This window comes from Arachis ipaensis, chromosome B3 (assembly GCF_059453495.1).
Source record: "Arachis ipaensis isolate K30076 ecotype BB chromosome B3, ASM5945349v1, whole genome shotgun sequence".
Lineage (NCBI taxonomy): Eukaryota > Viridiplantae > Streptophyta > Magnoliopsida > Fabales > Fabaceae > Arachis > Arachis ipaensis.
Window position 1 is genome coordinate 24,607,451 of NC_142438.1, and position 72,089 is coordinate 24,679,539.

At 36.6% G+C, this 72,089-nt stretch overlaps 3 protein-coding genes, 1 non-coding gene and 1 pseudogene across 6 annotated transcripts; 3 read left to right on the plus strand and 2 right to left on the minus strand.

Annotated features, from left to right (window-relative positions):
- Positions 1–35,400: 35,400 nt before the first annotated feature.
- Positions 35,401–35,508, plus strand: LOC148570080 (small nucleolar RNA R71). Its single transcript, XR_015908987.1, has one exon. It is a non-coding gene; the product is annotated as a small nucleolar RNA R71 (small nucleolar RNA).
- An 11,419-nt stretch (positions 35,509–46,927) lies between these two features.
- LOC107634295 (uncharacterized) lies at positions 46,928–49,353 on the plus strand. Its single transcript, XM_088508524.1, has 4 exons — positions 46,928–47,285; positions 47,853–47,970; positions 48,061–48,292; positions 49,008–49,353. Exons 1-4 carry the CDS (start codon positions 47,134–47,136, stop codon positions 49,034–49,036), a joined length of 531 nt encoding a protein of 176 aa, XP_088364650.1. The 5' UTR covers positions 46,928–47,133; the 3' UTR covers positions 49,037–49,353.
- A 1,185-nt stretch (positions 49,354–50,538) lies between these two features.
- On the minus strand, positions 50,539–54,506 carry LOC107630012 (uncharacterized). 3 transcript variants are annotated; one of them, XR_015907287.1, is made up of 6 exons: positions 54,165–54,506; positions 53,470–53,643; positions 52,250–52,904; positions 52,063–52,131; positions 51,053–51,967; positions 50,539–50,969 (listed from the first exon to the last, which is right to left on the minus strand). XR_015907287.1 is itself a non-coding variant. In XM_016333005.3 (6 exons), the coding sequence occupies exons 2-6, from the start codon at positions 53,563–53,565 to the stop codon at positions 50,805–50,807; spliced, it is 1,098 nt and encodes a 365-aa protein (XP_016188491.1). In that variant the 5' UTR covers positions 53,566–53,643; positions 54,165–54,490; the 3' UTR covers positions 50,539–50,804. The 3 variants fall into 3 exon arrangements, 2 of the variants coding, with proteins under 2 accessions (XP_016188491.1, XP_088364648.1); XM_016333005.3 differs by having other exon boundaries at positions 51,053–51,165; positions 54,165–54,490; XM_088508522.1 differs by having other exon boundaries at positions 50,539–51,165; positions 54,165–54,501.
- Positions 54,507–65,264: 10,758 nt separating this feature from the next.
- Positions 65,265–69,771, plus strand: LOC107630013 (ketol-acid reductoisomerase, chloroplastic). The gene is made up of 10 exons (XM_016333007.3): positions 65,265–65,815; positions 66,005–66,097; positions 66,813–66,878; positions 67,034–67,174; positions 67,510–67,737; positions 67,822–67,939; positions 68,013–68,152; positions 68,271–68,438; positions 68,762–68,917; positions 69,128–69,771. The coding sequence occupies exons 1-10, from the start codon at positions 65,549–65,551 to the stop codon at positions 69,494–69,496; spliced, it is 1,746 nt and encodes a 581-aa protein (XP_016188493.1). The 5' UTR covers positions 65,265–65,548; the 3' UTR covers positions 69,497–69,771.
- A 250-nt stretch (positions 69,772–70,021) lies between these two features.
- On the minus strand, positions 70,022–71,375 carry LOC107634296 (senescence-specific cysteine protease SAG39 pseudogene; annotated as a pseudogene).
- Positions 71,376–72,089: the final 714 nt, after the last annotated feature.

Consider the following 72,089-nt stretch of genomic DNA (forward strand, 5'->3'; position numbering starts at 1 on the left):
AACCAAGTTTCCAAATCTCTACTGCGAGCTACGCCTTTCCCGTTATGCAAAGAAAAATCTGAATATTGAGAAGAAGCTGAATCTTCCCAATGATGTGAGGCGTGCCATAAACGCCCGTATTTCTGAGCTGGGCTTGGATTTCGTCGATAGGGACTTGGGACGGATTAACATCTCGTGGGTCAAGGAATTTTACTGTAACTTCTTCCGACAAAACTTGGATTCAGTATACTTGAGGGGTAGAGAGATTATGATCACTGAGGATGCCTTACAGGATGCACTGCTCTGCAGAGTTGGTACTCCTGAGACTTGTGCCTACCAGCAGGCAGAGGTAGCTCTCCTCTCCATGACTTTTGACTATGAGGCGCTTAGGCGCGTGATCGCTACACCAGATGCTTCCTGGGTGATGGATTCGAGCAACACAAAGCCCAAGGGCATGCTATTTGCATATCTGACTAGGGAGGCTAGGACTTGGCAACAAATATTTGCCCACTATGTCTTCCCTACCACTCACTTTTCAGAGATTCCGATGGATATGCTAGTCTTGATTGGGTGTGTCATGGAGGGGAAGGAGGTATATTTTCCCCGACTGATTAGGCATAGCATGTGGAGAGCTCATATTCGCGGCTTGTTACCGTTTCCGACACTAGTTACTAGCTTAGCTGAGCTAGCTGATGTCCCGTGGGAGGACAATGACGTGACACCACCACCTCCAGATGACGATGACAAGGAAGTTACTATTCCTTAGGGTGTATGGGTGCACGAGAAGCCCCCGACTAGCCGCCGTTCTCGAGCTAGAGCAGCAGTCGAGGCAGCTATACCATCTTCTTCGACAGTAGCCCCACCTCCTTCAGCACCTGAGCCCACTTACCTACTGGTCCAGCGTCTGTTTCGGTTTTTGGAGCGCGAGAGGCTCCATGTCAGACGCCGACTGGATCGGATAGATCAGGCACTTGTCTCCATTGGCGCTGAGTTACCTCCGCTTTCAGACTCTCCGGCCTCCGATGAGCAGGATCATTAGGAGGAGGATGCGGATGAGCCGATTCAGCAGGATGCACCTCCAGCTGCTCCTGACACTACAGAGATTCCACAAACCCATGAGGAGCCGGTTCCACAGCCTCAGACAGATTTCGCAGCTACCGTTCTACCTTCCACTGATCCTCCGGTTTAGCATCGAGGACGATGCTTGGTCTTAAGTGTGGGGAGGTCACCGGTAGCATCATTAGAGGACCGGTGAACATTTTGGCCACTTTCTTAGTTACCTTACTTTGCATATCTCTTGTATATATTTGATGCATCTCGAGTTTATTTTGGATACTCTTGCTATTTTGGCTCGTTTTGGGATACCTTTACTGCTTATTTTGGATTTTAGATATTTTGATGCTTTTGGATATCTTTAGATGTTTTAGATGGTAGATTCCATATTTTTAGTTGGATTTTTCTTTATACATTTTTGCACATCTTCTTTTGTATATCCTTCCTTTTAGTTTGCGGTTGTGATTAGAAATCATGTTTTAAGCGAAAACTTAGTCATCCTTTTTGCATAGGAAATTGGTTTTAAGTGAAAAAGAAAAGGATAAACTAAGGAAAATTTTTGGATTTTTCAATCACAACAATGCTTAGTCAAATATTGAGATTTTCCAAGAATTTTAATTAAAGGACATAGGGCACCAACCCAATTGATTGAAGGAAACTTTTGGTGCAACTTGCTTGATTTCATACTTTGTGAAGCATGTATTGAATTAAGAACACAAGCTTGTGAGACTTGAGCCTATTGATGTGGTCACATTTTATAACCACTTATTTTCCATTCTTGTGTGCAATTGTTCTCTTTCTATGATTGTGATCCTTGATTTGCTTGATTCTATATGTCCATTTATTTCTTGTATTCATGCATTTGTATGATTGAGGCCATCATTTCATTATCCCACTTACCCAATTAGCCTACCTTTTTACTCTCCATTGTTAGCCAATTTTGAGCCTAGGCTTAACCAACTTATTCTCATTTTAGCACATTACAAGCCCAAGGCGGAAAACCAATGAAAAGTCCTTGTTTGGATCTTTGATTAGCCTAGGCTAGTGAGAGTGTTTATTATTCAAAATTGGTGAGGCTTGGGAACATTGGATGGGATAAAAAGGGGTAGTACACTTCCATATTTAGGAATTGGGAACATACTCATGTATTGATTGAATGTATAAGACCTTATGCAATTGATGTCCTTGTACAGATGATAAAAAAAAGGGAGAAGAAAAAAATAATAAAAGGGGACAAAATGCCCCGATGTGAAGTTCAACAAAAGGGAATCAATGCATAAGTGTTATGACTCAAGAAATAAGATGCATGAGTATGTAAAAAAAAAAAGGGTGAAGAATGGGTAGTTAGAGTAGTTTGAATTTGTATAGGTTATTATATAGTTAGGTGGGAAAGTCTATACTAATCAAAGATCTAAACTCTAGCCCACTTAACCATAAATGATCCTACCTTAACCCTAACCCCATTACAACCTAAATGAAAGACCTCATGATGAATTTATGCATACATTGAATAAGTGTTGATTGTTAGAAGAAAATCAAAGTTTAGAAAGCTTGATTAGAAGAGAATTGAGTGAATTAACCCTTAAACACTTGAGTGAATAGAGCGGATACACATCCGGTGAGGGTTCAAAAGTTCAAGTACATGTGTTCACCCATATTATTTATATTCTTGCAAGCTTGGACTCTTTTGATTTGTTTTTGATAATTCAATACAATTGTGGTTTGGGCTTAATTCCTATTGCCTAGCTATTGTGCTTATACATGTCTCTTGGGAATTGATTTGTTTGAACTAAGCATTTCCATTTGCTTAAGGTATTCGCATATAGATAGGACTCATATAGTTTAGTTGCATTTAATAAATGTCATACCCCTTAGTTCCTTGATATTTTAGCATGAGGACATGCTAAGGTTTAAGTGTGGGGAGGTTGATAAACCCCATTTTTAGAGTTTATCTTGTATTGAATTTAGAGTATTTTGATGACCTTTTCTCGCATTTAACCTATGAATTAGCATGGTTTTGTTATCTCTCCCGTATTTGTGCTTAAGTGTAAAAACATGCTTTTGAGGCCTTATTTTGATGAATTTTGATTTCTCCTTGATTCCATAAGATGCCTTGATGTGTTTGCTAGTAATTCCAGGATTGAAATAGGCCAGGCATGGATCAAAGGAAGCAAGGAAGAAAGCATGCAAGTGGAGAGAAGCACAAAAAGCCAAAGAATTGATCACGACCATGCACGCACACGTGCACAAGGCGCTTGCGCGCACATTGCGGAATCAGCCAGGGACACGCACGCGTCGATGTCTGCACATGACTTCATTAAGGCAACACGTGCCTGGAAATTTTGAGGGGTTTCTGAACCCATTTTTCGCCAATTGCTGATAGAAAGGAATAAAAGGATCAAGGATTAAAGGGGATAGGGAATTAGATTAGAAGCAAGTGATAGCTTTAGTTTAGAGTAGTTCTAGAGAGAGAAGCTCTCACTTCTCTCTAGGATTAGGATTAGGTTAGGGTTAATCTCTCTTCTTAGATCTAGGTTTAATTCATGTCTTAATTCAACTCTCCTTTACCAATTCTTAATCTTCTCCTCTTCCTCTCTCTAGTTATGTACTTTAATTCTTGTGATTCTTCACTTTGTTTTGGATAGATTATTGTTTCTTTTATTCCCTTTCAATAATGCAATTTGAGGTAATTCATGATAATTGTGATTTCCTTGGTTGTTGTTGTTAATTCTTTGTATTCAATTGTAGTTAGAATTCATTATTGTTGTTATTTGCTATACTTTTCTTTTGTGCCTTCCGAGTGTTTGATGAAATGCTTGGTTGGATTTTTGTATAGATTTTGTTCCTCGTGGCCTAGGTAGAGTGATTAGTGGCTCTTGAGTTATCTAATTCCTTTGTTGATTGATAATTAGAGATTGCTAATTGATTTTAATGCCTCTAAAGCTAGTCTTTCCTTTAGGAGTTGATTAGGTCTTGAGGAATCAAATTGATTCATCCACTTGACTTTCCTCCATGGTTAGGGGTTAACTAAGTGGGAGCAATGAACAATTCTCATCACAAGTGAGGAGGATAACTAGGATAGGATTTCTAATTCTCATATCTTGCCAAGAGCTTTGTTAATTGTTAGTTTATTTTCTTTGCCATTTATATTTCTTGCACAAAATTTTAAAACCCCAAAATAACTTACAACCAATAACAAACCACTTCATTGCAATTCCTAGGGAGAACGACCCGAGGTTCGAATACTTCGGTTTATAAATTTAGGGATTTGTTTTAGTGACAAACAACTTTTTGTATAAAAGGATCATTGCTTGGTTTAGAAACTATACTTCGACGAGATTTTATTTGAGAAATTCTAAACCGTCAAAAATCCGTTCATCAAAAGGACAATGTCGTTTAGTTAGAAAGGTAAAAAGATACAAGAAAATGTTTGGTGGAAGCGAGTGAATGATTAAGTTCTTAGTGATTTATAATCAGAGTGACGCTGCGGAAGCGCCGTGATTTTGGTGACTGTAGAACTGTAGGGATGCGAGAAAAAAGTATTGGGATATGAGAATGATTTGAGAATTGACGTAGGATCAAGGAATAGGAAGTGTGAGTGTGTGATTTAGGTTATAACGAATTGAATTAACTAAGAGATTAAGAAATTGATTAGTGTTTTAGATAGTTGAGAATGATTATAGATTTATTTGATTTAGTTGGAACCCTTGGAGGGTAAAAGAGTTTGTAGTCATTGAGAAAGAGGTAGACGAAGCTAAGAATGAAACAGACGGGTTTAACTTAGGCTTGAATTGGGAATCGGGTATTACATTGTCGGAGAATGGCAAAGAGAATGGTAAGAGGTCGGTTGAATATGAGGGAGCGTATATGAGAGTGAATTTTCGAGGGCAAAAATTTTTGTTAGGGGGGTAGGATGTAAAATCTGTAAAATTAGTAAATGATTAGCCAATAAATTAATTATTAATTTAAGAAATTAAAAAAATTCAATTTTATAGTTTAATGAGATAGAGCTAATTAAAATAAAAATTTTGACAATAATTTTTAAGAATTTAGCCCAAGATTGGGCCGAACGGGCCAAACTGGTCGAATCGGGCCCTGGTAGCACAAATTGCGAATCACACTTTTCACAACTCGTACCACTAACCAGCAAGTGCACTGGGTCGTCCAAGTAATACCTTACGTGAGTAAGGGTCGAATCCCACAGAGATTGTTGGTTTGAAGCAATCTATGGTTATCTTGTAAATCTTAGTCAGGAAATCAATTATGTTTATCAGTTGAATTATGAATAACCAGTAGAGCATAAATTAAAAGTTACTTGTTGTGTAGTAATGGAGAATATGTTGGAGTTTTGGAGATGCTTTGTCTTCTGAATCTCTGCTTTCCTCTGTCTTCTGATTCACGCACGCACGTCCTCCTATGGCAAGCTGTGTGTTGGTGGATCACCGTTGTCAATGGCTACCTTCCATCCTTCCAGTGAAAACTACGCTCACGCGCTCTGTCATAGCACGGCTAATCACCGGTTGGTTCTCGATCCGGTTGGAATAGGATTTACTATCCTTTTGCATCTGTCACTAACGCCCAGCCTTCAGGAGTTTGAAGCTCGTCACAGTCATTCAATCCTTGAATCCTACTCGGAATACCACAGACAAGGTTTAGACTTTCCGGATTCTCATGAATGCCGCCATCAGTTCTAGCTTATACCACGGAGATTCTGATTAAAGAATCTAAGAGATACTCATTCAATCGGATATAGAACGGAGGTGGTTGTCAGGCACACGTTCATGGTTTGAGGAAGGTGATGAATGTTACAGATCATCACCTTCATCACAGTTAAGCTCGAATGAACATCTTAGATAGGAACAAGCGTGTTTGAATGGAAAACAGGAATACTTGCATTAATTCATTGAGACACAGCAGAGCTCCTCACCCCCAACAATGGGGTTTAGAGACTCATGCCGTCAGAGAATACAAAGTTTAGATCTGAAATGTCATGAGATACAAAATAAGTCTCTAAAAGTTGTTTAAATACTAAACTAGTAGCCTAGGGTTACAAAATATGAGTGGACTATGATGGATGATGCAGATATCCACTTCTGGGGCCCACTTGGTGTGCCGGGGCCCACTTGGTGTGTGCTGGGGCTGAGATTTCGTGCAGAGGCCATTTGTGGAGTTGAACGCCAGTTTTTATGCCAGTTTGGGCGTTCAACTCCAGTTTTTGATCCTTTTCTGGCGCTGGACGCCAGAATTGGGCAGAGAACTAGCGTTGAACGCCAGTTTACGTCGTCTATCCTTGTGCAAAATATGGACTATTATATATTTCTGGAAAGCCCTGGATGTCTACTTTCCAACGCAATTGGAAGCATGCTATTTCGAGTTCTGTAGCTCTAGAAAATCCACTTTGAGTGCAGGGAGGTCAGAATCCAACAGCATCAGCAGTCCTTTTTCAGCCTGAATAAGATTTTTGCTCAGCTCCTTCAATTTCAGCCAGAAAAATACCTGAAATTACAGAAAAACACACAACTCATAGTAAAGTCCAGAAATATGAATTTTTCCTAAAAACTACTAGAAATAGACTAAAAACTAACTAAAACATACTCTAAACTATATGAAATTATCCCCAAAAAGCGTATAAAATATCCGCTCATCACAACACCAAACTTAAACTGTTGCTTGTCCTCAAGCAACTAGACAAATAAAATAGAAGACTAATAGGTTGAGAAGAAATAATATCTCAGAGATTGAAGCTCAGATCCTAATTAGATGAGCGGGACTAGTAGCTTTTTGCTTCTGAACAGTTTTGTCATCTCACTTTATCCATTGAAGCTCAGAGTGATTGGCATCTATAGGAACTCAGAATTCAGATAGTGTTATTGATTCTCTTAGTTCAGTGTGATGATTCTTGAACACAGCTTCTTTACGAGTCTTGGCCGTGGCCCTAAGCACTTTGTTTTCCAGTATTACTACCGGATACATAAATGCCACAGACACATAATTGGGTGAACCTTTTCAGATTGTGACTCAGCTTTGCTAAAGTCCCCAATCAGAGGTGTCCAGAGTTCTTAAGCACACTCTTCTTTTTGCTCTGGACCTTGACTTTAACCGCTTAGTCTCAAGTTTTCACTTGACACCTTCACGCCACAAGCACATGGTTAGGGACAGCTTGGTTTAGCCGCTTAGACCAGGATTTTATTCCTTTAGGCCCTCCTATCCACTGATGCTCAAAGCCTTGGGATCCCTTTTATTTGCCCTTGCCTTTTGGTTTTAAGGGTTACTGGCTTTTTCTGCTTGCTTTTTTTTTTTTTTAGTTTTTTTTTTCTGCAAGCTTTGTTCTTTGCTGCTTTTTCTTGCTTCAAGAATCATTTTTATGATTTTTCAGATTCTCAATAACATGTCTCATGTTCATCATTCTTTCAAGAGCCAACTTATTTAACAGTCTTAAACAACAAATTCAAAAGATATATGCACTGTTCAAGCATTCATTCAGAAGACAGAAAGCATTACCACCACATTTAACTAATTAGAATTTCTCTTATTAAAACTCGAAATTTTATTGCTTCTTATTCAAAAGATCTACTACTTTATTCATGTTTGCTGATGATGAGAAAAATAAACTATAGCTTAATTGGAGATAAAATCAAAATAGATACTAATTACTACTATATGACTCCTAAGGTAAAATTAAAATAAGAACAGTTATCACAGAGTTAAGGCTAAGATTAGAACTCAACAACCTTGAGGTTTGGGAAGTGGATGTTCCTCTAGTCTGTGAGGTGCTTGGTCCTTCAAGAGAGAATTTCTGGCGCTTCAGTTCCTTTAAATCACGCCCTTGCTCCTCTTGGAGTGGGTTGTTTTCCTTTAGGGGCCATGATCTTAGTGATCACGGATAAGCACACCAAACTTAGAGCTTTGCTTGTCCTCAAGCAAAAGAAAAAGAAGGAGATGGGTAGAAGGAGAGCTCCTCCCCACCATCCTGGCGTTTGAACTCCCAAACACTGCCTGTTTTGGGCGTTCAACGCCCAAATGCTGCTCTCCTGGGCGTTCAACGCCCAGTTGTTGCCCTTTTCTGGCGTTGAACGCCAGATAGCTATCCTTACTGGCGTTCAGCGCCCACTGGATGCCCATTTTGGGCGCTGAACGCCCAAAATGGCCTTCACTGGCGTTTTCTTGCCGGTAAGCTCCCTATCTCTATTTTGTGTGTAGATTCCTTCTGTAACCCTGTAAACTTATGCAAATGATTTTTTACCTTAGTGTCAGTGAACTTTATATAAACAAATAAAAATAAAAATAGGACAAAAATGCTTAGAGGATTGTTGCCCCATGGCTGGGTTGCCTCCCAGGAAGCGCTTCTTTATTGTCTTTAGCTGGACCTTGCTGAGCTTTTAATCTAGCTGCAGCCTTGAGCATTCTTGCTCAGTGTTGCCTTCAAGATAATGCTTGATTCTCTGTCCATTGACAATGAACTTCTTATCAGAATCAATATCTTGAAGCTCCACATAACCATATGGTGACACACTTGTAATCACGTATGGTCCCCTCCACCGGGATTTCAGTTTCCCGGGGAATAGCCTGAGTCTAGAGTTAAACAACAGGACCTTCTGTCCTGGTTCAAAGATTCTAGATGACAGCTTTCTGTCATGCCATTTTTTTTATTTTTCTTTATAAAGCTTGGCATTTTCGAAAGCTGTGAATCTGAATTCCTCTAGCTCATTTAGCTGGAGCAATCATTTTTCTCCTGCTAATTTGGCATCTAAATTTAGGAATCTGGTTGCCCAATATGCTTTATGTTCCAGTTCCACGGGGAGGTGACATGCCTTACCATACACAAGTTGGTATGGAGAGGTCCCTATAGGGGTCTTGAATGCTGTTCTGTAAGCCCACAGAGCATCATCCAAGCTCCTTGCCCAATCTTTTCTACGGGTATTTACTGTCCGTTCCAGGATTCTCTTTAATTCTCTGTTAGAGACTTCAGCTTGCCCGTTGATTTGTGGATGATATGGAGTGGCCACTTTGTGGCGAATTCCATACCAAACCATGGCAGAGTAAAGCTGTTTATTGCAGAAGTGAGTGCCCCCATCACTGATTAACACTCTAGGGACACCAAACCTGCTAAAGATATGTTTCTGGAGGAACTTCAGCACTGTTTTAGTATCATTGGTGGGTGTGGCAATAGCCTCAACCCATTTTGGTACATAGTCAACTGCCACCAGAATATAAGTGTTTGAGTATGATGGTGGGAAAGGTCCCATGAAGTCAATTCCCCATACGTCAAACAACTCTATTTCCAAGATTCCTTGTTGAGGCATGGCGTACCCATGAGGCAGATTACCAGCTCTTTGGCAACTGTCACAATTACGTACAAACTCTCGGGAATCTTTATAGAGTGTGGGCCAATAGAAGCCACATTGGAGGACCTTGGTGGCTGTTCGCTCACCTCCGAAATGGCCTCCATATTGAGATCCATGGCAATGCCATAAGATTCTCTGTGCTTCCTCTCTGGGGACACACCTACGGATAATTCCGTCTGCACATCTCTTAAAGAGATAGGGCTCATCCCACAAGTAGTACTTTGCATCAGTAATTAGTTTCTTTTTTTGTATTCTATTGTACTCCTTGGGTATGAACCTTGCAGCTTTATAGTTTGCAATATCGGCAAACCATGATGCTTCCTGAATGGCAAATAGATGCTCATCAGGGAATGTCTCAGAGATCTCAAGGAAGGGGAGGGACGTCCCTTCCACTGGCCCTATTCGGGACAGATGATCAGCTACTTGGTTCTCTGTCCCTTTTCTGTCTCTTATTTCTATATCAAACTCTTGCAGAAGCAATACCCATCTGATGAGCCTGGGTTTTGAATCCTGCTTGGTGAGTAGATATTTAAGAGCAGCATGGTCAGTATACACAATCACTTTTGATCCTACTAAGTATGATCTGAACTTGTCAATGGCGTAAACCACTGCAAGTAGTTCTTTTTCTGTGGTTGTGTAATTTTTCTGGGCATCATTTAGAATGCGACTGGTATAATAAATGACATGCAGAAGCTTGTCATGCCTCTGTCCCAATACTGCACCAATGGCATGATCACTGGCATCACACATTAACTCAAATGGCAATGTCCAGTCTGGTGCAGAAATGACTGGTGCTGTGACCAGCTTAGCTTTCAGCGTTTCAAACGCCTGCAGGCATGCTGTGTCAAACACAAATGGCGTGTCAGCAGCTAGCAGATTGCTTAGAGGTTTTGCGATTTTTGAAAAATCCTTTATAAACCTCCTATAGAATCCTGCATGCCCCAGAAAGCTTCTGATTGCCTTAACATTGGCAGGTGGTGGTAATTTTTCAATTACCTCTATTTTTTCTTGATCCACCTCTATTCCCTTGTTTGAGATTTTATGCCCAAGAACAATTCCTTCAGTCACCATGAAGTGACACTTTTCCCAGTTTAAAACTAGGTTGGTTTCTTGGCATCTTTTCAGAACAAGTTTCAGGTGATCAAGACAGGAGCTGAATGAGTCTCCATATACTGAGAAGTCATCCATGAAGACTTCCAGAAATTTTTCCACCATATCAGAGAAAATAGAGAGCATGCATCTCTGGAAGGTTGCAGGTGCATTGCATAGCCCAAAGGGCATCCTTCTATAAGCAAACACTCTGGATGGACATGTGAATGCTGTTTTCTCTTGATCCTGGGGATCTACTGCAATCTGGTTATAGCCTGAGTAGCCATCCAAAAAGCAGTAATAATCATGACCTGCTAGTCTCTCTAGCATCTGGTCTATGAATGGTAAAGGAAAATGATCCTTTCTGGTGGCTGTATTGAGCCTTCTGTAGTCAATACACATGCGCCACCCTGTAACTGTTCTTGTAGGAACCAGTTCATTTTTTTCATTATGAATCACTGTCATGCCTCCCTTTTTTGGGACGACTTGAACAGGGCTCACCCAGGGGCTATCAGAAATGGGATAAATAATCCCAGCCTCTAGTAATTTGGTGACCTCTTTCTGCACCACTTCCTTCATGGCTGGATTTAGCCGCCTCTGTGGTTGAACCACTGGTTTGGCATTATCCTCCAGTAGGATTTTGTGCATGCATCTAGCTGGGCTTATGCCCTTAAGGTCACCTATGGACCACCCAAGAGCTGTCTTGTGTGTCCTTAGCACTTGATTAAGTGCTTCATCTTCCTGTGAATTTAAAGCAGAGCTTATGATCACTGGAAAGGTGTCACCTTCTCCTAGAAATGCATATTTCAAGGATGGTGGCAGTGGCTTGAGCTCTGGTTTAGGAGGTTTTTCCTCTTTCAGAAGAAAGTTCAGAGGCTCTTTCATGTCCCCTGAATTCTCCAAATCAGGCTGAACATCTTTAAAGATGTTTTCCAACTCTGATTCGAGACTCTCAGCCATGTTGATCTCTTCTACTAAAGAGTCAATAAGGTCAACTTTCATGCAGTCTGTTGATGTGTCTGGATGCTGCATGGCTTTGACAGCGTTCAACTTGAACTCGTCATCGTTGACTCTCAGGGTTATTTCCCCCTGCTGGACGTCAATGAGGGATCGTCCAGTTGCTAGGAAGGGTCTTCCTAGAATGAGAGTAGCACTCTTGTGCTCCTCCATTTCCAGCACAACAAAGTCAGTGGGAAAGGCGAATGGCCCAACTCTGACAATCATGTCCTCAATCACGCCTGATGGGTATTTAGTGGAACCATCAGCAAGTTGGAGACATATCCTGGTTGGTTTAACTTCTTCAGTTAAGCCAAGCTTCCTGATAGTGGATGCAGGTATCAGGTTGATGCTCGCCCCAAGATCGCATAGAGCTGTCTTGGTGCAATCACCTTCTAATATGCATGGTATCAGAAAGCTCCCAGGGTCTTTAAGCTTTTCAGGAAAGCTTTTCAGAATGACTGCACTGCATTCTTCAGTGAGGAGAACTCTTTCTGTTTCTCTCCACTCCTTTTTATGACTCAAGATCTCTTTCATGAACTTGGCATAAGAAGGTATTTGCTCAAGTGCCTCTGCAAAAGGAATCTTTATTTCAAGAGTCCTTAGATAATCTGCAAAGCGAGCAAATTGCTTATCCTGCTCCTCTTTCCGGAGTTTTTGAGGATAAGGTATCTTGGCTTTATATTCCTCAACCTTAGTGGTTAAAGAAGCCTTTTTAGAGGGGTTGTTATCAGCACTTGTGTGTGTCTGATCCCTCACTGGCAATTGAATGCCAGAGTCAGAAGCTAGAGTGACGTTAGACGCCAGCTCACTGTCTGTTCCTGGCGCCTGAACGCCAGAAATGTGCCCCTGTTGGGCGTTCAACGCCAGATTCTTGCCCATTTCTGGCGTTGAACGCCAATCCTGCCTTGTTTCTGGCGCTGAACGCCAGTTTTGGGCATGGTCTGGGCGTTCAGCGCCAGCCTTCCACCCATTTTCTGGCATTTTAGTGCCAGAATTATTTTTCCCTGGGCTCTTACTGTCCTCAGGGGAATCTTTGGTGGGTTGCTTATTTCTTGAATTTTTGATGCCTTGAGGTGGGGTATTTAATGTTTTCCCACTTCTTAATTGAACTGCTTGGCATTCTTCTGCTATTTGCTTTGATAGCTGCTGCTTTGTTTGCTTAAACTGTTCTTCCATATGTATATTAGCTATCCTTGTCTCCTGTAACCTGTCTTTGAATTCAGCTAGCTGCTTTGTTAGAAAATCTAATTGCTGATTGAATTCAGCAGCTTGTTTTACAGTACTGAATTCAGCAGTTACTGTTTTAACCTCTTCATTCATGGAAGGGTTGCTGCTTAGATACAGATGCTGTTTCCTGGCAACTGTATCAATGAGCTCTTGAGCCTCTTCGATTGTCTTTCTCATATGGATAGATCCACCAGCTGAGTAATCTAAAGACATCTGAGCTCCTTCTGCAAGCCCGTAATAGAAGATGTCTAACTGAACCCACTCTGAAAACATTTCAGAGGGGTATTTTCGTAGCATCTCTCTGTATCTCTCCCAGGCATCATAAAGAGATTCATTATCTCCTTGTTTAAAGCCTTGGATGTCCAGCCTTAGCTGTGTCATCCTTTTTGGAGGGAAATATTGATTCAGGAATTTTTCTGTCAGCTGTTTCCATGTTCTTATGCTGGCCTTAGGTTGGTTATTTAACCACCTCTTAGCTTGATCTTTTACAGCAAATGGAAACAGTAATAGTCTGTAGACATCCTGATCTATTTCTTTATCATGTACTGTGTCAGCAATCTGTAGAAACTGTGCCAGAAACTCTGTAGGTTCTTCCTGTGGAAGACCGGAATACTGGCAACTTTGCTGCACCATGATAATGAGCTGAGGATTCAACTCAAAGCTACTAACTCCAATGGAGGGTATGCATATGCTACTCCCATATGAAGCAGTAGAGGGGTTAGAATATGACCCCAGAGTCCTCCTGGACTGTTCATTTCCACTTATGTCCATGATGGATTTCTATGGATATAACTTGGACTGATTTATCTTTTTATTTATTTTATTTTATAAGAAGTAAATACTTAAATAAAATAAAATAACTAAAAAGAATTTGAATTTTGAAAATTATTTTTTTTTCGTAAAAAAAAAATTAAAAATAATTAGTTAAAAAAAAACGAAATTTTTTTGAAAAAGAGGGAAGATATTTTCGAAAATTAGAGAGAGAGAGTTAGTTAGGTAGTTTTGAAAAAGTTAAGAAACAAACAAAAAGTTAGTTAGTTAGTTGAAACAAATTTGAAAAGATAAGAAGTTAGGAAGTTAGAAGAGATATTTTGAATTTAGTGAGGAGAGAGAAAAACAATAAGATAGTACAAGATTTAAAATTTTTTAGATCTAATGCTCCTTATTTTCGAAAAATTTGGAGGGAAAACACCAAGGAACACCAAACTTAAAAATTTTAAGATCAAGACACAAGAAAAACTCAAGAACACTTTGAAGACTCACAAGAACACAAGAACATGAAGGAAGAACACCAGACTTAAAATTTTTAGAAAATCAAACCAAAATTTTCGAAAATCAAAGGGGAATCAACAAGAAAACACCAAACTTAAAGTTTGGCACAAGATTTAATAGAAAAAATATTTTTGAAAAAGAAGGTTTTGAAAAGAGTATAAAAGATTCTAACCCAATCAAATTAATGTTCTAGCCAAATGAGTTATGGGACCTTATTAAAGTTTGGCACAGGATTTAATAGAAAAATTATTTTTGAAAAAGGTTTTTTTTTTTTTTTAAAAAAAAGAGTATAAAAGATTCTAACCCAATCAAATTAATGTTCTAGCCAAATGAGTTATGGGACCTTATTAATAGAAAAATTATTTTTGAAAAAGGTTTTTTTTTTTTTTTAAATATGATAGCCAATTACCATGAACATAAACACCACGTTCTAATTAACTGAGCTATAAATTTAAAGTGTTTTAACAAGGAATAAATAATAAAAGACTCTAAACCAAAAAAAAGAGAAGATTTTTCTTAATCTAAGCAACAAAATAATCCGTCAGTTGTTCAAACACGAACAATCCCCGGCAACGGCGCCAAAAACTTGGTAGCACAAATTGCGAATCACACTTTTCACAACTCGTACCACTAACCAGCAAGTGCACTGGGTCGTCCAAGTAATACCTTACGTGAGTAAGGGTCGAATCCCACAGAGATTGTTGGTTTGAAGCAATCTATGGTTATCTTGTAAATCTTAGTCAGGAAATCAATTATGTTTATCAGTTGAATTATGAATAACCAGTAGAGCATAAATTAAAAGTTACTTGTTGTGTAGTAATGGAGAATATGTTGGAGTTTTGGAGATGCTTTGTCTTCTGAATCTCTGCTTTCCTCTGTCTTCTGATTCACGCACGCACGTCCTCCTATGGCAAGCTGTGTGTTGGTGGATCACCGTTGTCAATGGCTACCTTCCATCCTTCCAGTGAAAACTACGCTCACGCGCTCTGTCACAGCACGGCTAATCACCGGTTGGTTCTCGATCCGGTTGGAATAGGATTTACTATCCTTTTGCATCTGTCACTAACGCCCAGCCTTCAGGAGTTTGAAGCTCGTCACAGTCATTCAATCCTTGAATCCTACTCGGAATACCACAGACAAGGTTTAGACTTTCCGGATTCTCATGAATGCCGCCATCAGTTCTAGCTTATACCACGGAGATTCTGATTAAAGAATCTAAGAGATACTCATTCAATCGGATATAGAACGGAGGTGGTTGTCAGGCACACGTTCATGGTTTGAGGAAGGTGATGAATGTCACAGATCATCACCTTCATCACAGTTAAGCGCGAATGAACATCTTAGATAGGAACAAGCGTGTTTGAATGGAAAACAGGAATACTTGCATTAATTCATTGAGACACAACAGAGCTCCTCACCCCCAACAATGGGGTTTAGAGACTCATGCCGTCAGAGAATACAAAGTTTAGATCTGAAATGTCATGAGATACAAAATAAGTCTCTAAAAGTTGTTTAAATACTAAACTAGTAGCCTAGGGTTACAAAATATGAATGGACTATGATGGATGATGCAGATATCCACTTCTGGGGCCCACTTGGTGTGCCGGGGCCCACTTGGTGTGTGCTGGGGCTGAGATTTCGTGCAGAGGCCATTTGTGGAGTTGAACGCCAGTTTTTATGCCAGTTTGGGCGTTCAACTCCAGTTTTTTATCCTTTTCTGGCGCTGGACGCCAGAATTGGGCAGAGAACTAGCGTTGAACGCCAGTTTACGTCATCTATCCTTGTGCAAAGTATGGACTATTATATATTGCTGGAAATCCCTGGATGTCTACTTTCCAACGCAATTGGAAGCATGCCATTTCGAGTTCTGTAGCTCCAGAAAATCCACTTTGAGTGCAGGGAGGTCAGAATCCAACAGCATCAGCAGTCCTTTTTCAGCCTGAATCAGATTTTTGCTCAGCTCCTTCAATTTCAGCCAGAAAAATACCTGAAATTACAGAAAAACACACAACTCATAGTAAAGTCCAGAAATATGAATTTTTCCTAAAAACTACTAGAAATAGACTAAAAACTAACTAAAACATACTCTAAACTATATGAAATTATCCCCAAAAAGCGTATAAAATATCCGCTCATCAGGCCCAATGCCCAGTCCACTTACATATAAATTAAGGGAATCAACCCTTCTTCCTCAATTTACAATGGAAACACGCTGAAATGGGTGAGGGAGAGAAGAAGCCATAACCAAACCTTTGCTCCATTTTCAATTCGCTATAACTTTCAATCCAGAGTTCTGATTGACAAGCCGTCAGTGGCCACGCATTCATCTTGGAATTCTCTACAAAACCCATTAATCAATTTGGTAAGAAAATTATATTTTCAGTTTCGAATTTCCTCTCCCAATTTCGAAACTTCAATGTGAAATTATGTTGAATTTATATAATTTTGATATTTTAGGGTCGAACTAGCTCGTGGATAGCGTTGGGTTTTGCCCAATTGACTCGTGGGTAAGAGTAAGGAAATCTAACCCTTGTCAAATTACTGAATTTGTGAAACCTAAGGTAATTCTAGTGTTGTTGTATGAAAATTTAGATTGAATTATGTACTTGGAAATAATTTGCTGTTATTCGAGGCTAATTGGCAAAGTTGGGAACTTGAGCTTGAACTTTGGGGCTGTGGATATTTGTTGATGGTGAATACTTGAGGTGTTCCATGCATTAGGAGGAATCGACCAATGTATGGTTTCGGTTTCTCGTAATTAAAATATAATGTAACATGAAAACTTAGGCTAGATGATTTAGGATAAGATGAATTGTATGTCGGTGCATATTTGATGGTTTTGGTTAATTATGATGTGTGTTGAATTATATGGAGTGTTGAATGAAGTTGATTGATGTTGTAATAATGAAGTTTATTGATGTTGTAATGATATTAATGACGTATGAATTAGTATTGTTGGTAAGTTGAGGAATAAGGTTGTAATGAGTGAAATTGTTAGTGTTGGTATTAATGATTTTGTGGAAGAAATGTCTTGATATGAGAATGAAGAATTAAGATGTAATTGGTGTGATTTGAGTTGTATATAGTTGAAGTAGTTTGTTAGAAAAGTGTAACTTTTGTGAAAATAAAGTTGATTTATGATCGAACTTCGGCAAGCCATAACTTGGCTTCCGAACCCTCGATGTTTCTCAAACTTATTTTATATGTGAATTGGGTCCATGAATCTTACACCATTCGAAGAACACGTGAAAAATATTTTGAAACGAAAACGTCATGCTCGTTGGAAATTTGGTGTGCAAAAGGCAATTATGCAACACTTAACAGCTTTTGGCATTTGTGGGAAGCTCGCGTATGTGGGGGTACATGCGATGCGGCCGTTTGGTTCAGCCAGATGTGCTCGCGTACGTGGGAGTATGTCACGTACGCAAGTTGAAAAAATTTACACTTCCGCGTACGCAGGATATGGTTCGCGTACGCAGGATCCTGTTTTTCAGCAGCATTGTATTTTGTGATTTTAAACATGATTTTAAACCTCTAAACTTCTATTTTTACTTTCTAAAACCATAAAAATAGTTTTAGGCATAGTGAGGGCGTTAAACCTTGAGAGGGAGTTAACTTAACAGAGAAGAAATGTTTAGAGTAATGAATTGTGATTGAGGAAGTGAAGAAAGGATGGGATGTAAGTGAATGTGATATATGACCCCCGGGTAGTAGGCAGTGGCGTTGTTCACTTGCTCCGGGTATGAGATGAGGAAGAAGAATTACGAAAATTGAGTTTAATTATGGAATTTTGAATGATTATGAAAGAATTGATATAATAATGAATTTTTGAATGAGAAACCTAGGTAGTAGCAAGGATTGTGGTTTGTCCCACTTGCTCTGAGTTAATATTTGGGATTTGATAATAATGATGATTGATTATTGATTGAATAAATGTATGTTTGAGATACCTGGGCAATAGCAAGGATTGTGGTTCGTCCCGCTTGCTCCATGTTAGTGATTGTGACGCCTGGGTAGTAGTAATAGTAGTGGATTATTCCACTTGCTCCACGTTGAGCTTTTAAACACCCGCCTGGGTAGTAGCCGTAGTAGTGGTTGTTCCACTGGCTCTGTGTTAAGCAGGTAGTAGCAAGGGGGTTGTTGCTCAAACCCACTTGCTCCGCATTGGGTATTTCAGTCCATGGTTAGCTACCAAGACATGTCGGGTTTTATAATCTAAGTATCGAAGTTTTAGGATCGCCTCTGGCTTTCCCGGGACATTATATGTTAGTTATGTGGGCATCGTTACCATGTTGAGAACCTCTAGTTCTCACCCCATACAATATTTGTGAATTTCAGTTGCAAGACGTGAGGCACCTCGCTGAGACATTCTGGAAGTTTTTGAAGCGAAGAACTCTTGCCGTTTGGATTTCTATTTTGCTTTTGATATATATATATATATATATATATATATATATATATATATATATATATATATATGTAGATGCATTATATATCCATTGTATAGATTATGTTATGTCCCTCTTAGAGGTGATTTGGAGAAACAGTTTCTGTAAGTTGTCTTTTGGGCCTTTTGGGTTTATCTTGTATATACTTATGTAAATATTCTCCGGCCAACTTTGGCTTCACAGGTTGAGCCTGGAGCTTGAATATTTGTATCTTTGACACTCCCTTTTTATTATTCATATATATCTTACGTTTCTTCGTACGCAAGTTTTCCGTTGACGTGAGCGTTACGACTTTTGTTTTAGACTTTCTTTCAAAGGCTCCTCGTTATAAAATTTATTTCAACTATTATATATATATATATATATATATATATTTTTTCTTTTAGAGGTCGTAATACCTTGCCACCTCAGTTTTATGACTTGAGCATAAGACTCAGTGTGGTAAGGTGTTACAGCTTCATTTACCTCTGCCCCTGCCGATTTCGAGGAAGTTGTCGACTTAAGGGAGAAGGTGCAGAAGCTCACACAGGAACTTCACCAACAAGCTTGGTGTACGAAATTGTGAGCATCAACAATGGCGCCAAAGACTTGGTGCTCTCAAACGTGAATCACACTTTGTCACAACTTCGCACAACTAACCAGCAAGTGCACTGGGTCGTCCAAGTAATAAACCTTACGTGAGTAAGGGTCGATCCGACGGAGATTGTCGGCTTGAAGCAAGATATGGTCACCTTGTAAATCTCAGTCAGGCGGATTCAAATGGTTATAGAGAATTGATAATTAAAACATAATTAAAATATAAACTAGGATAGAGATACTTATGTAATTCATTGGTGAGAATTTCAGATAAGCGTATAGAGATGCTTTCGTTCCTCCTGAACCTCTGCTTTCCTGCTATCTTCATCCAATCATTCCTACTCCTTTCCATGGCAAGCTGTATGTTGGACATCACCGTTGTCAATGGCTACATCCCGTCCTCTCTGTAAAAATGGTCCAATGCGCTGTCACTGCATGGCTAATCATCTGTCGGTTCTCGATCATACTGGAATAGGATTTACTATCCTTTTGCGTCTGTCACTACGCCCAGCACTCGCGAGTTTGAAGCTCGTCACAGCCATCCCTTCCCAGATCCTACTCGGAATACCACAGACAAGGTTTAGACTTTTCGGATCTCAGGAATGGCCGTCCATGGGTTCTAACTTATACCACGAAGACTCTAATATCTCAGACTCGGTCCCCTGTATTAGATATCTAAGAGATACTCATTCTATCTCATCTTCATGTAGAACGAAAATGGTTGTCAGGCACGCGTTCATAGGGAGAATGGTGATGAGCGTCACATAATCATCACATTCATCATGTTCTTGGGTGCGAATGAATATCTTAGAATAGGAATAAGCTTGAATTGAATAGAAAAACAATAGTACTTTACATTAATTCATGAGGAACAGCAGAGCTCCACACCTTAATCTATGGTGTGTAGAAACTCTACCGTTGAAAATACATAAGAACAATGTCTAGGCATGGCCGAATGGCCAGCCTCCATAAAGGTCTAAGATAGCATAAAACTGATCAAAGATGTCTAATACAATAGTAAAGGGTCCTATTTATATCAGACTAGTTACTAGGGTTTACAGAAATGAGTAAATGATGCAGAAATCCACTTTTGGGGCCCACTTAGTGTGTGCTTGGGCTAAGCATTGAGCTTTACACGTGTAGAGGCTTCTTTTGGAGTTGAACGCCAGTTTGTAACCTGTTTCTGGCGTTTAACTCCACTTTGCAACCTGTTTCTGGCGTTTAACTCTAGAATGCAACATGGAACTAGCGTTGAACGCCAGTTTGCGTCGTCTAAACTTGGGAAAAGTATGGACTATTATATATTTCTGGAAAGCCCTGGATGTCTACTTTCTAACGCAATTGAGAGCGCACCATTTGGAGTTCTGTAGCTCCAGAAAATCCACTTTGAGTGCAGGGAGGTCAGAATCCAACAGCATCTGCAGTCCTTCTTCAACCTCTGAATCTGATTTTTGCTCAAGTCCCTCAATTTCAGCCAGAAAATACCTGAAATCACAGAAAAATACACAAACTCATAGTAAAGTCCAGAAATATAATTTTTATTTAAAAATTATACTAAAAACTAACTAAATCATACTAAAAACTATGTAAAAACAATGCCAAAAAGCGTATAAATTATCCGCTCATCACAACACCAAAATTAAATTGTTGCTTGTCCCCAAGCAACTAAAAATCAAATAGGATAAAAAGAAGATAATATACTATAAATTCCAAAATATCAATGAAACTTAGCTCCAATCAGATGAGCGGGACTTGTAGCTTTTTGCCTCTTGAATAGTTTTGGCATCTCACTTTATCCATTGAAGTTCAGAATGATTGGCATCTATAGGAACTTAGAATTCAGATAGTGTTATTGATTCTCCTAGTTCAGTATATTGATTCTTGAACACAGCTACTTTATGAGTCTTGGTCGTGGCCCTAAGCACTCTGTTTTCCAGTATTACCACCGGATACATACATGCCACAGACACATAACTAGGTGAACCTTTTCAGATTGTGACTCAGCTTTGCTAAAGTCCCCAATTAGAGGTGTCCAGGGTTCTTAAGCACACTCTTCTTTTTTGCTTTGGACCTTGACTTTAACCACTCAGTCTCAAGTTTTCACTTGACACCTTCACGCCACAAGCACATGGTTAGGGACAGCTTGGTTTAGCTGCTTAGGCCAGGATTTTATTCCTTTAGGCCCTCCTATCCACTGATGCTCAAAGCCTTGGATCCTTTTTATTACCCTTTCTTTTTGGTTTTAAGGGCTATTGGCTTTTTGCTCTTGCCTTTTGGTTTAAAGAGCTTTTGGCTTTTTCTGCTTGCTTTTTCTTTTTCTTTCTTCTCTTTTTTTCGCCATTTTTCTTTTTTTTTCGCAAGCTTTTCTCTATTCACTGTTTTTTATTGCTTCAAGAATCATTTTTATGATTTTTCAGATTATCAAATAACATATCTCCTTTTTCATCATTCTTTCAAGAGCCAACATATTTAACATTCATAAACAATAAATTCAAAAGACATATGCACTGTTCAAGCATTCATTCAGAAAACAAAAAGTATTGTCACCACATCAAAATAATTAAATTAGTTTCAAGGATGAATTCGAAATCATGTACTTCTTGTTCTTTTGTAATTAAAACATTTTTCATTTAAGAGAGGTGATGGATTCATAGGACATTCATAGCTTTAAGACATAGACACTTAGATACTAGTGATCATATAATAAGACACAAACATAAATAAACATGAAGCATAAAACCGAAAAACAGAAAAAATAAGAACAAGGAGATTAAGGAACGGGTCCACCTTAGTGAGGGTGGCGTCTTCCTCTTCTTGAAGAACCAATGGTGCTTTTGAGCTCCTCTATGTCTCTTCCTTGTCTTTGTTGCTCCTCCCTCATAGCTCTTTGATCTTCTATAATCTCATGGAGAATGATGGAGTGCTCTTGGTATTCCACCCTTAGTTGTCCCATGTTGGAACTTAATTCTCCTAGGGAGGTGTTGATTTGCTCCCAATAGTTTTGTGGAGGAAAGTGCATCCCCTGAGGTATCTTAGGGATTTCATGGTGAGGAATTTCCTCATGCTCTTGTTGAGGTCCACGATCTCTTGTTGTGCAGTCAAATGCTATACTACTGAGCTATGGACCCTTGAGATGAATCTCTCCATCTCCCATGACTTGGAGGTGGAAGCTTTTGTCTTCTCTTTCCTCTTTCTAGAGGTTTCTCTGGCCTTAGGTGCCATAAATGGTTATGAAAAAAATAAAAAGTAATGCTTTTACCACACCAAACTTAAAAGGTTTGCTCGTTTCCGAGCAAAAAGAAGAAAGAAGTGAGTAGAAGAAGAAGAAAATGGAGGAGATGGAGGGATGTGAGTGGTTCGGCCATGTGTGGGTGGGTTTGGGAGGGGAAAGTGTTGAAGAGGTGATGGAGAAGAGAGAATGAGGTAATTAGTGAAGGGTATTTGGGGAAGAGAGTTATGTAAAGGTGTGAAGAGGAGAGAAGAAGTGGTGGGGATCCTGTGGGGTCCACAGATCTAGTGGGGCCAAGGACTTAACATTCCTGCTCCAATTAGGCGTGTAAAACTCCCTTGTTGTGCAATCCTGGCATTTAACGCCAGACTGCTGCTTGTTTCTGGCGTTAAATGCCAGATAGATGCTTGTTTCTGGTGTTTAAATGCCAGTATGCTCCTCCTCCAGGGTGTGCTGTTTTTAATGCTATTTTTCATTATGTTTTTGATTTTTCAGTAGTTTTTGTGACTCCACATGATCATCAACCTAATAAAACACAAAATAACAAAAAGAAAAGAAAATAGATATGATTAAATAACATTGGGTTGCCTCCCAACAAGCGCTTCTTTAATGTCAATAGCTTGATGATGAGCGGATATTTTATACGCTTTTTGGGGATAATTTCATATAGTTTAGAGTATGTTTTAGTTAGTTTTTAGTCTATTTCTAGTAGTTTTTAGGAAAAATTCATATTTCTGGACTTTACTATGAGTTGTGTGTTTTTCTGTAATTTCAGGTATTTTTCTGGCTGAAATTGAAGGAGCTGAGCAAAAATCTGATTCAGGCTGAAAAAGGACTGCTAATGCTGTTGGATTCTGACCTCCCTGCACTCAAATTGGATTTTCTGGAGCTAGAGAACTCGAAATGGCATGCTTCCAATTGCATTGGAAAGTAGACATCCAGGGCTTTCCAGCAATATATAATAGTCCATACTTTGCACAAGGATAGATGACGTAAACTGGCGTTCAAAGCCAGTTCTCTGCCCAATTCTAGGCGTCCAGCGCCAGAAAAGGATCAAAAACTGGAGTTGAACGCCCAAACTGGCATAAAAACTGGCGTTCAACTCCACAAATGGCCTCTGCACGTGACTCACTTAAATCTCAGCCCCAGCACACACCAAGTGGGCCCCAGAAGTGGACCTCTGCATCATCCATCATAGTCCACTCATATTTTGTAACCCTAGGCTACTAGTTTAGTATTTAAACAACTTTTAGAGACTTATTTTGTATCTCATGACATTTCAGATCTAAACTTGGTATTCTCTGACGGCATAAGTCTCTAAACCCCATTGTTGGGGGTGAGGAGCTCTGCTGTGTCTCGATGAATTAATGCAAGTATTTCTGTTTTCCATTCAAACACGCTTGTTCCTATCTAAGATGTTCATTCGCGCTTAACTGTGATGGAGGTGATGAGCTGTGACATTCATCACCTTCCTCAAACCATGAACGTGTGCCTGACAACCACCTCCGTTCTATATACGATTGAATGAGTATCTCTTAGATTCTTTAATCATAATCTCCGTGGTATAAGCTAGAACTGATGGCAGCATTCATGAGAATCCGGAAAGTCTAAACCTTGTCTGTGGTATTCCGAGTAGGATTCAAGGATTGAATGACTGTGATGCGCTTCAAACTCTTGAAGGCTGGGCGTTAGTGACAGACGCAAAAGGATAGTAAATCCTATTCCAACCGGATCGAGAACCAACCGGTTATTAGCCGTGCTGTGACAGAGCGCGTGAGCGTAGTTTTCACTGGGAGGACGGAAGGTAGCCATTGACAACGGTGATCCACCAACACACAGCTTGCCATAGGAGGGCGTGCGTGCGTGAATCAGAAGACAGAGGAAAGCAGAGATTCAGAAGACAAAGCATCTCCAAAACTCCAACATATTCTCCATTACTGCACAACAAGTAATCTTTAATTTATGTTCTCTTGGTTATTCACAATTCAACTGATAAACATAATTGACTTCCTGACTAAGATTTACAAGATAACCATAGATTGCTTCAAACCAACAATCTCCGTGGGATTCGACCCTTACTCACGTGAGGTATTACTTGGACGACCCAGTGCACTTGCTGGTTAGTGGTACAAGTTGTGAAAAGTGTGATTCACAATTCGTGCACCAAGTTTTTGGCGCCGTTGCCGGGGATTGTTCGTGTTTGAACAACTGACGGATTATTTTGTTGCTTAGATTAGGAAAAATTTTTCTTTTTTTGGTTTAGAGTCTTTTATTATTTATCCCTTGTTAAAATACTTTAAACTTATAGCTCAGTTATTTAGAACGTGGTGTTTATGTTCATGATAATTGGCTATCATATTTTTTAAAACCTTTTTCAAAAATAATTTTTCTATTAAATCCTGTGCCAAACTTTAAGTTTGGTGTTTTCAAAAATAATCTTTCTTAAAATTTTTGAAGGTCCCATAACTCATTTGGCTAGAGCGTTAATCTGTGTTCTTGGTAATTGGGTTAGAGTCTTTTATATTCTTTTCAAAACCTTCTTTTTCATAAATAATATTTTCTCTATTAAATTTTGTGCCAAACTTAAAGTTTGGTGTTTTCTTGTTGATTTCCCTTTGGTTTTCGAAAATTTTGGTTTGGTTTTCTAAAAATTTTAAGTTTGGTGTTCTTTCTTCATGTTCTTGTGTTCTTGTGAGTCTTCAAAGTGTTCCTGAGTTTTCCTTGTGTCTTGATCTTAAAATTTTTAAGTTTGGTGTTCCTTGGTATTTTCCCTCCAAATTTTTCGAAAACAAGGAGCATTTGATCTAAAAATTTTAAATCTTGTACTATCTTATTGTTTTTCTCTCTCCTCACTAAATTCAAAAATATCTTTTCAAAATATCTCTTCTAACTTCCTAACCTCTTATCTTTTCAAAATTTATTCCAACTAACTAACTAACTTTTTGTTTGTTTCTTAACTTTTTCAAAACTACCTAACTAACTCTCTCTCTCTAATTTTCGAAAATATCTTCCCTCTTTTTCAAAAATTTCTATTTTTTTTTAATTATTTTTATCTTTTTTTTTTTACGAAAAAAAAATTTATTTCAAAATTCAAATTCTTTTTAGTTATTTTATTTTATTTAAGTGTTTACTTCTTATAAAATAAAATAAATAAAAAGATAAATCAGTCCAAGTTATATCCATACATCCATCATGGACATAAGTGGAAATGAACAGTCCAGGAGGACTCTGGGGTCATATTCTAACCCCTCTACTGCTTCATATGGGAGTAGCATATGCATACCCTCCATTGGAGTTAGTAGCTTTGAGTTGAATCCTCAGCTCATTATCATGGTGCAGCAAAGCTGCCAGTATTCCGGTCTTCCACAGGAAGAACCTACAGAGTTTCTGGCACAATTTTTACAAATTGCTGACACAGTACATGATAAGAAAATAGATCAGGATGTCTACAGACTATTACTGTTTCCATTTGCTGTAAAAGATCAAGCTAAGAGGTGGTTAAATAACCAACCTAAGGCCAGCATAAGAACATGAAAACAGCTGACAGAAAAATTCCTGAATCAGTATTTCCCTCCAAAAAGGATGACACAGCTAAGGCTGGACATCCAAGGCTTTAAGCAAGGAGATAATGAATCTCTTTATGATGCCTGGGAGAGATACAGAGAGATGCTACGAAAATGCCCCTCTGAAATGTTTTCAGAGTGGGTTCAGTTAGACATCTTCTACTATGGGCTTGCAGAAGGAGCTCAGATGTCTTTAGATTACTCAGCTGGTGGATCTATCCATATGAGAAAGACAATTGAAGAAGCTCAAGAGCTCATTGATACAGTTGCCAGGAATCAGCATCTGTATCTAAGCAGCAACCCTTCCATGAATGAAGAGGTTAAAACAGTAACTGCTGAATTCAGTACTGTAAAACAAGCTGCTGAATTCAATCAGCAATTAGATTTTCTAACAAAGCAGCTAGCTGAATTCAAAGACAGGTTACAGGAGACAAGGATAGCTAATATACATATGGACGAACAGTTTAAGCAAACAAAGCAGCAGCTATCAAAGCAAATAGCAGAAGAATGCCAAGCAGTTCAATTAAGAAGTGGGAAAACATTAAATACCCCTCCTCAAGGCATCAAAAATTCAAGAAATGAGCGACCCACCAAAGATTCCCCTGAGGACAGTAAGAGCCCAGGGAAAAATAATTCTGGCACTAAAACGCCAGAAAATGGGTGGAAGGCTGGCGCTGAACGCCCAGACCATGCCCAAAAGTGGCGTTCAGCGCCAGAAACAAGGCAGGATTGGCGTTCAACGCCAGAAATGGGCAAGAATCTGGCGTTGAACGCCCAAATGGGGCAGAATCCAGCATTGAACGCCCAAAATGGGCACATTTCTGGCGTTCAGGCGCCAAGAACAGACAGTGAGCTGGTGTCTAACGTCACTCCAGCTTCTGACTCTGGTACTCAATTGCCAGTGAGGGATCAGACACACACAAGTGCTGATAACAACCCCTCTAAAAAGGCTTCTTTAACCACTAAGGTTGAGGAATATAAAGCCAAGATACCTTATCCTCAAAAACTCCGGAAAGAGGAGCAGGATAAGCAATTTGCTCGCTTTGCAGATTATCTAAGGACTCTTGAAATAAAGATTCCTTTTGCAGAGGCACTTGAGCAAATACCTTCTTATGCCAAGTTCATGAAAGAGATCTTGAGTCATAAAAAGGAGTGGAGAGAAACAGAAAGAGTTCTCCTCACTGAAGAATGCAGTGCAGTCATTCTGAAAAGCTTTCCTGAAAAGCTTAAAGACCCTGGGAGTTTTCTGATACCATGCATATTGGAAGGTGATTGCACCAAGACAGCTTTATGCGATCTTGGGGCAAGCATCAACCTAATACCTGCATCCACTATCAGGAAGCTTGGCTTAACTGAAGAAGTTAAACCAACCCGGATATGTCTCCAACTTGCTGATGGTTCCACTAAATACCCATCAGGCGTGATTGAGGACATGATTGTCAGAGTTGGGCCATTCGCCTTTCCCACTGACTTTGTTGTGCTGGAAATGGAGGAGCACAAGAGTGCCACTCTCATTCTAGGAAGACCCTTCCTAGCAACTGGACGATCCCTCATTGACGTCCAACAGGGGGAAATAACCCTGAGAGTCAATGATGACGAGTTCAAGTTGAACGCTGTCAAAGCCATGCAGCATCCAGACACATCAACAGACTGCATGAAAGTTGACCTTATTGACTCTTTGGTAGAAGAGATCAACATGGCTGAGAGTCTCGAATCAGAGTTGGAAGACATCTTTAAAGATGTTCAGCCTGATTTGGAGGATTCAGGGGACATGAAAGAGCCTCTGAACTTTCTTCTGAAAGAGGAAAAACCTCCTAAACCAGAGCTTAAGCCACTGCCACCATCCTTGAAATATGCATTTCTAGGAGAAGGTGACACCTTTCCAGTGATCATAAGCTCTGCTTTAAATTCACAGGAAGAGGAAGCACTTATTCAAGTGCTAAGGACACACAAGACAGCTCTTGGGTGGTCCATAGGTGACCTTAAGGGCATAAGCCCAGCTAGATGCATGCACAAAATCCTACTGGAGGATAATGCCAAACCAGTGGTTCAACCACAGAGGCGGCTAAATCCAGCCATGAAGGAAGTGGTGCAGAAAGAGGTCACCAAATTACTAGAGGCTGGGATTATTTATCCCATTTCTGATAGCCCCTGGGTGAGCCCTGTTCAAGTCGTCCCAAAAAAGGGAGGCATGACAGTGATTCATAATGAAAAAAATGAACTGGTTCCTACAAGAACAGTTACAGGGTGGCGCATGTGTATTGACTACAGAAGGCTCAATACAGCCACCAGAAAGGATCATTTTCCTTTACCATTCATAGACCAGATGCTAGAGAGACTAGCAGGTCATGATTATTACTGCTTTTTGGATGGCTACTCAGGCTATAACCAGATTGCAGTAGATCCCCAGGATCAAGAGAAAACAGCATTCACATGTCCATCCGGAGTGTTTGCTTATAGAAGGATGCCCTTTGGGCTATGCAATGCACCTGCAACCTTCCAGAGATGCATGCTCTCTATTTTCTCTGATATGGTGGAAAAATTTCTGGAAGTCTTCATGGATGACTTCTCAGTATATGGAGACTCATTCAGCTCCTGTCTTGATCACCTGAAACTTGTTCTGAAAAGATGCCAAGAAACCAACCTAGTTTTAAACTGGGAAAAGTGTCACTTCATGGTGATTGAAGGAATTGTTCTTGGGCATAAAATCTCAAACAAGGGAATAGAGGTGGATCAAGCAAAAATAGAGGTAATTGAAAAATTACCACCACCTGCCAATGTTAAGGCAATCAGAAGCTTTCTGGGGCATGCAGGATTCTATAGGAGGTTTATAAAGGATTTTTCAAAAATCGCAAAACCTCTAAGCAATCTGCTAGCTGCTGACACGCCATTTGTGTTTGACACAGCATGCCTGCAGGCGTTTGAAACGCTGAAAGCTAAGCTGGTCACAGCACCAGTCATTTCTGCACCAGACTGGACATTGCCATTTGAGTTAATGTGTGATGCCAGTGATCATGCCATTGGTGCAGTATTGGGACAGAGGCATGACAAGCTTCTGCATGTCATTTATTATGCCAGTCGTGTTCTAAATGATGCCCAGAAAAATTACACAACCACAGAAAAAGAACTACTTGCAGTGGTTTACGCCATTGACAAGTTCAGATCATACTTAGTAGGATCAAAAGTGATTGTGTATACTGACCATGCTGCTCTTAAATATCTACTCACAAAGCAGGATTCAAAACCCAGGCTCATCAGATGGGTATTGCTTCTGCAAGAGTTTGATATAGAAATAAGAGACAGAAAAGGGACAGAGAACCAAGTGGCTGATCATCTGTCCCGGATAGAGCCAGTGGAAGGGACGTCCCTCCCCTTTCTTGAGATCTCTGAGACGTTCCCTGATGAGCATCTATTTTCCATTCAGGAAGCACCATGGTTTGCCGATATTGCAAACTATAAAGCTGCAAGGTTCATACCCAAGGAGTACAATAGAATACAAAAGAAGAAATTAGTTACTGATGCAAAGTACTACTTGTGGGATGAACCCTATCTCTTTAAGAGATGTGCAGACGGAATTATCCGTAGGTGTGTCCCCAGAGAGGAAGCACAGAGAATCCTATGGCATTGCCACGGATCTCAATATGGAGGCCATTTTGGAGGTGAGCGAACAGCCACCAAGGTCCTCCAATGTGGCTTCTATTGGCCCACACTCTATAAAGATTTCCGAGAGTTTGTACGTAATTGTGACAGTTGCCAAAGAGCTGGTAACCTGCCTCATGGTTACGCCATGCCTCAACAAGGGATCTTGGAAATAGAGTTGTTTGATGTATGGGGAATTGACTTCATGGGACCTTTTCCACCATCATATTCAAACACTTATATTCTGGTGGCAGTTGACTATGTATCAAAATGGGTCGAGGCTATTGCCACACCCACCAATGATACTAAAACAGTGCTAAAGTTCCTCCAGAAACATATCTTTAGCAGGTTTGGTGTCCCTAGAGTGTTAATCAGTGATGGGGGCACTCACTTCTGCAATAAACAGCTTTACTCTGCCATGGTTCGGTATGGAATTCGCCACAAAGTGGCCACACCATATCATCCACAAACCAATGGGCAAGCTGAAGTCTCTAACAGAGAATTAAAGAGAATCCTGGAACGGACAGTAAATACCCGTAGAAAGGATTGGGCAAGGAGCTTGGATGATGCTCTGTGGGCTTACAGAACAGCATTCAAGACCCCTATAGGGACCTCTCCATACCAACTCGTGTATGGTAAGGCATGCCACTTGCCCGTGGAACTGGAACATAAGGCCTACTGGGCAACCAGATTCCTAAACTTTGATGCCAAATTAGCAGGAGAAAAAAGATTGCTCCAGCTAAATGAGCTAGAGGAGTTCAGATTCACAGCTTTCGAAAATGCCAAGCTATATAAAGAAAAATAAAAAAAGTGGCATGACAGAAAGCTGTCATCTAGAATCTTTGAACCAGGACAGAAGGTTCTGTTGTTTAACTCTAGACTCAGGCTATTCCCCGGGAAACTGAAATCCCGGTGGAGGGGACCATACGTGATTACAAGTGTATCACCATATGGTTATGTGGAGCTTCAAGATATTGATTCTGATAAGAAGTTCATTGTCAATGGACAGAGAATCAAGCATTATCTTGAAGGCAACACTGAGCAAGAATGCTCAAGGCTGAAGCTAGATTAAAAGCTCAGCAAAGTCCAGCTAAGGACAGTAAAGAACCGCTTGTTGGGAGGCAACCCAATTTTTATTTATTCTCATGATTTTTCATGTTTTATTAGGTTCATGATCATGTGGAGTCACAAAATAAATATTAAAAATTGAAAACGGAATCAAAAACAGCAGAAGAAAAATCACACCCTGGAGGAAGCACCTGTCTGGCGTTCAACGCCAGAACAGAGCATGGTTCTGGCGTTCAACGCCAGAAATGGCTAGTAAATGGGCGTTGAACGCCCAAAATGGGCACCAACCTGGCGCTGAACGCCCAGAGTTGTGTGCAATTCCCTCTTCTTTTGCTCGAGGGCGAGCAACATTCTAAGTTTGGTGTGGTAAAACAATTATGTAAAGGATCTATAGCTCAGTGGTAGAACATGTGGCTGCAAATCAAGAGATACCTCAGGGGATGCACTTCCCTCCACATAATTATTGGAAGCAACTGAGGATAGAAATACCAAAAATCACTAGGAATCAAGCCACAAAGGCAAGGAAGAGACATAAAAGAGCTCAAGAACATCATTGGTGCCTCAAGAAGGAAATGCCATCATCACTAAGGTGGACTCATTCCTTGTTCTTACTTTCTCTGTTTTTCGTTTTCTCTATGATAAGTGCTTATCTATGTCTGTGTCTTCATTACATGATCATTAGTAGTAATTAGTGTCTAGTTTGATTTTATCTCCAATTAAGCTATAGTTTATTTTTCTCATCATCATTAAACATGAATAAAATAGTAGATCTTTTGAATAAGAAGCAATAAAATTTCGAGTTTAAATAAAACAAATTCTAATTGGTTAAATGTGGTGGCAATGCTTTCTGTCTTCTGAATGAATGCTTGAACAGTGCATATGTCTTTTGAATTTGTTGTTTAAGACTGTTAAATATGTTGGCTCTTGAAAGAATAATGAACATGAGACATGTTATTGATTATCTGAAAAATCATCAAAATGGTTCTTGAAGCAAGAAAAAGCAGCAAAGAACAAAGCTTGCAGAAAAAAAAAAAAAAGCAAAAGCAAGCAGAAAAAGCCAATAACCCTTAAAACCAAAAGGCAAGGGCAATTAAAAAGGATCCCAAGGCTTTGAGCATCAGTGGATAGGAGGGCCTAAAGGACTGAAATCCTGGTCTAAGCGGCTAAACCAAGCTGTCCCTAACCATGTGCTTGTGGCGTGCAGGTGTCAAGTGAAAACTTGAGACTGAGCGGTTAAAGTCAAGGTCCAAAGCAAAAAGAAGAGTGTGCTTAAGAACTCTGGACACCTCTAATTGGGGACTTTAGCAAAGCTGAGTCACAATCTGAAAAGGTTCACCCAGTTATGTGTCTGTGGCATTTATGTATCCGGTAGTAATACTGGAAAACAAAGTGCTTAGGGCCACGGCCAAGACTCATAAAGAAGCTGTATTCAAGAATCATCACACTGAACTAAGAGAATCAATAACACTATCTGAATTCTGAGTTCCTATAGATGCCAATCACTCTGAGCTTCAATGGATAAAGTGAGATGCCATAACTGTTCAGAAGCAAAAAGCTACTAGTCCCGCTCATCTAATTAGAATCTGAGCTTCAATCAAAAACACTGAGATATTATTGCTTCTCAACCTATTAGTCTTCTATTTTATTTGTCTAGTTGCTTGAGGACAAGCAACAGTTTAAGTTTGGTGTTGTGATGAGCGGATATTTTATACGCTTTTTGGGGATAATTTCATATAGTTTAGAGTATGTTTTAGTTAGTTTTTAGTCTATTTCTAGTAGTTTTTAGAAAAAATTCATATTTCTGGACTTTACTATGAGTTGTGTGTTTTTCTGTAATTTCAGGTATTTTTCTGGCTGAAATTGAAGGAGCTGAGCAAAAATCTTATTCAGGCTGAAAAAGGACTGCTAATGTTGTTGGATTCTGACCTCCCTGCACTCAAATTGGATTTTCTGGAGCTACAGAACTCGAAATGGCATGCTTCCAATTGCATTGGAAAGTAGACATCCAGGGCTTTCCAGCAATATATAATAGTCCATACTTTGCACAAGGATAGACGACGTAAACTGGCGTTCAACTCCAGTTCTCTGCCCAATTCTAGGCGTCCAGCGCCAGAAAAGGATCAAAAACTGGAGTTGAACGCCCAAACTGGCATAAAAACTGGCGTTCAACTCCACAAATGGCCTCTGCACGTGACTCACTTAAATCTCAGCCCCATCACACACCAAGTGGGCCCCAGAAGTGGACCTCTGCATCATCCATCATAGTCCACTCATATTTTGTAACCCTAGGCTACTAGTTTAGTATTTAAACAACTTTTAGATACTTATTTTGTATCTCATGACATTTCAGATCTAAACTTGGTATTCTCTGACGGCATGAGTCTCTAAACCCCATTGTTGGGGGTGAGGAGCTCTGCTGTGTCTCGATGAATTAATGCAAGTATTTCTGTTTTCCATTCAAACACGCTTGTTCCTATCTAAGATGTTCATTCGCGCTTAACTGTGATGGAGGTGATGAGCTGTGACACTCATCACCTTCCTCAAACCATGAACGTGTGCCTGACAACCACCTCCGTTCTATATACGATTGAATGAGTATCTCTTAGATTCTTTAATCAGAATCTCCGTGGTATAAGCTAGAACTGATGGCAGCATTCATGAGAATCCGGAAAGTCTAAACCTTGTCTGTGGTATTCCGAGTAGGATTCAAGGATTGAATGACTGTGACGCGTTTCAAACTCTTGAAGGCTGGGCGTTAGTGACAGACGCAAAAGGATAGTAAATCCTATTCCAACCGGATCGAGAACCAACCGGTGATTAGCCGTGCTGTGACAGAGCGCGTGAGCGTAGTTTTCACTGGGAGGACGGAAGGTAGCCATTGACAACGGTGATCCACCAACACACAGCTTGCCATAGGAGGGCGTGCGTGAATCAGAAGACAGAGGAAAGCAGAGATTCAGAAGACAAAGCATCTCCAAAACTCCAACATATTCTCCATTACTGCACAACAAGTAATCTTTAATTTATGTTCTCTTGGTTATTCACAATTCAACTGATAAACATAATTGACTTCCTGACTAAGATTTACAAGATAACCATAGATTGCTTCAAACTAACAATCTCCGTGGGATTCGACCCTTACTCACGTGAGGTATTACTTGGACGACCCAGTGCACTTGCTGGTTAGTGGTACGAGTTGTGAAAAGTGTGATTCACAATTCGTGCACCACTTGACAGTTAGCTCTCATGGAGCCTCATAGATAATCAGAGCAAGGTTGGAACCTCCTAACACCAAACTTAGAGTTTGAATGTAGGGGTTCAACACCAAACTTAGAGTTTGACTGTGGGGGCTTTGGTTGACTCTGCAGTGAGAGAAGATTTTCATGCTTCCTCTCCATGTTTACAGAAGGAGATCCTTGAGTTTTAAATATAAGGTTGTCCTCATTCAGTTGAAGGACCAACTCTCCTTTGTCCACATCAATCGTAGCTCTTGCTATGGCTAGGAAGGATCTTCCAAGGATGATAGATTCATCTTCTTCCTTCCCAGTGTCTAGGATTATGAAATTAGCAGGGATGTAAAGGCCTTCAACCTTTACTAGCACGTCCTCTACTAGTCCATAAGCCTATTTTCTTGAGTTGTCTGCCATCTCTAATGAGATTCTGGCAGCTTGCACCTCAAAGATCCCAAGTTTCTCCATTACAGAGAGTGGCATTAAGTTTATTCCTGACCCTAGGTCACACAGAGCCTTCTCAAAGGTCATGGTGCCTATGTCACAGGGAATTAAGAATTTACCAGGATCCTGTTTCTTTTGAGGTAATTTCAGTCTATCCAAAGCATTTTGTTCATTGGTAAGCAAGGAAGGTTCATCTTCCCAAGTCTCATTACCAAATAATTTGGCATTAAGCTTCATGATTGCACCAAGGTATTTAGCAACTTGCTCTTCAGTAATGTCCTCATCCTCTTCAGAGGATGAATACTCATCAGAGCTCATGAAGGGTAAAAGGAGGTTTAATGGAATCTCTATGGTCTCTAGATGAGCCTCAGATTCCTTTGGTTCCTCAAAGGAAAACTCCTTATTGGTCAGAGGACGTCCCATGAGGTCTTCCTCATTGGGATTCACGTCCCCCTCCTCCCTTGTAGGTTCGGCCATGATGGTCAAATCAATGGCCTTGCACTCTCTCTTTGGATTTTCTTCTGTGTTGCTTGGGAGAGTACTAGGAGGAGTTTCAGTGACCCTTTTACTCAGCTGGCCCACTTGTGCCTCCAAATTTCTAATGGAGGACCTTGTTTCATTCATGAAACTTAAATTGGCCTTAGATAGATCAGAGACTATATTTGCTAAGCTAGATGGATTCTGCTTAGAATTCTCTGTCTGTTGCTGAGTGGACGATGGAAAAAGCTTGCTATTGCTAAACATGTTTCTTCCACCATTATTAAAGCCTTGTTGAGGCTTTTTTTGATCCTTCCATGAGAAATTTGGATGATTTCTCCATGAAGGATTATAGGTATTTCCATAGGGTTCACCCATGTAATTCACCTCTGCTATTGCAGGGTTCTCAGGATCATAAGCTTCTTCTTCAGAAGATGCCTCTATAGTACTGTTGGATAATTCCTTCAATCCATTCAGACTCTGAGAGATCATATTGACTATCTGAGTCAATATTTTATTCTGAGCCAATATGGCATTCAGAGTATCAATTTCAAGAACTCCCTTCCTCTGAGGCATCCCATTACTCACAGGATTCCTTTCAGAAGTGTACATGAACTGGTTATTTGCAACCATGTCAATGAGTTCCTGAGCTTCTACAGGCATTTTCTTTAGGTGAATGGATCCACCTGCAGAATGGTCCAATGACATCTTTGATAATTCAGACAGACCATCATAGAATATATCCAGGATGGTCCATTCTGAAAGCATGTCAGAAGGACACTTTTTAGTCAGTTCCTTGTATCTCTCCCAAGCTTCATAGAGGGATTCACCTTCTTTCTGTTTGAAGGTTTGAACATCCACTCTAAGCTTGCTAAGCTTTTGAGGAGGAAAAAACTTGGCTAAGAAAGCTGTGACCAGCTTATCCCAAGAGTTCAGGCTATCTTTAGGTTGAGAGTCCAACCATATTCTAGCTCTGTCTCTTACAGCAAACGGGAAAAGCATAAGCCTGTAGACCTCAGAGTCAACTCCATTAGTCTTAACAGTATCACAGATCTGCAAGAATTCAGTTAAGAACTGAAAAGGATCTTCTGATGGAAGTTCATGAAACTTGCAATTCTGTTGCATCAGAGAAACTAATTGAGGCTTTAGCTCAAAATTGTTTGCTTCAATGGCAGGGATTGAGATGCTTCTTCCATGTAAATTGGAATTTGGTGCAGTAAAGTCACCAAGCATCTTCCTTGCATTGTTATTATTTTCGGCCATGTCTCATTCTTTTTCGAAAATTTCTGTCAGATTTTCTCCAGAGAGTTGTGCTTTAGCTTCCCTTAGCTTTCTCTTCAGAGTCCTTTCAGGTTCAGGATCAGCTTCAACAAGAATGTTCTTATTCTTGTTCCTGCTCATATGAAAAAGAAGAAAACAAAAAAGAAAATATGGAATCCTCTATGTCACAGTATAGAGATTCCTTATGTAAGCATAAGAAGAGAAGAATAGAGGAAGGAAAAGATAAGAATCCAAACACAAAGGGAGAGGAGTGGGTTCGAATTCTTGGGTGGAAGAGAAGTGTTAGTAGATAAATAAATAATTAGAAGGGGATGAGAGATGAGAGAATTTGAAAATTAAATAAAATAAAATAAAAATATTTTTGTTTTTAATTTAAAATCAAAGTTATAATTCAAAAATAAAAAAGAAAAATTAAATTAAATTAAATTAAAGTTTAAAACAATTAGTTAAATAAAAATGAATTTTGAAAAAGATGGAAGAGATTTTCGAAAATTAGAAAGAGAATTAGTTAGGTAGTTTTGAAAAAGATATGATTGAAACAAAAAGATAGGATTAGTTTGAAAAAGATTTGAAAATCAATTTTAAAAAGATAAGAGGTTAGAAAAGATTTTGAAATTGAATTTGAAAAAGATGTGATTGAAACTTATTTTGAAAAAGATTTGAAAAAGAAATTTAAAATGATTTGATTTTGAAAATTAAAGTTGATTACTTGACTAACAAAAAACAAAAAGATATGATTTTAAAATTTAAAGATTGATTTTTTCTTATAAGGCAAGTAACAAACTTAAAATTTTTGAATCAATCACATTAATTGTTAGTGAAGATTTTGAAATTATGAAACAAAATAAGAAAAAGATTTTTGAAAATCAATTTGAAATTTTTGAAAATCATAAAAGAAAAATGAAAAAGATTTGATTTTTGAAAAAGATAGAATTTTTTTTAAATTGAAAATTTGATTTGACTCATAAGGAACAACTAGATTTTAAAAATTTTTGAAAAAGTCAACTCAAATTTTCGAAAATTTATGAGTGAAAAAGGGAAAGATATTTTTTTTATTTTTGAATTTTTAATGATGAAAGAGAAAAATATAAAAAAGACTCAATGCATGAAAAATTTGGATCAAAACACACAATGCATGCAAGAACACTATGAATGTCAAGATGAATACCAAGAACACTTTGAAGATTAAGATGAACATCAAGACTTATTTTTGAAAATTTTTAAGAAAAGAAAAATACGCAAGACACCAAACTTAAAAATTTTTAATGTTGAGACACTAACAAATTGAAAATGCATATGAGAAACAAGAAAAGATGCACAACAAGAAAATGCAAAGATCAAACAAGAAGACTTGTCAAGAACAACTTGAAGATCATGAAGAACACATGCATGAGTTTTCGAAAAATGCACAAATTTTAAGAACATGCAATTAATACCAAACTTATGACTTGACACTAGATTCAAGTAAGAAACATCAAATTATTTTTAGTTTTATGATTTTATTAATTTTTTTTGGATATTTTTCGAAAATTAATTGGAAAAATAAGGATTTCAAAATTTTTAATAGGAATTCCAGGAATCTTGCAATGTTAGTCTAAAGCTCCGGTCCAGGAATTAGACATGGCTCACTAACCAGCCAAGCTTTCAGTAAAAGCTCCGGTCTAAAACACTAGACATGGCCAATAGCCAACCAAGCTTCAGCAGATATTGTCTACCTCCCATGTATACAACAACTATGTGTGTAACTGCCAAATGGGTGAAGATCAACAAGCTCTTGTGATGATAAGTTGAAACTCCGGTCCAAAAGATTAGACATGGCTTTCAGCCAGCCAGGATTCAACAAATCATCATGAAACACTAGAATTCATTCTTAAAAATTATGAAGAAAAATATATTTTTGAAAATATTTATTTTTAAATTTTTTTTCAAAAATAAGAATAATAAAAACAAAAAGCTTAAAATTAAAATAAAATTATCTAATTTGAGCAACAAAATGAATCGTCAGTTGTCCAAACTCGAACAATCCCCGGCAACGGTGCCAAAAACTTGGTTGCGCGGGGATTGTTTGTTCCCCGGCAACGGCGCCAAAAACTTGGTGCGCAGAAATTGTGATCATCAACAATGGCGCCAAAGACTTGGTGCTCTCAAACTTGAATCACACTTTGTCACAACTTCGCACAACTAACCAGCAAGTGCACTGGGTCGTCCAAGTAATAAACCTTACGTGAGTAAGGGTCGATCCCACGGAGATTGTCGGCTTGAAGCAAGCTACGGTCACCTTGTAAATTTCAGTCAGGCGGATTCAAATGGTTATAGAGAATTGATAATTAAAACATAATTAAAATATAAACTAGGATAGAGATACTTATGTAATTCATTGGTGAGAATTTCAGATAAGCGTATAGAGATGTTTTCGTTCCTCCTGAACATCTGCTTTCCTGCTGTCTTCATCCAATCATTCCTACTCCTTTCCATGGCAAGCTGTATGTTGGGCATCACCATTGTCAATGGCTACATCCCGTCCTCTATGTGAAAATGGTCCAATGCGCTGTCACTGCATGGCTAATCATTTGTCGGTTCTCGATCATACTGGAATAAGATTTACTATTCTTTTGCGTCTGTCACTATGCCCAGCACTCGCGAGTTTGAAGCTCGTCACAGCCATCCCTTCCCAGATCCTACTCGGAATACCACAGATAAGGTTTAGACTTTCCGGATCTCAGGAATGGCCGTCCATGGGTTCTAACTTATACCACGAAGACTCTAATATCTCAGACTCGATCCCCTGTATTAGATATCTAAGAGATACTCATTCTATCTCATCTTCATGTAGAACGAAAGTGGTTGTCAGGCACGCGTTCATAGGGAGAATGGTGATGAGCGTCACATAATCATCACATTCATCATGTTCTTGGGTGCGAATGAATATCTTAGAATAGGAATAAGTTTGAATTGAATAGAAAAACAATAGTACTTTGCATTAATTCACACAAACTCATAGTAAAGTCTAGAAATGTGATTTTTATTTAAAAACTAATAAAATTATACTAAAAACTAACTAAATCATACTAAAAACTATGTAAAAACAATGTCAAAAAGCATATAAATTATCCGCTCATCTAAGCTCAACAGTCTGAGCAGAGGTAAAACGAGCCTCTTGCACACCTGGAAGGAGCCGTTGCCATCAGCTCAGACCTGGAGGAGAAGCTGGAGTGGCTAGAGCGTTTGCGCGAGCAGATGGAGGTGTACAACGAGTAGATGTGCACTGGAGGCAACGACGCTGCTGGTGGGGTACCGACATCAACACCTATTCCACAACCTCAGCTGGGGAAGACGACGACGACGATTTTTGGGATCCGTAAGCTTTAGGGATTTAATTTATTTCATGTATATTTCATTGTATTCTATGTTGTTTGACTTTTTATTATATTCATACCATTGATATTTAATAAAATCATTAGTTGATTTCTGATAATTTTGAATTTTTGCCTAAATTTTGTAAAAAAAAATTAATTTGACTTCTAATTGTGGGCTTAAAAGAAAACACAACTACCGTAGGATTTATCGGCAAAAAAATCCGACGATAATTGTACGCAACAGAGAGACGATGTCCGGATTAGCTACCGGATATGTCGGGTTTTGGCTGCATAACCGACAGATGAGTTCATCGGCGATAGTGCAGACATGCATCATATGCATTTGTGTGATTTGTTTGAGAAAGCTTTGGTTTGGCTTGCCTAACTGTTTAATTTAATTAATTGCTACTTGTCCTATCTGTTGTAGTTGTTATCCATAATTGTGGTTTTTTATTGTATTGTATGTGTTTGCAACTGAGAGATCCCTTATGCTGGCAGAGGTGACACTGAGAGTAGTTTTACCGGTGATTCGGAGGGTTGGAAGAGTCAGAAAGTGAAATGTTATGTTAAAGTTAGATTAGAACTTGAATACCTTAGATAGTTTTACCTAATTTCTGTCTTAGTTGAATCTTAAGTTTAAAATCTGAGTGTCGGGGTTCTAAGAATGCCTCTGACTTTTCTGGGACTTTATATATTAATTATGCGGGCACCCTTACCATGCTGAGAACTCCCGGTTCTCATTCCATACATTAATTATTGTTTTAGATGTAGGATGCGAGGCAAATCACTAAGCATTTTAGAGACTCTTTGGAAGCGAAGAACAATTATAGGACATAGTGTTATATTTTGTTTATGTTTATATATGTAAATAGATTCTCTGTCTTGTATATACTGTATTTTGTCCCTCTTAGAGGTTGATTTAGAGAAATATGTGTTTATTCTTGGGTTATACTTTATGGGTTATGTATATATGTATTTATACTCTGGTCGGCCTTTGCTTCGCAAGTCGAGTCTAGGGCTTGAATTATATTTATCTGTTAGAACTCTATATGTATCTGTTTTTTTTTTTTTGTATAAACTTTCTATCGTATTATTTTTCGTGAGCGATACATCTTCGATTTTGTTTTGATCGTACCCCTTTCTTTCAAGGCTCCTAGCTATATTTAGAGGTCGTAGTGCCTCACCACATTTGATTTACGTAAAAAAAAAATATATATATATATATATATGTGTGTGTGTGTGTGTGTGTGTGTGTGTGTGTGTGTGTGTGTGTGTGTGTGTGTGTGTGTGTGTGTGTGTGTGTGTGTGTGTGTGTGTGTGTGTGTGTGTGTGTAATTAATTGAGAATTAGTGTGATATTATAAAGTGAATGGTGTATATTGATTTTGTTGTTGATTGATGTGGATGTTGGGTCGAAGGCCATGATAGGGTGAGAAAATTTCCTATGAGGTAAGTGAAGGTAATCGGTGTAAATTATTGAATGAGATGATTGATGACAATTTGGTTGTGATTGATAATTGAGAATTTGATTGTGATGAGTTTGGGTATGAATTATGCTGAGAAGGAGAAGATTGAGCACTAGAAGCTATCCAGAATACTGCAATTTTTGGGGGTCCCACAATGAAAGTAGGAAAGTATGGCTATGAACTTCGTAATGGATTTACCAGAGGCTGGGATAGGATTTGATGCCGTAAGTAATCACGTATTGAGTGACCAAGTCCACTTACCTTTCACCCATCGAAGCAAACTATTCATTGAAGAAATTGGTGAGACTACACATTAGAGAGATAGTAAGGTTGCACGGTGCATGAATCGCCTCTGTATTGAAATGCAACCAGAGAATCAAGCACCTTAGGTTTTGAATTGATAGTCGAGACAACAGAGAAAAACTAAGCGAATTCGAGTGAAGATTCTAATTGCGCACAGCCGAAGAAGAGTTACGCGAATATAAGAGGAGAAAACCTAGATAGTTTAAGGAAGAAAGTTACGCATTCTTGGAGATTACTTCAACAGGCAGGAATTGATGAGCAATCGAAACTAAGAGGTTGAAGTCGAAGTGTATTGGGACTTGAGTTAGTGGCCAAAATGGACCATTTCAGATATTGAAGAAAATTGGGCCGGTGGAGTATTGGGTAACTCTACCCCCCACATCTTTCGAATCAGTACGACGTATTTCACATCTCGCAGTTTTAGAAGTACACTTCTGATGCCAATCACATTTTAGAACCTGAACCAGTGCAACTGAGAGAGGATATAATGCTTTAAGTAACTTTGGTTAGAACTGACAATACCAATGTTAAGCAGATACCCAAAAAAGGAGTTCCGTTAGTAAATATTGCTTGGAGTCGAGTTGGAATTGAGGAACACACCTGGGAACTTAAGTCGAAAATGAGAGAAGACTACCCTCACCTATTTTCAGGAAACTGAATATGAATTTTGGGGGACAAAATTCTTAATTAGGTGGGTAGAATATAAACTCTAGAAAATTATTAAATAATTAGCTAATAAATTAATTATTATTTAAAGAAATTAAGAAATTAAATTTTTATAACTTAGAGATGTAAAAATATTTAGAATAGGAATTAAAACACTAATTTTAAAGGTTTTAGTCTAAAATTAGACTAACAGACTAAATCAGTTGAATCGAGCCCTTATTGGGCTCAAGACCTAACATATATAAACCCACAATTAAGCTTTTCAGCCACTCTCCCCTTTCATTTGGTAAAACACGCTGTATTGTGAGTGAGGAACACAAAACCTAGTGTTAGTATTCACTGTAAATTTTAATCTTCCATAACTTTCAATTCAGAGCTCTGATTGACGAGCCATTTGCAGCCACGCGTTTGTCTCGGAGTCCTCTTCAATTTTATCCGAACAAAGTGGTATGTACCTCCATATTTTTTGCCCAATTTTCTATCCCGTCCTTTTTCACAAATTTGGTTTGGGTTTTGAGTGATTTTCATAATTTTGGTAGTTTAGGTGCAATGTAACATTGGATAGTTGTTGAATTTTACTCCAATCATTAATGGATAAGGTAAGAAAACTCTAAACCCTTGTGGTTTGTCCAATATTGTGTGTCCTAGTACTAATTTGAGTGAATTGTGTGAACTAACTTGAGTTTATATTGAATTAGAGTTGAATTATCAAATTAGAGCACTTGGGACGAAGATTTGGCGACTGGAAATCCATTTGGTGAGGACTTGGAGAAGTGGAAGCTTGTGGAACAGAGGAATTTGAGGTGTTCCGGGCTTAGGGAGGAATCGTCCAAGATATAATTTTGGTTTCTCGTAGATAATGTGTAATGTTACGTAAAAACTTAGGCTAGTTGACCGTAGGATAGGCTGGATTATGTATATTGTTCATGTTTGTGGATATAGCAAAGGATTGTGAAAGTTTGATGTGCATTGTATTGAATTATTGAATTGGAGATTATGGTGTAGATATGATATATGTATTTAATGTGATGTGTTGATGGTTAATGTTGGGTATAGTGAGATTTTATTGAATGAATTTGTTGAGTAGATGGTGTGGTTCGAGAGTGTTGGTATGTTGTGGCAGAATTTGGAAAGCATGGGAATATGGTTTGGGACTGTTTGGGGTTGTGATATGATGGATTTTAAATTGAATGCCTTGGAAAAACTTGAGATTTGTTGAATGATTATGATTTTGAGCTTGGGGATATGCACACGCAGGGACTGTCCAGTGTTAGCAACCGGATATGTCGGGTTTGGCTGGATAACCGACAGATGAGACTCATTAGCTATAGGACAGATATGCATCATGTGCATTTGTATGATTTGTTTCAGTATGCATACTTGGGTTTGCCTAATTAATTAGTCATGCTTATCTGCTACTTATCCTACTTACTGCAATTGCTTCCTATCTGTGTTTTCTTTGCATGTCTTGTGTATCTTTGCAACTGAGAGATCTCTCATACTGGCGAAAGTGACACTGAGGATAGTTTCACCGGTGATTAGGAGGTTTGGGTTGACAGGAGGTGAAGAACTAGAGTAGAAATAGAATCCCCTTAGATAGATTATCGAGATTTCTAGTGTAGAATTAATTTTAAGTTTGAATCTGAGTGTCGAAGTTCTAGTAATGCCTCTGACTTTTTCGAGACCTTATATATTATCTATGTGGCCACGTCCACCATGCTGAGAACCTCTTGTTCTCATTCCATATGTATTTGTTATTTTTCAGATGCATGACATGATGCTCCTCGCTGAGCGTGTTGGATTTGTCTTTCTGTTAGAAGCGAAGACTTATCCTTTGGGGCTCTTCATATTATGTACTTAGTTATATATGTACTTTCTCCGTTTTTGTATAAAAGCATGTTTTGTCCCTCTTAGAAATTGACTTTGGAGAACTAGGATTTATATTCTGTATTTTGGATATGGTTGGGTTATATATATATATATATATATATATATATATATACTCTGGTCGGCCTTTGCTTCCCGGGTCAAGACTGGAACTTGATGTCTGTACATTTGGAGCTTTGATCTGTATATTTATATTTTTAGCCTTCTTCTCAATCTTGTTTATCCTTCCTTTCGTTTTCGTCTATCCATTTTACGTGTATCTGATCGTGAGTGATGCGATTTTCTGTTTCGCTTTGCTTAACTTCTTTTTCAAGACTCTTACTTATATTATCCTTGTTATATATGTAGGTATTTTTGTTTTTAAAGGTCGTAGCGCCTTACCACCCTTGATTTACGTCCTAGGCGTAAAGTTCTGTGTGGTAAGGTGTTACACTTTTCATCTTTGCTGCCTTTTTCATCTGTCGCCTTTTTTTTTTCTCCTTTTAACATATCTGCGTTGTGCCATCAAGATCTACTCTTCTGTCACATTCTCCTTCCCTTTCATTTTTTTCTTTTTTTTTTTTTTGAAAAATAAATGGTATTCATGCTGATTCTTATAAAATTCTTGTTGATTTATTTTCGAGGAAGTATGTGTGATGATGAACCTATAGTGATAGAGGCATAGTTGTAAGAACCGGACCGGACCGACCGATTCAACCGAAAAACCGGTGAACCGGTGGTCCAACCGGTTTGGTTTTACCTTTAGACCGAAGGAGGAAACAAACCACTTAAATCCGGGCGGTTCGTCACAAACCGAACGAAACCGGTCAAAACTGGCCAGTTCGATACAATCCGTGAACCGGCCGGTCCTATGGTGCTCAAATATTCAAAAATGCATGCAGTGGGTTTCGAACCTGTATCTCCTTGCTAGGCAAGGATAAGGAATGCCACCAAGCTAGTGTGTTGTTCATTTGGAAATTTATGTGCTAATTATTCTATATATTATATACATACACAACTAAATTATTTTATATTTATTTAATTTAATTTTTGTTTTATACTCATTTTTTTAATTCTTTAGAATTTATAGAATTATTAAAATAAGTATCAAATATTTTAATATTTACATTTACATATTAAAATGTTAGTAAAGATATTTATTTTAAATTTTTTAGAGTATTGAGTTAGTAGGTCTTCGAAGATTTCGACTTAAGACTAATTAGTAGAGACATCTAAGCATCACCACTAAATTTCACATGAAAAATTAATGGAAGGATGTAATATGTTCATTGTTTACTATCTTGAAGGACTAAATTGATATTTTTTTTTTTCAAGGGCTAATTAATTTGAAGTAAAAAATTTTAAGGATAGACCTAATTGTCACTTTATTCAATTTTTTTCTATTTTATATTTTTTATTTACGTACGACCGGTTCTATCAGTTCAACCAGTGATCCACCGATTGAACCAGTAACCCAGTTACCCAGTAACCTGACCGATTCGATCACCGGTTCGGTTCTGACAACTATGAATAGAGGTGGTGATAGTAGTAGTGAATGATATATTTCTTTTTTTTGTGTAAAAAAATTTATTAAGGGATAATATAGACTTATTTTTTTTTAATTTTATTGTGTCTTGTTTAATATTTTAGCAAACACAATACAAATAAATTATAATATATATCTATATATTTAATTTAATGTCTATGTCTTAAGGTATACATAAAAATCAAATCAATTGTCCAATTTGACTGAAAAATTGACAAACCAAACTCAAACCAATCTAATTCACCTTTACGAACGTTCAAGTATGAGAACTGGTAGAACTGGTTAAATAATCCGACAAAAACCAGCCCAACTGAATTGGTTGGGTCACACCAAGCGGCTTCCTATGGTGCCTGAATGGGCTTCAACCCTTGCCCTTAGACATGTTACAAGCTTTGCCACTAGGCTCATTTAGCCTTTATTGATATTTAAGGTAATTATAATAATATGATAAAAACTTGTATATAATTATCTTTATATAAAATTAATAATTAAAAATTATCTAATAATAATTTAGTCTAATAATATTTAATTATTAATTTCACATAAAAATAACTCTACCTAAGTTTTTATCTTATAATATATATAACAAATTTTTAAATAATTTATATTTATGTAATTTTTTTTAATTTTAATTTTATACTCACGCATTGTTAAATTAACTATATTTTTATTTTTATTTAGCTATAAGTTTTATTAAATAATTATAAAATAAAAAATTTATTAATCACAACTTAATTTTATAATTATATAATATCTATTAATATTTTTTAATAAATATTTTAGTATATAATAATATAATAGATATAAACTAACTAAATTATTAAAATTAAAAAAAATTATTTTATTATAAAAATAATATTAAAAAATATTTATAGTCGAAAAAAATATAAAATTTTGTATAAGGTCAATTGGTTTAACTAATAATCTAGTGGTTGAACCGGTTTGATTTTGATATGATAATAGCAAAATTTAAAAACAAAATTCCAACGCCAAAGAAAATAGTTCCCATAGCAGCACACACAGAAGACGACGTAAACTGCAGAGAGAGAGAGAAGACAAGACACTTTCTCGCCCAATTGGGCCCCGGCATTTCGGCAATTCAGACACTCTTTCGACGCACATTTTCTCGTACGTAAACAAATCAATCACCCACTCACTCTTGCGCTATTATTTGATTCATGATTTGTTGTTTTATTTATTCTCTTTTGGATATTCATCTTTTGTGATTATTCTTATATTCTGCTTGTGCATATATTGGAATCTTCCTTTATGGCTCTTTTTTTTTTATTGATACATTGCTGCATTGCACTTGTGCTAGCTAGGTTTTAGTTTTATAAGATGATGCAATTTGTATTTGGTATTTAATGAAGTTTAAAATAAAATGAAATTAAAATAGAATATATATAAATTCTTAAAAGATGATTAATGGACAAAGAAACTGTATCTGAATGGCACAATATTCATGATGTTTTTTTAGAAGTAATTTCTTAAAGAAACTCTAAATTATGTCATGTCTTCTATTCCTAGTGAACATCATTGTGATTCGTCTATATTGTAACTGTAACTGGAAAAAAAATTGCAAAGACTATATGTTAGTATGAAAAGAAATGAATCATAGAACTTCTTTCAGTCACAGAATGTAAATGTAATAAAAAAGCAGATCAAGTTCCAAACCATATACATCAATAATGGAAAAAATATTACCATTATACGTTTGTGTTTTTTTTTTAATTAATAATGCTTAAATGATTCACGTGCCTAATTCTTGGCGCTTTAGATGATTAGAAAGAATGATTATAACAATTGTCACTTAATTCTTTCTCTACTTCATCTGACCTTTATTTCTCTAATTGTGCTGGGCACATTAGCAGTTAGTGTAATATATTTGCAACCTCAATTCATTTCCATACTCTTTTGTGTTCAAGATTCACCATTAGGGAAGCAAAGCATAATTAGATTGAGAGTGCATAGTGATTCTGGTTCTTTCATTCCTGCGAGTTAAAAGACTGAGAATGGTGAGAGAAGTTTCAGAGAGTTGTTTGGATAGCCTGTTGACAGAGGTGGTTTCGTGCTATTGCAACCGATTCTACCCTAATAAGCATGATCTTGCTGCTCGCAGAATCGAGGCTATTGGATACCAGGTTGGTCACCAGCTCTCTGAAAGGTAAAACAGTTCCATGGTTTCGATTTCCCTACCTTAAAACTATTGTTTGTCTGTACTAGAATTTGTTCCTGCAGATCTGTTATCAAGTGGGTTTGGTATTGTTGTGATTCTTAGAAAGTTGTTGAGCTCTTTCATCTTTTTAAAACTGTTCTTCAAAAGTTATAGTTTGTTTTGTTTAGTAAAACAAAGCAAAAGTTGGTCACAATTTGCAAAAGGCACAAATATAGTGTTTGGTAAAATTGTGCTTTAAATCTCAGATGACTATAACAAACATAGATATTGTAGAGAGTAATGTTTTACTTTTAATTTTGGAAGCATAAGTTGGGTTATCAATCCCTTTATGCTTTTCATAAGTAGGACCACTTCACCAAAGAGGTAACCTGCAAATGAAGATGCATAAACAAATGGCGCCATGGTAAGTATGAAATGCAAAATTAAGCCTTTAAAATCATTTCAATGTGCTTCTTCTATATCTATTCTACACAATGTCTCTTTGCAGTTGTTAATCCTGAAATATTAATGAATTGGAAAAAAAATGTGGGTGTGTTCTTAACACACTCTGATCAGGTACACCATGGAGCGGCCACGATTCAATGACCATCTGGAAGCCATCAAGTTCATTTGCAAGGATTTTTGGCTTGAGCTCTTTAAGAAGCATGTAGACAACTTGAGGACAAACCATAGGGTGTGTTAAGATCACAGATAAACTCATAACTCGCAGTCAACTCGTCATATCAATTTAGATTGGAATGGTTTATCGTTTGATTTGCTGCAGGGTACCTTTGTATTGCAAGATAATAAATTTTGCTGGCTTGCGCGAATGTCAATTGATCCATTAGCTGATAGTGGTAAGTCACCCGAAGATATTACATCTCCTACAGCTGGGAACAAGGCAACACATGCAATGAAAATGCATCTTTATTTCCCATGTGGCATCCTTAGGGGATTTCTTACAAACCTGGGAATTCTTTGTGCCGTTTCTGCAGATATATTAACCCTTCCAACATGTACGTACTTCTCTCTCTCTCTCTCTCTCTCTCTCTCACACACACACACACACAAACACCTTGTAAGTTAAGTAATATTAAATTATGGTCAAATTATGATTATCTGACATAGGGGGTGAGATTGCTTTGTGAAATCACTTCATCTGTTTGAATATGGTTAAAAAAGGTGCAGGCTATGTAAGGGTTAGAAGGAAGAAAATTCATTAGAAAAAAAAAAGATCCATAGAGAAGAAGAGATGTCAAAGGACATTTTACAATTTAAGAATATGAGGGTATTGTTACTTAATAAGTACTCTGCTCGTTTCAAAATATCTGTCACAATGTCACTAGTATTGACAATGGACATAAAAATTGAGTTTTATTTGAGCTTGCCTTGCTTGTTTATATCTGAAAAAAGCATGTAAGATTAGCAGGTTCTTTGTTGTTACTATGTCCATTAGACCCCGAAAATGAGACAACTATTGTAGGTGTACTTAATCAGAGATATTAACATTATTGGATAAATTTATTTATAATTTTTGTGTGGAGTATTTCGTGCTGTCAGCCTGTCACTGCCAATCTGCCATTGATAGCAACGCATGTTTTGTTTATTTCTTTTGTTTCTCTCAAAGATGTAGTTTCAAAGCATTTATCTTTGCTCAATGTGAAAGTAAGGAAGTAATATTTAATGTTTGTTTCTGAATAATCGGTATGCTTTTTCTAAATAATTCTTCAGGTGCATTTACCATCCGTATTAAAGCTTGATGAGTTCACAGTTATGTTAATGAGAGCATACAATATCTGCAAGTTCCTTTGCATAATTTGCTGGAGTAAGGATTTTATTTGCCATCTTTTTATTATCAAATATTGGATTTGTTGTATAGGAAGGGGTCTTGAGGAAGTGTGTTCTTAAACGAGGACTTTTCGTTAGGATGAAGATTCTATGGAGATTGCATGTATTTTGGGAGACATTTTCTTCAAACTGAGTTCAATAAAGTGGATTTTGTTCGAATGATAATTCGTTAAAGCTACTCTTGTGTAATTGCTAATTTATACTTAATCAAATATAGGTTTAATAAATCTACAAGTTTCTATAATTTTAGTAATTTTGCAATAGGTTAATCAATCTAGAAGTTTCCATAATTTTATTAAATTTGTAAATAAGTTACTACACTTTAAAAATTTGTAATTAAATTTTTACACACTATAAAAATTTGTAATGAAGTCTTTGTAATTACATAAATGTTAAAAGAAATAGAGTAATTCTTAGATATGCTCTTAGGAACGTAATAAAAAAATTTCATATCATTGAATAAACAACATACTAAAAGATAATATGTTTAATTTTATAATTTTTAAGAAAATTGAATAAATTATCTTTACTTAGTTCATTGATATATTTATATCCTTTTAATTATTCTCCAATTTTCTAATGATAAAAAATTATATATATATATATATATATACAATTTGGAATTCTAAGAATAGTTAGAAAGATAAATTAGAATTATTAACCGATACTTCATACGTAAATACATGTAAAATAATTATAAAGCATTTGTTTCCAAATTTTTTTTTTTAAGAAATAATTGTCTTCCATTATACTTTTATAAGTACAAAGGATAAATCATTAGAGTTTTCTTTAATTTTTTTTTCTTAAAAACAACTTTGATATATACAATAAAATCTAATTTGCAATTAAGTTCTTATTATTTATATTTTTTTCAATTTAATTCTTACAAGTAAATGTTAGGAATATTCTTTTTTTTTTTAACTTCTTTTGTAATAATAAGGGCATAATTAAAATTTTTCATAAGCTATGAAGACTTAATTATAAATTTTTAAGGTAGAGACTTATTTATAAGTTTAGAAAGACTACCAAACCTCTAAATTAATAAAACTAAACCTATTTTATGAAAATTACAACATCCATTTTTATCACCTTCCCCCAAATTTTAAGTCATGTTCCGCCATAGATCGTCCAAGTTGCTTTATTACATTTAGTTGTTATTTTAATCCAAGTTAAACCATGTGGTCGCGTACAGCCAAATATGCCTTGCCTATTTTGATGTTTCCCTAATGCCACATGAGTTGTTATTTTTAAATTTTTTTTATACCCAACTTAATCTGAGGAAGAAAAAATAGAAATAACATTATTATATTATTTAGAGAAAATATCGATAAAAATAAGTATTGACGCTTACTAATTCAATGAACATTCAAGGACAATAGTATGAGTAAGAAAAGGCATGCAAATTACACAACAATTGGTGGAGAATATGGAAATAAGATACATTCAATATTTACAATTTAGTGGCTATACAATGTTTTTAGGTTCTTTCCCTTCCTATTTTCTGTGAGCATGAAATAGATAAAAGAAGGAAGAAAGTTTGGGCGATAAGAAGAAACTAGTGATGACATATATATCATGAATTCAAATATTATTAGCATCTTGATTCTTGGAATTCCACAATGAAATCTCAACCTCCATAAGACCTATAAGGAGAGGTTTTCAATTATGAAAGGTTGAAAACTAGAGAAGCTCCCACTCAGGTTCAGAAATGCTAGGAAGTGGATCTAATTTCTCCACACAATCTCCATTTAGTTTTTCACCGTTCCCATGCCATGCTGCAAGCTCTTCATATTCTTGCTTTCTTGCAGACTTCTTCGCCAGCGAAAAGACTCGCCGCCTCGATTTCTTTTAAAAGGAAGAGTATTTCGATTAGACATGATTGTGTATGTACTGAATAGAGGAGGAATTTTCGGGACGAGAGTGTGTACCTTGTTAGTCTTCGAACTATCGCCTACCTTGGGAACTAATTTAAGTTCGTCTCCAGTCACCATAACACAAGTTTCCTCGAGATTCAGATTATCTTGTTGCATGGTTTTGTGCCCTTCATCAAGTGTTGTTAATTCAGAAATTCATGTACTTGGAATTTTTAAAATGACGAGTTACCATGCACAAGAAAAATATGAAATTGAATCGTTCGCTAATAGGTGCCAGGGATGAAGGATTATGTGAAGTCTCATCGCTACGAACTTGAGAACAAATATAAACCTATGACAGATTAAACGAATCTTGACTCTCCATGCAATTTTGATTACAACCAAAAATATAAATTTATCATTTATGTGTGTTATTTGAAATTTTGAGGTCCTAAATGAGTACAAGTTCTGGGTTGAGTTGCATAGTGAAGACACAAACAAACCTAAAATAGTGGCAGAGGTTGCACTAACAAACCTGTGTAACGTTATTACACACAACCCACTTGTAAAAGTAACACAAAATTGAAGTCACTAGGGAAATCAAGAAAATTATAACATTGGTTTATAGTGCAAAAAGGGAAGCAAGTCGATATCTCGACCAAACTAAGTGACCGTGAAAGATCAGCATACTTTTATTATTGGGATCCCAGTGGATCCCCTAGCACACAGGTACTATTACCAAAAACCTTACTAACCCATCCTGACTCGAAGGAATCCCATAAAGTGGTAGGAGTCTCTCATTACCATTCTCATCCACAAAAGTTTGCTTGCTATCTTATATAATTATAAACCATAAATATACTGGTTGTAGCTTTTCATCTCGACGCCTCTCTAGCACCCATAAAAGGGATAAATCAAATACTTAAAAGAAACCAAGATATAAAGTGATTCTGGCTTGAAGATGAAGGGCTTGTTTGGGCGCCATTAACACTGAAGTGAGATGTCAGAAAGTCATACATACATACATACATACAGTGAGTATTTAAACCAACTACTTCATATTTCATAACGATATGAATTAATACCTGGATGAGATATCACTACCATGCTGGAAGAACAATCATCAGCCTGTATTGTTCTATCGGAAGATAACCCTACAAGTGAAACAATATAGTTATCAAGAAAGTCCATCAGAGCTGAAGCCGAAAGTGAGAAAACAAAAATGACAAGGAAAATTCTGAAACTATAACAAAGTGATTCTCATAAGCTCACCTGATTTGGTGAATTCCGGAACATTGGGGGATTGTTCAGAACTAGCATTTTCAATTTCGATACAAGAGTCTGCTATGGAGGAACACCTTGTAACTTCAGATGAAGGCGGCTTTGAATCACCAACTGCAGGACTTATATCTTCATTCGAGGTCTCACAAGATTGGGATGCCCTGCATACATTTGTTTCTGCCAGAGGGGTTTTATCGAATTTCTTGGATGCAACAACTCTTTTATTTACTTGATTTCCATCGATACGAATATTCGATTTGATATTCGTGGTCTCAACATAATGTCTTGAATGTGAAATGAAGTTTCTTCTTCTGACCGAACTTCTAGAAGATGATATGAACATAGCATCAGAATGACAAGTTCCATCATCAGATGCAGCACGAATGGTATCATTATTGCTATCATGATGAATTCCCGAATCATATTTCTTTTGTTTGAAATCTTCCTTCATAGGTTTTTGCTTCAAACTTTGAAATGGCCTTTCAAATAACCAAGCATCAATGTATTGATCTACAGGTCCAGAGGCTTCTTTTTCATCCAAATCATAGGAACATGGAGGAATGAAATCTCGCATAACATCTGAATATAACTTTTTAACATTCGTGCCAACAGTCTGCATCTGATTCTCTATATATTTAACTGCATCCTATTTCTCAATGAAAAAAACAGAAATAAGAGATATAACAGCCATTATAATTGTCAATCAATGCAAGAGTTGGAGCCATCAGTGTTTAGAACAGTTAAACCAACTACTGTTAACAGATAGAGACCACAAGCTTGTCATAAATCACCACTAATAGAAAACGGGGAAAAAAATTAGCAAACAGTTGCATTAAACATTCAGAAATGTGTGTGAGCCTTTGAAAATGAAGATAATGAATATTTCTGCAACTTTTTCCTTTGCAAATTTTCTAAGGTTCGTTTTTAAGTAAATTTTCCTTTTTACAAAAAAAAAAAAATGGCATCCTATTTTGAAAAACAAAGCTGTAGTTTTTCTTTCTCCTTCAAAATTATGACTATTTTAACCCCCTCATATTAGAATTGAGTGAACCTAATTCCAAGCAATGCACTGCAGTGCAAAAACAAATCGTATTATGATACATGGTGAAGCAAAGACATGTGCACTTATTAGGGTAATCTAAGTTATCCTTCCATTTAAAACAATCAATATGTTTAACATAGGTCAAGATTATTCGAAAAGGGAGCCATACCTCGCAGATTATATCTTCAGCTTCCAGGCACATATTCTCAAATTTCTTGTATATATTTCCCACCCAAGTTATGCCTTTCACATCCATAGTGATCATAGTATATCCTATATCCTTTTCTAGAATATTACTAAGTCCAGACACTGTCTGATGGTGGTTCTACTTCTACCTGATTGTCTGCAAGAAATCAGAAACAAAGTATCCAACGGAGTCATGAAAGTATCTTGATTAAAGAGTGTTATAAGTTATAACAAATACATAAAATGGATTGGAAAAAAAAAAAAGAAAATCAATTAAACAAGAGCATTAATGGAAATTCAATTAAAAAAGTCTTTGTCTAATAATGCCAAACTTAAAAGCTCCAACTTCCCACTGCCCCACTTTCTTACCTACCAACAAAACTACTAGTCTCTAACTAACAAACCTGCATCCTTGAACCCATATCAAACCCTTCGGATAATTTAAGCCACACAATTTTTTCATCTTTTTCGTACACCAAACATCAGCAAAAAATAGAAGAAATTGGATTAGGGACATCTAAAATAAGAAGTAAAACAAAATAAACAAACAAAAACACCAAATTATAATAAGAAAAAATAGAAAATCAACAAAGGAAAGAGATTTTGATGATAAAAAAGTACTACAAATTAACATAGAGGATAGCTAATTTGGGCATAGAAAGAGATGTCAGAGCTTACCTGTTCGTAGAAGCAGAGAATTAAGAGACCATCAATCAACATGTTCAGCCAATTGAATTGCTATTTAAAGGGAGGAAGAAAGATAAGATGTGCAATTGTAACACGAAAAGGGTTAGGAGAAAGAAAAGCTTGGATAAAGTTATAAAAGGAGTTTTATGACCTTTTGCGGCGGTTATGTTTACAATACGAGGATGAACGAAGAGAAAACGTGCACAGTAGGCATTCAGCTTCTTGAGGCATTAAGATGTCCGTACACGTGTGCATCTTTGTCCTTACGGCTTACGTTCTACTCGCCAAGTCAACGTCATTTTTACAAAATTACTATTTTACCATTGTTATCCGAATCCGATCAGACCGTCCGATTCAGCCGGAAATTTGATAAATCAACGATTTGTTTGATTCAGTTTGCTATTAAAGTATTAAGTTTGGACCTGTATAAAAATCTTTAAACGATGGTCCAATCCGTTAAAAATCTAACAGTTCAGAAAAAATTGCTTGTACCAGCAAAAAGTTGTTGACCCAAAATATTTTATTTTTGACAAAATAAATTTTGAAAAAAAAAAAACATCTTGTGAAATATTGAATTTAGGGGTGTTTATGAGTCGGGTGAAATTGGGTGTGATGTGAATCAGATTCGCCCGAAATATATAATGGGCATATTTGTTAGACTCGAATCTGACTCTAGATCCGATAAAACCTACATACTTTCGGATCACGATTATATTGGGTAAAAACTGGGTAAAAACTGGACCGTTAACATTACATTACCTTGATACCTTCTTGTAAGTTAGCGCCAATGAGTAATAGCTCAAATGGCATAGACTCCCCATACTCAATTAAGAGGTTGCGGGTTCGAGTCTCCTATCTTTCCAAATTAGCGCCAATGAGTAATAGCTCAAATGGCATAGTCTCCCCATACTCAATTAAGAGGTTGCGGGTTCGAGTCTCCTATCTTTGTTAAAAAAAAAAAAAGTTAGCATATAAAAATATCTAAATTTTCAAGACTTCAACAATTATTTGACATGGTAAAATTCACTTAAAAAAATATAATAAGAACCAACAATTCTCTAAAATTAAAGCATAACCACAATCAATACTAATATTGTCTAATAACACCAAATATTTAAATCAATACAAATAACACAATATTATACATTAGTCTAAAATCTTATACATTTTAAACATAAAACATTAACTTATAGTCTTATAATGACTAATAACACAAAATATTAAGATTTATAATACTTAAATTCCACATAAGAATAGACATCATTCATCACTAATAACACAAAATATTAATTGTGTATGATGACCGGGCCACCGGTCTGAGTTCGGGTGACCCGAGCTATGGCCTGTACCCGACCCGAAATAATGACCGAGTCTATTTTTTAGACCCTTACCCGATCTTAAATTCGATGAAATCACACCAAATTAGCTCCTAAAATGTTCGGAGCCGGCTCCGTCCCGGCCCGGCCATGCACACCCCTAATTGGAGGATTTTTTATTTTAATATGGAAGAGTGAAGAGAGTTTTACGTTAATGTTACAAAAAATAGAATTTTACAGTAATCTGGGGGCGCTGTTCTGTGTAAGCACAATACGCAGAACACGTATTGTACTGACAATACGCAGACCGTGTATTGTCAATACGCAGACCGTGTATTGTAATTTAATATTAAAATAATACAATAGCAGTCTGCGTATTGTAATTAATATTAAAATAATACAATACGTAGTCTGTGTATTGTCTTTATAAATTAAAAAAAATTAATTTGACAATTTGCACTCTGCGAATTCTATAGCCCCCAAAATTTTTTAAAACACCATAACTTCCAATATTAAAGAATTACACCCATTTTTATCCAATATCCAAAAAAATTAACCCTAATTGGATTGTTTTATTTTTGAATAACATATATATGATCTAAGAAGGTAGATAGATTTGGACAAATTATATATTTGTATTTTGTGGCTTGTCTCGTTGTGTTATGCAATATGTCAAGTTTTATTTTAATATGATTATTTATAAATTTATTTAGATATATGAGATTTTTATTTTTAAAATTTAATAATTTTATGTTAGGTGAATTTGTTTAGTGATTTTCTTTACACAAATGGCAAAAAAGTTCAAAAGGAAAAAATGAAAAAAAAGTGGGGTGGAGATTTTTTTTAAAAAAAAATTGTATATATTTCTTATATAATTACCTAAATGTTCTTGTAAAAATTAAATCAAATATACTAATTGTTTACCACTTATAAAAACAATGCTCATATAACTTCTGAAGAAATAAAATGCCAATTCTTTTTTTGAAAAAATTATCTTGTCAAAGCCTGAATTTTGTTTGGTTCCATACTACATACAGCTTATCCTTCTTTCTTGCTCTCTGAACCAAAAAAAAATGTGCTACCTCCGGTTGTTCTTATCAAATTAATCAAAACTTACATTGTTGCTATTTTTTCCCCTCAATTTTCATCTGGCGTAGTAAATTTACTTGATAGTTACGTATGAAAAGTTGGATTACAAATAGTAATTTGTATAACTTTTTATTTAAAATATTGGGCTAGCGATAAAATCTTGTTACACATGGCTGGGAATCTTTTAATTTCTATGCCCCAAAAGAAAGAACAATTGGGATATTTGGATTCAACATCTCCATGTGTTTTGGGGCAGGAATATCTCTCTATAAAACAAACCACTTTTTTCTTTTTGTGATTATCCACGAAATTAGATAACGGGCACCGATGTCCTGTGCCATTGGGGCAGTTACCTTTAACGTAGGTACCTTTATACAAAGAGTGTTGTTGCCATATTCGAGTATGCACTATTTCCTTGTCATCTCCGTTTCCTTTACCTTCTCAATTATCCTTCCCATTCTTGTTAGTTGTTACTATACAACTTAAGGCAACCAAAAACCAAAGCCAAAGCATTAATTAAAGTTGCTTAGTTTCTAAAAACAGTAAATAGTGTAACAATAATAATCACATATTAAGCATAATATATTTGTTAAATTTTAGTGATATTTTCTTTGCTAGGAAGATAATTATAATATTATTAGTTGTTAGAAACAAGAGATTAAATTGGAGAAAGAATTTATGTATTTAAACATGCTACACATTCATGTAACCATGTAACCAAGTTGACCCAAGCTCAAATAGAGTCACGCGCATTAATGACGAGTGAAAACACGCACCCGAAAACCCTTCGTTACTTCGCACTTATCATCATGAAAAAACGTTACTTCTTCCTCACGAAATTGCAATACGAAACCGCTCATTCTCTTTGAATCTCTCTCAAAATCACTCAAACTTCAGTCACGTTCTCTGCGAAAACCACTACTGCAGAAGAATCGCGAGAAGATTTCGCAAGGAACAATCAGAAACGAACGAAAACATCAACAGAGACTACCAAATGTATGAGAAAAACTACTGTTCATTAGAAATCTTGCAATGTCGCGTTTCTCCTAGTTGCATTTAAGGTTTACTGGATTGATTTGCTTCATTTAGTAGATCGAACTATTATGATTGCATTTTTACAGTATAACTAGGACTTGGAATAAAATTTGTTGTTATTTTCATTCAGTTAAGTGGATAGTGTAACTAGGGTTTGTACTTGGTTGTTACTCTGTTCAATACTTCTTTAGCATGGAGAAATACTATTCTTGTTGACTGAAAGTTGATCACCATTTATTCACCATATAATCAATGTTCGGTTCGGTGGCCTTCTTTAAATTTGTTCAGGGTTTATGGTTACTGTGATTGCTTTCTTACAGTATAACTAGGATTTTGAAAGAAATTTGTTGTTATTTTCATTCAGTTCAGTGGATAGTTTAACTAGGGCTCTGAAATTGGTTGTTACTCTATTCAGTACTTCTTTCGCATGGAGAAATACTATTCTTGTTGATTGAAAGTTGATCACCATATATTCACCACATGAACATTGTTCGGTTCGGTGGCCTTTGTGATTTTGATTTACTTGATATTTAATGTGTTTAGGGTTTAGGGTTATTGTGATTGCATTTTTATAGTATAACTAGGGCTTGGAATGAAATTTGTTGTTATTTTCATTCAGTTCAGTGGATAATGTAACTAGGGCTTTGTACTTGGTTGTTACTCTGTTCGGTACTTCTTTCGCATGGAGAAATACTATTCTTGTTGAATGAAAGTTGATCACCATTTATTCACCACATAATCGGTTCGGTGGCTTTCTTTTACTTTGTTCAGGGTTTAGGGTTACTGTGATTTCATTCTTACAGTATAACTAGGATTTTGAATGAAATTTGTTGTTATTTTCATTCAGTTCAGTGGATAGTTTAACTAGGGTTCCGAAATTGGTTGTTACTCTGTTCAGTACTTCTTTTGCATGGAGAGATATTATTCTTATTGATTGAAAGTTGATCACCATTTATTCACCACATGAACATTGTTCGGTTCGGTGGTCTTTGTGATTTTGATTTACTTGATATTTAATGTGTTCAGGGTTTAGGGTTATTGTGATTGCATTTTTACAGTATAACTAGGGTTTGGAATAAAATTTGTCGTTATTTTCATTCAGTTCTGTGGATAGTGTAACTAGGGCTTTGTACTTGGTTGTTACTCCGTTCAGTACTTCTTTGGCATAGAGAAATACTATTCTTGTTGACTGAAAGTTGATCACCATTTATTCACCACATAAACAATGTTCGGTTTGGTGGCCTTCTTTAACTTTGTTGAGGGTTTAGAGTTACTGTGATTGCATTCTTACAATATAACTAGGGTTTTGAATAAAATTTGTTGTTATTTTCATTCAGTTCAGTGGATAGTTTAACTAGGGCTCTGAAATTAGTTGTTACTCTGTTCAGTACTTCTTTTGCATGGAGAAATACTATTCTTGTTGATTGAAAGTTGATCATCATTTATTCACCACAGGAACATTGTTCGGTTCGGTGGCCTTTGTGATTTTGATTTACCTGATATTTAATGTGTTCAGGGCTTAGGGTTATTGTGATTGCATTTTTACAGTATAACTAGGGCTTGGAATGAAATTTGTTGTTATTTTCATCCAGTTCAGTTGATAGTGTGACTAGTGCTTTTTACTTGGTTGTTATTCTGTTCAGTACTTCGTTAGCATGGAGAAATACTATTCTTGTTGACTGAAAGTTGATCACCATTTATTCATCACATAAACAATGTTTGATTCGGTGGCCTTCTTTTACTTTGTTGAGGGTTTAGGGTTACTGTGATTGCATTCTTACAGTATAACTAGGATTTTGAATGAAATTTGTTGTTATTTTCATTCAGTTCAGTGGATAGTTTAACTAGGATTCTGAAATTGGTTGTTGCTCTGTTCAGTACTTCTTTTTCACAGAAAAATACTATTCGTGTTGATTGAAAGTTGATCACCATTTATTCACCACATGAATATTGTTCGGTTCGGTGGCCTTTGTGACTTTGATTTACTTGATATTTAATGTGTTTAGGGTTTAGGGTAATTGTGATTGCATTTTTACAGTATAACTAGGGTTTGGAATGAAATTTATTGTTATTTTCATCCAGTTCAATGGATAGTGTAACTATGGTTTTGTACTTGGTTATTACTCTGTTCAGTACTTCTTTCGCATGGAGAAATACTATTCTTGTTGACTGAAAGTTGATCACCATTTATTCACCACATAAACAATGTTCAGTTCGGTGGTCTTCTTTTACTTTGTTCAAGATTTAGGGTTACTGTGATTGCATTCTTACAGTATAACTAGGGTTTTGAACGAAATTTGTTGTTATTTTCATTTAGTTCAGTGGATAGTTTAACTATTGCCCTGAAATTGGTTGTTACTCTGTTCAGTACTTCTTTTGCATAGAAAAGTACTATTCTTGTTGATTGAAAGTTGATCACCATTTATTCACCACATGAACATTGTTCGGTTCGGTGGCCTTTGTGATTTTGATTTACTTGATATTTAATGTGTTAAGGGCTTAGGGTTATTGTGATTGCATTTTTACAGTATCATTAGGGCTTGGAATGAAATTTGTTGTTATTTTTATTCAGTTCAGTGGATAGTGTAACTAGGGCTTTATACTTGGTTGTTATTCTGTTTAGTACTTCTTTAGCATGGAGAAGTACTATTCTTGTTGACTGAAAGTTGATCAGCATTTATTCACCACTTAAACAATGTTCAATTTGGTGGCCTTCTTTTACTTTGTTGAGGGTTTAAGGTTACTGTGATTGCATTCTTACAGTATAACTAGGGTTTTGAATGAAATTTGTTGTTATTTTCATTTAGTTTAGTGGATAGTTTAACTATGGTTCTGAAATTGGTTGTTACTCTATTCAGTACTTCTTTTTTACGGAGAAATACTATTCTTGTTGATTGAAAGTTGATCACCATTTATTCACCACATGAACATTGTTCGGTTCGGTGGCCTTTGTGATTTTGATTTACTTGATATTTAATGTGTTCAGGGTTTAGGGTATTTGTGATTGCATTTTTACAGTATAACTATTGTTTGAAATGAAATTTGTTGTTATTTTCATTCAATTCAGTGGATAGTGTAACTAGGGTATTGTACTTGATTGTTACTCTGTTCGGTATTTCTTTCGCATGGAGAAATACTATTCTTGTTGACTGAAAGTTGATAACCATTTATTCACCACATAAACAATGTTCGGTTCGGTGGCCTTCATTTACTTTGTTCAGGGTTTAGGGTTACTATCATTGCATTCTTACAGTATAACTAGGGTTTTGAATAAAATTTGTTGTTATTTTCATTCAGTTAAGTGGATAGTTTAACTAGGGCTCTGAAATTGATTGTTACTCTGTTCGGTACTTCTTTTGCATGGAGAAATACTATTCTTGTCGATTGAAAGTTGATCGCCCATTTATTCACCACATGAACATTGTTCGGTTCGGTGGCCTCTGTGTTTTTGATTTACTTGATATTTAACGAGTTCAGGGCTTAGGGTTTTTGTGATTGCATTTTTAAAGTATAACGAGAGCTTGGAATGAACTTTGTTGTTATTTTCATTCAGTTCAGTTGATAGTGTAACTAGGACTTTGTACTTGGTTGTTACTCTGTTCAGTACTTCTTTAGCATGGAGAAATACTATTCTTGTTATCTGAAAGTTGATCTCCATTTATTCACCACATAAACAATGTTCAGTTCGGTGGTCTTCTTTTACTTTGTTCAGGGTTTAAGGTTACTGTGATTGCATTCTTAGAGTATAACTAGGGTTTTGAACGAAATTTGTTGTTATTTTCATTCAGTTCAATGGATAGTTTAACTATAACTCTGAAATTGATTTTTACTCTATTCAGTACTTCTTTTGCAAAGAAAAATACTATTCTTGTTGATTGAAAGTTGATCACCATTTATTCACCACATGAATATTATTCAGTTCGGTGACCTTTGTGATTTTGATTTACTTGATATTTAATGTGTTTAGGGCTTAGGGTTATTGTGGTTGCATTTTTACAGTATAACTAGGGTTTGGAATGAAATTTGTTGTTATTTTCATTCAGTTCAGTGGGTAGTGTAACTAGGGCTTTGTACTTGGTTGTTATTCTGTTTAGTACTTCTTTAGCATGGAGAAATACTATTCTTGTTGACTGAAAGTTGATCAACATTTATTTACCACATAAACAATGTTCGGTTCGGTGGCCTTCTTTTACTTTGTTCAGGGTTTAGGGTTACTGTGATTGCATTCTTACAGTATAACAAGGGTTTTGAATGAAATTTGTTGTTATTTTCATTGAGTTTAGTGGATAATATAACTAGGGCTCTGAAATTGGTTGTTACTCTGTTTAGTACTTCTTTTGCATGGAGAAATACTATTCTTATTGATTGAAAGTTGATCACCATTTATTAACTACATGAACATTGTTCGGTTCGGTGGCCTTTGTGATTTTGATTTACTTGATATTTAATGTATTTAGGGTTTCGGGTTATTGTGATTGCATTTTTACAGTATAACTAGGGTTTGAAATAAAATTTGTTGTTATTTTAATTCGATTCAGTGGATAGTGTAACTAGGGTTTGTACTTGGTTCTTACTCTGTTCAGTACTTCTTTAGAATGGAGAAATACTATTCTTGTTGACTGAAAGTTGATCACCATTTATTTACCACATAAATATTGTTCGGTTCGGTGGCCTTCTTTTACTTGATTCAGGGCTTAGGATTGCTGTGATTGCTTTCTTACAATATAACTAGGGTTTTGAATGAAATTTGTTGTTATTTTCATTCAGTTCAGTGGATAGTTTAACTAGCACTCTGAAATTGGTTGTTACTCTGTTCAGTACTTTTTTTGCATGGAGAAATACTATTATTGTTGATTGAAAGTTGATCACCATTTATTCACCACATGAACATTGTTCGGTTCGGTGGCCTTTGTGATTTTGATTTACTTGATATTTAATGTGTTCAGGGTTTAGTGTTATTGTGATTGCATTTTTACAGTATAACTAGAGCTTGGAATAAAATTTGTTATTATTTTCATTCAGTTCAGTGGATAGTGTAACTAGGGGTTTATACTTTGTTGTTACTCTGTTCAGTACTTCTTTAGCATGGAAAAATTCTCAACGTCGTTGTCGTCGTTGCTGTCACCACTGTATTTTTCAACGTCGTTGTTGTCCTCGCTACTGACTTCTCCTTCTTCTTCTTCTTGATGTTGTTGTTGTTGTTATCTAATTTCTTCTTCTCTTATTTTTCCTCCTCATCCTTTTTTATCATCGTCATTGTCCTCGTTATCGTCTTCATCTTCTTCTTCTACTATAAATATTCAGAAAACTAAAACACAAAAATTTTGATGCACAACACATAAGTTTTAGTTCAGCAAAAATTTGTGTGCTATGTTTTAAAAATTTGTGTACTATGCTAAAAAATTTGTATATTATACCCATGAAATACATGTAGTATACAAGGTACTGATATATATATCACAGGAAGTTACAAACTTGAAAAATCAATGAATCTAAAAAGCGGTTCCTTAGCTGGTTAAATTCTATTGAAGTTGTAGTTAGTTGCTTGACTCAGTCTTAGATAAACTTGTATATATATATATATATATATATATATATATATATATATATATATATAAGCGTCCTTAGTTGTAGGGGATATAAGGCTGTGTTTGTTTTTGAGAACAAGACAAGATAAGACAATGAGAATAAGACATAAAGGACAAAGATACAAAATTTTGTATTTTTGTATTCTTTTTGGTTATAAATTAGAACAAATTATAAAGATCTAATTTATTCTCATTTTTTTCCTTTCAAAAAATTTGAGACGAAAAATACAATCATAAAAATTATAAATATGAAAAATTAACAAGAATAATAAAAGAAAATATGAAAAATAAGTTATGTCCCTTGTTAGTGTTTTCGTGTCCTTCCTATTAGGATGGACACAAAATACACTAATTTAGTGTCTCTGGACACATTGTCTTTGTCCATGTCTTCTCTTTTAAACGAGATTTTGTATCTCTATGTTCCTATCTCAGTATTTTATTTTTGTAAACAAACGCAGCCTAATAGTTCATTTTCATAACTCAATTCAATTTAGTATTCTTCTACGGTAATTCTTTCCTGCATCTAGTACACAATTTTATTTTCTTCTTCTATAATCCAAATGCACCATTATTTATTCATATAACACATAAATTTTGATGTACAATACAGAAATCTTAATTTATAATACAGAAATTTTGATTTGCACTAGAACAACTTTTAGAAAATTATATAATTAGAATATTGACTCACCAAATAAAAATATATTTGCAGTAAAAAATTGTGTGCTATGTGTAAAAATTTGTGTGCTATCTTATTTCAAAAATTTATGTGCTATATACAAAAATATTTATGCTAGATCAATAAATTTATGTTATGTACAAACTTTTATATATTATATTTTAGTTCAGCAAAAATTTGTGTGCTATGTTTTAAAAATTTGTGTACTATGCTAAAAAATTTGTATATTATACCCATGAAATACATGTAGTATACAAGGTACTGATATATATATATCACAGGAAGTTACAAACTTGAAAAATCAATGAATCTAAAAAGCGGTTCCTTAGCTGGTTAAATTCTATTGAAGTTGTAGTTAGTTGCTTGACTCAGTCCTAGATAAACTTGTATATATATATATATATATATATATATAAGCGTCCTTAGTTGTAGGGGATATAAGGCTGTGTTTGTTTTTGAGAACAAGACAAGATAAGACAATGAGAATAAGACATAAAGGACAAAGATACAAAATTTTGTATTTTTGTATTCTTTTTTGTTATAAATTAGAACAAATTATAAAGATCTAATTTATTCTCATTTTTTTCCTTTCAAAAAATTTGAGACGAAAAATACAATCATAAAAATTATAAATATGAAAAATTAACAAGAATAATAAAAGAAAATATGAAAAATAAGTTATGTCCCTTGTTAGTGTTTTCGTGTCCTTCCTATTAGGATGAACACAAAATACACTAATTTAGTATCTCTGGACACATTGTCTTTGTCCATATCTTCTCTTTTAAACGAGATTTTGTATCTCTATGTCCCTATCTCAGTATTTTATTTTTGTAAACAAACGCAGCCTAATAGTTCATTTTCATAACTCAATTCGATTTAGTTTTCTTCTACGGTAATTCTTTCCTGCATCTAGTACACAATTTTATTTTCTTCTTCTATAATCCAAATGCACCATTATTTATTCATATAACACATAAATTTCGATGTACAATACAGAAATCTTAATTTATAATACAGAAATTTTGATTTGCACTAGAACAACTTTTAGAAAATTATATAATTAGAATATTGACTCACCAAATAAAAATATATTTGCAGTAAAAAATTGTGTGCTATGTGTAAAAATTTGTGTGCTATCTTATTTCAAAAATTTATGTGCTATATACAAAAATATTTATGCTAGATCAATAAATTTATGTTATGTACAAACTTTTATATATTATATTTTAAAAATTTATATAATATATCAATAAATTTTTGTATTCTCCAATAAATATTTATATGCAGTAGAAAACACAAAAAAAAAAAAAAAACATATACGCATTTTTTTTACTAGACTTTACACCAACTTCTTTAAACTTGAGTACAAAGAAAACTTGTACACATAACATCAGTGACTCCTAAACTTTATATTTGTACCAATGTAAGGATAACCAAAAGCTAGAAGCCAAAATAATATAATAATATCATCATACCATCATATCATGTAAGGATAAACATGTGGTTCACATGCAAAACCTAATAAAGAATTTGGCCCACATTAAACCAGTACAACAGGGCGCACGTTAGCCAGCTTCACTACGTGTCAACAGTTTAAAGACTAACCTCATTACATCTCTCCGCTCTCTCCGCTCTCTCGCACGCTTGCTTTTCTTACAAACTTTGTCAATGGCTGCTGCTGCCGCTTCTTCAAACACCATAGCACTAGCAGCAGCTAAGCCCTTAACCAAAGCCCCTACTCCAACCGTTTTCAACGGTCTCGCATTCTCCGTTAACAACCTCACTCCAAGACCCCTCGCTGCTCGCCACGTCAACGGTGCTGCCCTCGCTGCTAAAATGGTTTCGTCGGCGCCGGCGGTTACGCTCCCTGCCTCGCTTGATTTCAACACTTCTATCTTCAAGAAGGAGAAGATTAGCCTCGCTGGACACGATGAGGTCTCTCTCTTACTTATTGTTGAGTTAATTTTTTAATTTCTTTTCGCATTTCTGTTTCTCATTTCTTAGAATTTTCATGTTTATTTTTGAATTAGGGTATTTGTTGAAGGAAGAAAGATTATTTATATTAAGTTTCTTTATGTGACTGAGAAATTAACTTTTTTGGCGGTTATGGTTGATTTGTTGCAGTACATTGTGAAAGGAGGGAGAGATTTGTTTCATTTGTTGCCGGATGCTTTCAAGGGGATTAAGCAGATTGGTGTTATTGGATGGGGTTCACAGGTATACAAAGCGGAAATTTTTTTCTTTTTTTATTGATTAAAAGATTCTTCAGAAATGTGTAAAATAAATAAAGCTTATGAACGTGGATTTAGCCTTTTTCTAGTTCACGTGGGTTTTACTGGTTTCATGGTTTTTGTTGTATTGTTGGAGTTCTTGTATAACTAATTAACTATAAAACTAGTGTATATATCATTGGGCTCTGTAATCCAATTAGCGAACGAAATCCGTGTCAAATTTTTCTCATTTCATGCACTAAGGAGTAAGGACAGTTCTGTATTAGGTCTGTTTGGTTGTGAAGAAGCTGAGTAAATGACATAAACACCTTTATCATATAAAATCAATTTTCCCGCTATTGCTGTCTTCTCTCTTCTTCCCTCGAAAATCATTAGCAGTCTAAATGAAAGAAAAAAAAAAATCCTATCTCGACACAACATCAACTACAATAATCACACATCCATATTTTTTTTTATAAAACTGAAGAAATAAAAAATAAAACCGGGAATATCTGGTTGTATTGTAGTTGATTAGCTATATGAAAATTACGTTGTTTTGTTTTCTTTTTTTTTTTCACTTTTATTGTTAGGGAAGTTCCTAAGTTTAGAGAGTTCGGTTGGACTTTTGGATGCTTCATCCAGTGTATACATTTCCTTTGCAACCCATGATGTCATGGTTCATAATTTCAATATGATTACTAACTTTTCACTACCTTACCCAGGGACCTGCACAGGCCCAGAATCTTCGGGACTCACTCGCTGAAGCAAAGTCTGACATAGTGGTTAAGGTGATTCTGGGTTCCATTGCTTTTTTGGTTCATTCTTGTGTCGTAAAGTATAGTCAATAGGCTGTAACATTGAAGTAATTTTGTAAATAATTTTGACTCATTTGTCTCTTTCTTACTCCTAGTTATGTTAACATGTACCATTTAACAAAACACAGATTGGACTCAGGAAAGGTTCTAGTTCCTTTAATGAAGCTCGGGCAGCTGGTTTCAGTGAGGAAAATGGAACTCTAGGTGACATATGGGATACTATCTCAGGCAGTGATCTTGTCTTGCTCTTAATTTCAGATGCTGCACAGGTTTGTCGATTCAAGTCAGAACTACAGAAATTTTGGACTCTTTAGGTGCTAGGACTGCTTATATTTCTCTGTATTTATTCTCTTTAATCTGTTGCTATGCTTTTCTAATGATAAAGTTATTTAGTGTTATGTGTTATCCCAAATTTTATAGTTATATTATGTGACGCCTTCGATTCCCTAAACTTCATGTTATTTGTTACTTATATAGTATAAAGTAGATAAGTATATGGACCATAGGAACCATTTTAATGGACTTACCTGATTTTCAAGTAAGAGCAAATAAGTTATGTTACTTTGATTCTAAAGTGATTTCAATATTTTCGTTCATTTTGCAGGCAGATAGTTATGAAAAAATATTTTCGCACATGAAGCCAGGCAGCATACTTGGATTGTCCCATGGGTTTCTTCTTGGGCATTTACAGTCATTGGGAATTGATTTTCCCAAGCACTTCAGTGTAATTGCTGTATGTCCAAAGGGGATGGGTCCTTCAGTGAGGAGGCTCTATGTTCAAGGCAAAGAGATAAATGGTGCTGGAATTAATTCAAGTTTTGCAGTCCACCAGGTATATATCTTTCTCATTCGGTATCTCCCCCCCCCCCAAAAAAAATATTTTTTAATGGGGTGAGCCAATTATCTTTGCACATAGGATGTCGATGGCCGGGCTACTGATATTGCTTTGGCATGGTCTGTTGCCCTTGGTTCTCCCTTCACATTTGCGACTACATTGGAGATGGAATACAGGAGTGACATATTTGGAGAGAGAGGTGAGAATATCTTCGTCCAGCACCTTGATTTTTCCTTGAAGATTGTCTATCTAATTTATCCTTTCACTTATAGGCATTTTACTTGGTGCTGTTCATGGAATTGTGGAGTCCTTGTTTAGGAGGTACACTGAAAATGGAATGAGTGAAGATCTGGCTTATAAGAACACTGTTGAGTCCATAACAGGAATCATATCTAAAATCATATCAACTAAGGTTCTCTTCTTTTTTATTCATCATTTAGAATTGATTTCTTGTTTGCTGGATTTTTTGAGCATCTGAAGTGCGCTTATGCATTGTGACATGACCGTTTTGCCCTTTTTGTCTTGGACAGGGCATGTTGGCTGTATACAATTCTTTATCTGAAGATGAAAAAAGAGAATTCGAGACGGCATATAGTGCGTCATATTATCCCTGCATGGAGATTTTGTACGAGTGCTACGAGGATGTAGCTAGTTGTAGCGAGATTCGCAGTGTTGTTTTGGCTGGGCGTCGCTTTTATGTAAGTGCACATTTACTTCGAGGAAACTACCATTTCTGACCATGAAAGATTTGAGCACTAGCAATTCTAACCATGAAAAATGTAAACTAACTTTACTCGATACTCGTCAAAGATTGGGTTAGTTCGACAAAATTATCCAAAATGAGTAGTTCATTGGGTAGTTTTGTCGAACTAACCCATCCTTTGATGAGTATTGAGTTATTCTACTTTACGTCTTTCATGGTTATAATTATCAGCAATCAAATCTTTCATGATCCGAAATGGTAATTTATTCCATTTACCTCGCTTTATGCAACAAAAGTTTAATTATGGTTGTTTTACAGGAGAAAGAGGGTCTACCTGCCTTTCCCATGGGCAAAATTGATCAGACCCGCATGTGGAAAGTTGGGCAGCGTGTCCGATCTACAAGGCCAGCAGGTGATCTAGGGCCATTATATCCATTTACTGCTGGTGTATATGTGGCATTGATGATGGCTCAGGTTTGTGTACTTGTTCTAGCTAGCTTTTTTGGGGTTGATATGCACAATGCCCATATTTCACATACTGTCGAAGGATGTAGTTTTATTGGGGTCTTAAGAATCCCTCGTGTTAATTTTTTCTTGATTATCTTTGCTTGGGGAATGGGGTAGAGAATTAGACCAAAAGTTTGTGTCTTTGCTTCTTAAATTTATGATTACAAAAATTTGCAGATTGAGATCTTGAGGAAGAAAGGGCATTCCTACTCTGAAATCATCAATGAGAGTGTCATTGAGTCTGTTGATTCATTGAACCCTTTCATGCATGCTCGGGGTGTATCTTTCATGGTTGATAACTGTTCAACCACAGCAAGGTTGGGTTCAAGGAAATGGGCTCCTAGATTCGATTACATCCTAACCCAGCAGGCCTTGGTGGCAGTAGACAGTGGTGCGCCTACTAACCGGGACCTGATCAGCAACTTCTTGTCAGATCCAGTCCATGGAGCCATTGAAGTATGTGCTGAACTGAGGCCTACTGTGGATATTTCAGTTCCACCAGATGCGGATTTTGTCCGTCCTGAGTTGCGCCAGTCTGGAAACTAGAACATCAAGCAGTGGATGCTTTTTCTTGAGCTGATTCAATTTCAGAATGCTCAGAATAGCCTGTATCCTGGTAGTGAGTGGATTTTGTTTGAGTGCTAGTATGGAACATCTGTATTAATTCTCTCCAGTTTTAAGGATTTTGCGGATGAGGAATGTTGCGTATTAGGTAATATCGTACTATAAATGAGCTGATAAGTTATGTTCACAAGTATGTGGAGTGTTATTTGTTGGTATCATGGCATCAGTCCAATAACATTTCTTAGAGCTTTATTCCATATAGATAACCGAATTGACTTGCGGTGATCTTTAGTGTAGATAATGTGTTAAATTTTTTAATATAAATATAAAATGGAGATTTTTTATAGGGAAACCAAATGATTTTCTCCATATTTTCATAATTGACAGGTAGAGAACAAATTACAACTGGTCAAAGAAACCACAATATATGCCACATGTATGTATATATATATGTACGTAGAAGTAAAAAGTTTAGGTATGTATAGGAAAAGAAGAATCAAGTTTGGTTTCTAAGCAGTTGGGTAAGAAGCTTGCATTGCTATGCCACAAAGTCCTTCTGTGGCGTCTACATCCCTTTGCATTCTGATATATCCTTCTTCGCCCCATTCAGTTCCCCATGAGTTCTTAACTAACCAATATTTTGTTCCATCGTCACTGACTCCATAACCCACAGCAGTGACACCATGATCTAACTCAGTTCCACAGCTTCCAGTGAAGACACCACCCTTATAGAACTGGAAATCAGAGCCACTAGCATCAATGGCCACAGAAACAGGTTGATTAGCGACTGCATTTTTCAGTGCTTGCTCGTTGTTGGCGGGGACATCTTCGTAGCCAGTAATGGTAGCTGCATGGTTGGCTGATGCTTTTGTATTGCATTTTCCATCAACACCTTTATAAGGGTACTTGGCCTCAGTCGTTAGTCCGCCATTTTGAATAATGAATTTGAATGCATCGTCCATTAGGCCGCCCTCGCAACCTTGGTCGATACCTTTAGTGTCGCAATCCACAAGTTCTTGTTCGGATAAAGAAATCAAAGTTCCAGACTTCAGTTTGTTGATTCCCTCGGTTGCTGCAACAGCAGAAAATGCCCAGCAACATCCTACAAGACAAATTAAGTGAGTTATAAATTCAAAAGGAGGAAGAAGAGTTTGATGGGTCACTTTGTGAGATTGAATGAAATATTAGAAAACTTACCACATTGTTGTTGGTTCTTGATGGGAGTCACTGCTCCTTTTTGTCTCCAATCCACAGTGTTTGGTACTGCAGTGACATTTGCATACTTAAAAGTGGTCCGTTCAATTGAGGGACTCATGTGGCTCTTGAATCCATTTCTGGATGATGTGAACTCTTCATTTGTGAGGTCAGCAAATTGATTAATGCCTAGCTTGTAAGCTTTGTCCCCGGCATTGTTAGAAGCTTCAATGTAGTTCACATTTTCCTTGAATATCTTGAATCGCTTCTCCCTTTCTTGGAGGTCTTTGTAGACTTTGCCGTAGCGAGCCATCCATTGCTCGTGCCTCTCATACATGCTCGCATCTTGTAGAGTGCGCGATGTGACTTGAAAAGCCAATAATGCCGAGCAGAGGATCAAAGCTAGAGTAATATGATGGAATTGGATGTTGGCAACCATGGTGATAATAGGAAGAAGCAGTTCAAATTGCTTACTGAAATGTTTAGAATGATGTTGTGCTACTATTGGAGATTGTATGAGGTATATATAATGGAAGGTTCATGTTGGGTCTAAGAATAAATCTATTGTTGTTCCTACGTAGTTGAGAGAATTAGCTGAATAAGATATGACCCATGTTTTGGCCATAGTAGGTCAAGGCACTTGTGCCAAATTACTTGTCAAGGAAGGCCAAACTCAAATGCATATGTTAAAAGTTGAAAATAGTTATTTAATCCTTTTTATACAATTAAATGATGGTTTTGTATTCTTTTTACTTATGGAAGGGTGACAATCTATCTGTCTATGTATTGGAGAAAGTTTTGTTTTATTTTTTTGTTTTTTTGTTTTTTTGTTTTTTAAATTTTACTGGACAGAGCTTTTTATTCTTTAGTAATATTCATACTATATCCCTGGTTTGCATCTTTTGTACCATGCCGCTTTGATTATTATCTTAAAAGAAAATTGATGGTTTGCCAAGAACATCAGGATTTATAAAAATTAATCCTTACGCGTACCATTTGATTAGAGAATTTCATATTGACTAGGGGTGTGCATGGCCCGGCCCGGCCCGAAGATCCGGCCCGGTCTCGAACACTTTAGGGGCTAATTTGATGTGATTTCATCGGGTCTAGGGCCGGGTATGGGTCTCAAAAGTAGACCCGGTCATTATTTCGGGTCGGGTCCGGGCCATAGCTCGGGTCACCCGAAATCGGCCCGGTGCCCCGGTCATCATACACAATTAATATTTTGTGTTATTAGTGATGGATGATGGTTATTATTATGTGAAATTTAAGTATTATAAACCTTAATATTTGTGTTATTAGTCATTATATATAATACTATAAGTTAATATTTTATGCTTAAAATGCATAAGACTTTAGACTAATGCATAATTTTGTGTTA

Bases quoted from the DNA above. Each gene is read 5' to 3' on its own strand.
- LOC107630013 (XM_016333007.3), top strand. From the start codon at position 65,549: ATGGCTGCTGCTGCCGCTTCTTCAAACACCATAGCACTAGCAGCAGCT. The intron at 68,153-68,270 runs GTTCTCTTCTTT...TGTCTTGGACAG, and splicing joins CTAAAATCATATCAACTAAG to GGCATGTTGGCTGTATACAA. The intron at 68,439-68,761 runs GTAAGTGCACAT...GTTGTTTTACAG, and splicing joins TGGCTGGGCGTCGCTTTTAT to GAGAAAGAGGGTCTACCTGC.
- LOC107630012 (XM_088508522.1), bottom strand. From the start codon at position 53,565: ATGATCACTATGGATGTGAAAGGCATAACTTGGGTGGGAAATATATAC. The intron at 52,132-52,249 runs GTGAGCTTATGA...TTTCACTTGTAG, and splicing joins TCCGGAATTCACCAAATCAG to GGTTATCTTCCGATAGAACA. The intron at 51,166-52,062 runs GTATTAATTCAT...CACTTGATGAAG, and splicing joins GGTAGTGATATCTCATCCAG to GGCACAAAACCATGCAACAA.
- LOC107634295 (XM_088508524.1), top strand. From the start codon at position 47,134: ATGGTGAGAGAAGTTTCAGAGAGTTGTTTGGATAGCCTGTTGACAGAG. The intron at 47,286-47,852 runs GTAAAACAGTTC...CACTCTGATCAG, and splicing joins GGTCACCAGCTCTCTGAAAG to GTACACCATGGAGCGGCCAC. The intron at 48,293-49,007 runs GTACGTACTTCT...ATAATTCTTCAG, and splicing joins TATATTAACCCTTCCAACAT to GTGCATTTACCATCCGTATT.